Here is a 72089-nt window from a genome sequence, read left to right as displayed (position 1 = left end):
ATTCCCTACCTTCAACCTGCGTGTTTTCCAAAGGCCTTGTTAAAACACAAATATCTGATACACATAGTAAATGTCATTATTGCCAATTATCACATTAGCCCTAATTAGTCTATCAAGCTCCAGATCTGAGAGCAAGGCCCTCAGGGAACAGACTGGGTTTTGCTTAAAGGATGAATCAGGAGCAATCTGAACACCCACTTCAGGGGGGTGCTGTGTGTGTGTGCACATGTGTGTGTGCAGGTGTGCGTGTGTGTGTGTGTTCGTGGGAAGGGGTGGTGGGGTGTTATGAGTACCAGTGTAACTCCAGGAAGCAAACTTGATCTTCTTTACAGTTTTGCCTGAGATTAACCAGGGGCATATGTGGGAGGTAGGGGGTGTGTGATCAAGAAGTGGTTAACTTCAAAAACAACTCCAAAAGTGATGTGATTCTCAGGTCTAGTCCCAGCCACTTTTAATTGCAGGCTCTTTTATTAATATTTCTAGTTGAAGAGTTCCAGTTACATCTCCAATGTCTTCATCCACTCTTACCCTGCTCATTTTCTATCAGAGGACTACTCCATTAAAGGCATTCCTGAAAAGAGTCCTTTGAGGATGGAAATGAGGAAAGGGGAAGGAACGATGTCACCCCATTCTCATAAACCACTTTATTTGTGGAGTCTTTATGTATATATACAAAGTACCTAACAATGTGTCTCGTGCTTAACCGGTTCTTATTAAGTATTGTTTCTTTTCTTTACTTGAAACTTAGCTAAACCTCCCTTAAAAGCAAAAACATCTTCCTCCTCCATCAAAAAAAAAGCTAGATTTTTAGGCCTGCTACATCCATAGAGAAATCCCTTCAGAGTATGAGGTGTTTTACCCTATGGTTAACTTCAATATGACACCACTTACATCAAATTAGACAGATGAATGGTTACAAAGATAGACAGACAGATGAATCAACGGATATCACATCCATAGAGAAATTCCTTTAACGTATGAGGTCTTTTACTCTATGGTAAAAGAGACAGCACTTATATCAAATTAGATTGATGGATAGATAGAGATGATAGAATGGATGGCAGTCTTTAATTTTACAATCAAGACAAGCTTGATTTTTACAGTCAAGCTACAAGGGCTTTCCTTATAGCTCAGTCAGTAAAGAATCTGCTTGCAGTGCAGGAGACCTGGGTTCGATCCCTGGGTTGGGAAGATCCCCTGGAGAAGGAAATGGCAACCCATTCCAGTATCCTTGCCTGGAAAATCTCACGGACAGAGGAGCCTGGTGGGCTGCCTTCCATGGGGTCGCAGAGTCAGACACGACTGACTAACACTCACTTACTTACTTACTTGATTTTTAACTGAAAATGCCAGAAGTTGGATTTGATGATGAGACCTTCAACTGCAAGAGCATTAAACATATCAAGCATGTCATTCATGGGTAAGTTTAAAAGTTTAACCACAAAACCATTAAACATACCAGTCTGTTTATGAACACATTGTTAATTTCTCGAAAGTCATAACCTTCTCGAGGAGAAATCAGTCAAGAGTCTCATTATTCCATCAGAGTTCTAACCCAGTATAGGTTCCATTTGCTCTATGCTCCCAGGATCTCCTGGAGACTGATAAAGACCGAGGGAGGCAATGAGGTGATAAGACAAAGCTGACTGCCTAGGTTTGAAGGACGCGAAGACATAAAACAGAGAGGCAAAGCAGCCTGCCCTCAGGTCAAGATTGAGATAATACCGAGAACTGGAACCAACTCTGCAAAGTCAATTACTCTGAAGAGAAACCTTTCTGGTTTCAAGTCTGTAACACTATCTCAGACCTGTGCAAAGACACAGAGGCCTTGGGTCAAGTTGCAATGCTAGTTCCCATAAAAGAAAGAGTGGGGCAGAGCAAACGAAACCAGATTGTGTGCAGTGACCTGGGGACCCTGAGTTCAGTTGAAATGTCTACCAGGAGATCCACATCTCAGAATCAATGAACCCCAGGGACCTTAATTCCTACACCAAGGCCAAGACAAAGAATCTCTCTGAGCCAAGTATCAAGCCCTAAGGGGTCGAGTCTTAATACCAACACAGGCTGTGGTTACAAGGTTAATGAGAGCACCGTGCGTGCTGTGGAAAAAAAAAAAAAAAAGATGCTGGCTTACTTTACACAGCACCTTTTAACTAGAGGCCCTATATTTATTTTTGAAAGCAAATGTGTGTTTATATATGTTTCTGTCTATCATCCCCTCTTGATGACATGGAATTACCTCCAGGGCAGAATGTGGCAATTTAATGAGAGCCGACACAAGAATATTACTCTAGAATTGACAGGAACAAGAAACTCTGGTGAGAGGAGGGGGCTGATGTAAAGAATTATTTGGCTAAGGGGCTGCCTAGAACTAAATAAGGAACTAGGGTTAATAAATATCATCTTGCCTCACACCCTACTCCCTCCTAAGAGCTGTGCTTCCAAAATCTTTCCATCTTTCTTAGATCTACTTGTCAAGGGTCTACAAATCCTCTGGGGAGCAGCCTCCTGGGCTCTGAAGGCAGCACTTGAGTTCCATTTGGAAGGTCTGACACTGACAGCTGTCTTAAGCACTTTTTGACCATGTCTTTTGCCGTCACATTTGTGCCTACACACTGAGAATATTCTCTGCCAATGGAATGTCCTACTTGCCTGCTGAGGTGGGGATAAACTTGGTGCTGGAGTAGGGGTGGGTAGTTCACCATTTCTGGAAAAAAAAAAGACCCAATGCATGTATACATATGTGCATACCCACCCACAAATACACCTCAGGCATCTGGATGCATCACCAATGCACCAAAGATAAGTTTCTGAACTCTCCTCTCATATTTTAATTATTCTCCAAGACATCGCGATTTTTGCCTTTTTAAATGCACTCCTGACCTGTTCCTTCTGCTTCACCATATCTTATTACTCTCTTTCTGGCCTTATCTCTCCTCCCAGACAACTTTACATGGTGCCCTGACTTAACGCCAACTCCATTGTTGGCATAAGCACTTTGCTTCTTGAACCAAACTGCTTTGAGCGTCTAAACAACATTTCTATCAGGGTCTTCAGGAAGGCTCGTTCCTCCATCTCACAACAGGAGAACAGATAAGGCAAAACTTCTCCACTTCCAGGCCACCTTCTTGCAGCCTATATTTTCTTCTTTTTTGTGTGGGCAAGAGCTTCTTACAATTATAGAGGTTATTTTAATGTATTACCTAACTGTGAGAACTTTTTCCACTATCATGGAACCCCCAACTTTAAAACAGAATAAGAAGATGCTGCTGAAGATGCATCAGAGGTGAGGCACGGCAGCCTGCCCAGATCGGTCACCCATCCCTGCCTCCGCAGGCACTCAGCCTTTTCTGACCCGTGTATCCTTGCTCTGCCCTAATGCAGCATCAGGATCGCCCATACAACTCAGGGGCTCCTGCCCACACTGACCAAATTGACACCTCCAAAGGTGAGTGACAGCAAAGACAATAATTAATATTGCATTCATCACCATCTATTTATATTTTGTGGGCTCCTGTATAATTCCACTAATGATAAATCAGAAGACTAGGTTCCTACTGTCCAAGAGGTTCATTATAATGGGGCTGAACTTGAGTGAAGTTCTCAGTCCCTTATCTGTTTCAGCCAGGGGCCATCAAAGACAGCAAACTCTCAGACCCAAGCAGAAAATATGTAAAATCACAATCTAAATGTCTAATGACTCGGGAAAATCTGTGGTGTTGCAAAATGAGGGTGCTCGGAACCTATTCCCTCATCCTCAAAAAAAAAAAAAAAAAGACAGCTTTTTCAGAAGCAGCCTGTCCAGTGAAAACGACAGAGATGTTAGAGTCAGACTGACCAGGATGACCTTGTCGTAGTTACTTACACTTTAGCTCTCAACTTTCCCATCTGTTTATTGGGTATACTTTCAGTGAGCTATTTAGATATTTAAATTAGAAATGTACAGAGCACTAGCAGAGTGTCTGGCATTTGGTGGGCTCTCAGGAAATGCTTACTCTCTCCTCGAAGTATGGAGCTTAAATTTCAAGAGATACCCCTTAGGACTGTATGAAGTTACATAAGGGTGCTATTGTTCAGTCGCTAAGTTGTGTCTGACCGTGTCTGGACTGCAACACGCCAGTCCTCTCTGTCCCTCACCATTTGCCGCCATCTCCCAGAGTTTGCCCAAGTTCATGTCCATTGAATTGGTGTTGCTATCCAACCATCTCATCCTCTGCCACCCTTCATGGATCACTGCCTTGTTGTGGCGAAGGGGCGTGTGTAACTCAATGAAGCTAAAAGCCATGCCATGCAAGGCCACCCAAGACAGACGGGTCATAGTGAAGAGTTCTGACAAGACGTGGTCCACTGGAGGAAGGAATGGCAAACCACTCCTGTATTCTCACCACAAGAACCCTATTAACAGTATTAAATGACAGAAAGATGTGACACCAAAGGATGAACCCCCCCCCCCCGCCCAGGTTGAAAGGTGTCCAAGATGCTACTGGGAAAGAACAGAAGGCAATTACTAATAGCTCCAGAAAGAACGAGGCTGCTGGGCCAAAGCAGAAACAATGCTCTGTTGTGGATGTGTCTGGTGCTGAAAGTAAAGTCCGATGCTGTAAAGAACCATACTGCATAGGAACCTGGAATGTTAGGTTCATGAATCAAGGTCAATTGGACATGGTCAAGCAGGAAATGGCAAGAGTGAACGTAAGGGTGATGAGAGAACTAATTCTCCACATTTCAAAAGACAAAGTAGGGGAGGGGAAGAGTGATGCTGGACAAGTTATAGGAAAATGGAAGCATAATAATGACTCTTCACATTTATTCATTTTTAACCATGTCCCAGTCACTAGAATTTAACTCCATCAGAAAGGTACTAACACTCTTCTTACTTTGCAGAGGAGGGAGCTGAGCCTCCTAAGCCTGAGAAGTAACTTGGCCAAGGCCGCACAGTAAAGCAAGTTTCTGGAGCTCAGACAAAGCCGGTGTCATTCCAAAACAAGTCAACCACAACCATCTTCAAAAACAAGAAGCTCAATGGTGTGTTGAATTTTGGATTATAGAAAGTCGTTCAATCATGTCCAACTCTTTACGACCCCATGGATTATACAGTCCATGGAATTCTGCAGGCCAGAATACTGGAGTGGGTAGCCATTCCCTTCTCCAAAGGATCTTCCCAACCCAGGGATCAAACCCAGGTCTCCCGCATTGCAGGGGGATTCTTTACCATCTAAGCTCCTAGGGAAGCCCATAATACCTTACAGGGACAGGCAAAGCCAAGCTCAATTCTGGAAGGCAATTGGAGATGTGAATGTTTCTTGTAAGAGCGAGATTGTAAAGTTGAAATGAAAAAAAAGTATAAGACAGGCAAACAGATCTGGATCTTCTAGGACAGTCTTCAACCCCTGTCCTTCCATACCAAATATTTAAAAAGCCAACTGCACAGAATAATAATTGAGGGGAAACCCATTGGAAAAAGCTGTGACTTGGTCTTGCCTGGGAATTCATGAGTCTCTTGACACAAAGGTCATCCTGCCACCCACCCAGCCTAATAGCCCTAGGCAGGCTAAGTCCCACAGCCTCTAGATGCAGAAATGGCAGAAGAATAGTCAAGAGTTGGACTGATGATCAAAGTATTACTAACGACAGTTGAGGGAAGCAGTGGAACTTCATTAGAGGTGGGGGTTGTCATCAGTTTCTCAATTCCATTCTTCATAAGCAACTGAGAGTGTCTCAAGAAAATGTAAAATACTATTCAATCAGATTCTGCTCCTAAATGCCTTCCAGATAGAAACTAGAAATTCTAGACTTGCTCATGCCTCTGGAAAGAATGCACCTAGAAACCTTCTGGAAATGATATCTGATCGTTGACAAGCACAACCGCTGGGACTATACAAATAACCTCATTTGCATAAATAAATTATTCATTTAATCCATTCAAAACATATGCACCTGCACGTTGGTGGAATGTCAAGAAAGAAGCCCTTGGAATTATTTATGAATAATTCCATATTTGGGGGAAATCCAAATGAAATCTCCCCATATGTATCATGGCATGTCTATGATTTTTCTCCCCTTTCTCACCCCACCCCAACTCCATTCTTAGCAACCGCATGTTGAGTACAGGGTTTGGAATTAGTCAATCTGTCTTCCTGGAGAAGGACGGTATACCAAATACCTATTTTGAGACCTGGTTTCTTTTATGACTGTGAGCCAGGAAAGTTTTATGAGAATCATGATTTAAGGTTGGAGGTTAATAGCTCTGAAATTCTGAGAACCAAAAGATAATTGTGTAGGTGGGTATACAGTAAAACTGAAATAAGGAACTCCTCTGTAAACTGAACCAAAAATCTGCAGAGTCAGTTCATCTGAAAACTTCTCTCTGGAGGACAGCCCCAAGCGAAAGAGACTGGCCACAGTCTGCCCACTTCCTTACAGTGGAAAGCCTGGAGGCCCTCGAACTCTGTTCTGCTGGAAAGAATGAGAGATGGAGGGCAGGGGATGGAGCAAGCTGACCAGGTAAGCATCCAAAAAGGACATGGTCAGATTGCCACAGACATTCTCCATCAACACCAAAACCAGATGATTCAGGGACTTTCTCCATCAGCACCAAAAGACTTCAAAGTCTGACCAGGGTTTATCATCCTCAAGTTCACCTGTTTGTGGTTCTCCAGGAGTTGCCAGACTCACTAGAGCAGAAAACCTCAGGGAATCCAACCTTAGCTCTCATAATCGTATGTGGTTGTGCTGGAGGAAGGGAGCCCCTGGCAAATTTCTGATTTTTGCCAATCCATTTTCTTTTCAGTTGGCAGGTCACCTTAACTTGGACGCTAAATGCACAGCTGGGAAAAATAGGCTTGTTAGGGGATGGGTCAAGCCTCTGTGAACATGAGCCTTGGCTGGGGGTAACATTCTTTGAACAACCAGGTAAGACGAGCCTAGGAAGCCATAGCACTATGCTGCCATGGACTTAATTGTTGGTCATCAAGACCCACCATGGATCATGCCCATCCCATGGCCTGACCTCCAGTAGACAACTCTTTGTTCTAACCCATCTCCACTCCTCAGACCTGTTGGCAGCAAGCAGTAGGTGGTAGGGCAGAGTTGCTGGGAAAGAGGATAAACTGAAACCAAAAAGGAAAGAGACAGAGAGCAGTTACTGTATGCTTCATTCTGAAGCCCTTAGAGGAACTGACTTGCCCCCCAAAACTCACCTTGGTAATTTTCCTTACCATTCTAGTCACAAATGAACCAGAATTGTATTTACACACCACCATTCTTCATGTTTGCCGTCTTCTCAAAAAGCAACCAAATCATTCTCCTGCTCAAAAATCTTTACCAGGATTTCCCTGGTGATCCAGTTGTTAAGAATCTGCCTGCCAACACAGGGGACATGGGTTCAATCCTGGGAAGATCCCATATTCTACCCAGTAACTCAACCTGGACACCCCAACTACTGAGTTCACCCACCTGGATCCCATGCTCCACGATGAGAAGCCCACACACCCCAACTAGAGGACAGACCCTGTTCACCACAGCTAGAGAAAGCCCACGTACAGCAGTGAAGACCCAGGGCAGACAAAAAAAAGTCTTTACCAGTTTCCCCATTCCCTGGAGCTGTGTCCCTCAAAAGATGACAAGATGATTTTTAAGCACAAATAATAATTTCTATTTTAACAATTATATGTTTTCACATGAAAACTAACTTAGTAAAGTAAAAGAGAGTCAGTGCAAGTCAAAATGAAAGTTATTAAGCAAATAATATAAACCGGTATGTAGACATAGCAAAAAACGGAGTTAATAAAATTGGAGTGATTAAAATTTGGAAAATAAAGGTTCATAGGCAGACAGTCCCAACTCTCTGAGGGCACACCGTTACTGGTCCCCATCACTTGGCCTCCACCTATGTCCCCAGTTCCATAGTCTCCAGCTGCACCTCTGATATACATCCCAGACACGATGGACCCACATGGCTTCTGCACAGGTGCCACGTGCTTCTCTGCTTCCTGCCAACCCACCACGTGGACCTTTCTGCATCTTTGCCCAGCAGAACCCAACCCATTTTCTCCACTCAGTCTCCCCCAGTTGCTTCATTAGAATCTGTGTTCCCAAATGGTTTGTTTGTACTTGGAACCATTCAGTAGTCAACAAATGTTTACCAAATTTCTGCCATGGGCCAGGCACTGTACCAGGAAATGGGGATTTAGCCACAGGAGGGGGAAAAAAAAGATAAAAATTCCTGCTATCATGGAACACAGATTCTAATGAAGCAAGACTTCAGTACATTTCCTAGTCTGCCATGTGGGGCCATTTGGGGTTCTGCATTTCCCCAGCCAGCCTGGGTAACCCAGGCAGACAGGGTCTACGTTGCCTATCCCTAGAAAGGCTTAACACACTTCTCTCAAGTATCAGGGCGCTGAGTTGGTGAAACTCCAAAGCTGGGGCTCGGGTGTCTAGAAGCAGTGGCATAACCCACACACCCTGTGTGTCTATGATGCTTTAGAACCTGTTTCCTCTGTGTATCTCCTTAGATGCTCCCAATATCCCTGGGAAGTGTAATGCATACAAGATGGTTGAAATGATACACCTCCCCGCTTGGTTTGGCATCTATCTGGAGGTCATTCAGTGACTGCATGGTGGACAGGGGTCTGAGGTCACATGCATGATTCCCAGCGGGTCCTCTGGGTCCTGCACACTCTCCTCTAGCCTCAGGGGAGGCACCTCCAGGTACAAACAGCTCTAATTCCCTATGGGAATCAAACCCACAGAAGGAGCACCTTCCCACCTCAAGACTCTGTAGTGACCTCAGGAAAGAGGAGGGTGCCCAAGAACATGGTCGGGAGAGGAAGTAGCTGCAGTCGTCTTCCCAGAAAGAAGCAGTGCTAAGTTATTCCTGCTGCTCTCTCTCTATATCACCCTCCTCTCCTCTTTCTCAGTCCAACTGTTTTTCAGAATCACTGCCCGATCTTGTCAGGGAGGCAGCATATAGAGAACCCAGCTCATGCCAGACTTCCCTGGTTTTAGCAATGAATGCCCCACCTCCCAGGAAACGCCATGGTCCAGGAAATTTCTGGTAAACCAAGAAGGTTGGTCAATCCACCAGTCTGATCTTCTCTAACAGCTGAGGGTCCTTGGGCACTTACCTACCACCTCTGAGTCCCCATGCTCTCATTGGCAAATGGAGATATGCCATCCCCCAGCAGTGGAGAAGATTAAATAGGTATTATATGTTTAGGGAGCATGCCAGTGCACCATAAATGGTGGCTGGTATTAATACCTTTGGAGGCTGGACTGAAACCTGGAGTTGAACCCAAGGTCCTATGAGCTGGTCTCTTGGACTAAAAGGAGATCCAACCAGTCCTCCTAAAGGAAATCAGTCCTGACTATTCATTGGAAGGACTGATGCTGAAACTGAAACTCCAATACTTTGGCCACCTGATGTGAAGAACTGACTCATTTGAAAAGACCCTAATGTTGGGAAAGATTGAAGGCGGGAAAAGAAGGGGATGACAGAGGATGAGATGGTTGAATGGCATCACTGACTCAATGGACATGAGTTTGAGTAAACTCTGGGAGTTGGTGATGGACAGAGAGGCAACTTAGCAGAAGCGACTTAGCAGCAGTCCATGGGGTCGCAAAGAGTGGGACACGACTGAGTGACTGAACTGAACTGATGAGCTGGTTAATGCTTGCCGAGTGTCTCTTTTAGAGGTGGCTGTGCAAAGGATCTGGAGAAGGCGATGGCACCCCACTCCAGTACTCTTGCCTAGAAAATCCCATGGACGAGGAGCCTGGTAGGCTGCAGTCCATGGGGTCGCTAAGAGTCGGACACAAGCGACTTCACTTTCACTTTCCACTTTCATGCATTGGAGAAGGAAATGGCAACCCACTCCAATGTTCTTGCCTGGAGAATCCCAGGGATGGGGGAGCCTGGTGGGAGGCTGTCTATGGGGTTGCACAGAGTCAGACACGACTGAAGCGACTCAGCAGCAGCAGCAGCAGTGCAAAGGATCATGTGGCCACAAGGACATAGTCTCACCAGGGCCTCCGACTGGCAAGAAACAAGAGATTTGCTAGCAAAGTGCTGTAAATCAACGCCCCAATCCACCCATTTCTGGCCTAATTATTTTTATTAAGTGCGTATTGTGTGCTAGAAACTAAGTACTTTATTTACATACAATTTCTTATTTAATCCTCACAACAGCCCCTCAAGGTAGTATTATAATCCCCCATTTTAATGATGAGGAACCTGAGGCTGAGGGGGATTTAGTAATTTGCCTGAGGTCACATTGCTGGGAAGGACAGAGAGAAACCACAACCGCCTGACCTCAGAGCCTCCATCCCTAACCATCTCTAACCTTATGTGAAAAACATCCTCTCGGGTGGGAGCTGATCACTTTCCTCCCCTACAATAGAATAAACTGGGCAATCCTATCAGCCTCGTGGAGAAGGGGAATTAACAGGCGAGCCCTTGCTTGCTGGGAGGCCATGGTTTATCCTGCAACCCTGCTGGGTTTCCCAGAACCCTGAGTAAATATTTACATAATCTTGTTACATTGATCCCCAGCTTGAGACTGCAGAAAACATAGAACCAACCCATGATGGCAGACCTTTGTTGTTTGGATATATTATTTTTCAGGCCATGACAGTCTCATAGGTAGACTTATTCCTGTAGACTGTCCAGTACAGAGGACAGGGCTCTTGACTTGGAAACAAGTTTTCATCCCAACTTCACCGCTGATGAGCTATGCCACTTTGGACAACTTGAGGCTCAGTGTTCCCATCTGTAAAATGGGCATAAAGTTTGTCCCAGTATCATCATTATCACCCCTCATGGAGAACTTACAGGTATGCTAAACACTTACTTGTATCTTTGCATTAAATTCTCTCAAAAGCTCTTTGATGCAGTTACTATTTTTATCTCTGTTTTACAGTTGAGGAAATAGTCTCAGAAAAGTTAGGAAGTTTGACCAGTCATAGATCTAGTAAGAGGCAGAGCAGGATCTGAAACCCAGATGGCTCGACACAAGATTTTCGCCCTCTACCCCTCTGCCTCATCCCCCCATGTACTGCCTCTTGTAATAAGTACTGTAAAGATTTCAATGAGATAGGACATGCGAACATGCCCACCTCAAAGGTCACCCTGTCGTAGCATCCTCTGCTCCCCAAATCTCAGCCCGCACTCCTTACCAGTACCTGGAAAGTCAAGAGAGGGGCTCAGGGTGGAAGTACCCTCTTCACTGGGGCACCTCTTCCTTTCTAACTGGACTGCCCTCCATGGTGGTAGTGAGCAATGGGCCAGCCTGGATCGGCACCTGTGAGCGTGAGAGTGACTCAGGAATGGAGAGGACCAGGGAAAGAGCCTCCCGCTACAGAACAAAACCAGGCGGCAACCTGGGCTGAGGCTAATTACAGGCTGGACAGGCGGCACGAAGACCGAAGACTGGCTGATTTACACACTGATGAATCACAGCCTCAGTGCCTTTGAGGTCTAAAAGCTCCACCAGGCCACTGGGGACCCAACTAGAGTTTCTAAAACAGAAGCCCAGAAGTCCTACCCCTCATCCCAACTACCGCACCTCATACCCTCATGCCTTGCCGGCCTTCATAAGCCCATGCCTAAGCCTCTGGGGATGGCTCCATTCAACCCCAAATTCTCAAAGAGTGCGAGGAGTACTGTACCATTGGCGTGTGGTAGAATTGTCAAATATACAAAAATCGGCCACCTGGTCAAAAAATGGAAGCCAGGCAGGCTCTTCAAGTGGTCCTACAAAAAGGTAAAAAAGGGTCATTTTCCGTCAATGTAAAAAAAACAAAAAAAAAACAAAAAGCCTCCTACTACCATATCCAGAGATACGGGTGAGTCCTGCCAGGTCATGATAGACGTTCTCCTCAGCACTGGGGTTTCGGGTCAGAGAGACATCAGTTTCTGTTCCAGATCTGTCACTTGTGGCTATGTGAGCTTGGCCAAGTGACTTGACCTCTCTGAGCCTCTACTTCCTCATGTATTAGATGTGTACCATCACAGTACTAACCGTAGGATAATTAAAGGAATTCAATTGGGAAATACACGTAAAGGGCTACTTCTGCCAGTTACTTGATGGCATTGTTCCTGTCCTGAATTCTGCCTCTTCTTCCTCCAGTCCTCACACTTCTGTCTCTCACAGTTTTCACTGATCTCCACCTCCCCACAGTCCACTGGACTTGACTCCCTGTCTCTGCTTAAAGGAATTTTAGAATGAGGCCAGTTGAATTGGTAACCCAGCCCAAGTTGGCTGTGTTTGGTTAACACAGGTGGGCCCCGTGTTGTCAGTAATTGGGTCTGGAACTTTCCAACGGCTCCTTGCTTCGGTTGAAAAGGCTGGCAAGGCCACCGTCTACCCCTCCCCACTCTCATCCTCTCTTCTTTCCATAGCACTGACTATGTCACCTGCACACAGCACCGGGAGGTCACGGGCTCTTTCCATGGAAATGTTCTTTGGTTACCTGGTGATTTGCATCTTGTAACACCAAAAGCCTGGAATGCAACCAGGACATGTGACCAGTCACAGCCTGACAATGACAAAGTCACACTTTTTTTTTTAAACTCACATCTCAACCTGTCCACACCTTCCTCCTCTCTCTCACTACCATCTCTCCAAACACAACAAAGATCTATGTGTTAGAATTTTCTAGAATAACAAAACCAATAAAAAATAATGCTATTTTGTGTCAAGCACAGTGCTTAAATTAGATGACTCTGTTACTTCGAGATTTTATGTTTGGAAATGTTAAGATTCCACTGAACTCTGGGAGCTGGTGATGGACAGGGAGGCCTGGCGTGCTGCGATTCATGGGGTCACAAAGAGTCGGACACGACTGATCGACTGATCTGATCTGATCTGAACCCTCAAAGCTTTCCAGATAGTCCTGGGCCTGGTTCCTACCATTTCCTTGGGTAACCATTTTTCAGATGGCCCCTGCCCATTGCTGTCATGTGGCACTCAGCTTGTCAGGCAGAGGAGCAGTGGGATAAACCTGGTCAGTGGCCCACGCGGCCAGTGCAAGGTGTGTGTGGGGGGCGGGGGGTGGTCTGAGAGTTTTAAAAGTACCAGCCGAACTGTTACTGTTAACACCCACTGTTGGTTCAAGCATGTGGAGGGAGGAACACTGTTTGTGGGAGGGTGTGTTTGTACAGTCTTTATAGAGGGCAATTTGGTGTTATCTACCGAAATGTGAACGCTCCTATCCTCTGACCCGGCAACCCCATTCCTCAGAATTTCTTGCATTGATATATGCACAAAAGACCACAGAAATACATGATGAAAATTTGGAAATGATATTAATGTTCACCAACAAGAGAAAGCTAAAACAAACAATGGAGACTTCCCGGATGGTCTAGTGGCTAAGGCTTGGTGCTCCCCATGCAAGGGGCCCAGGTTTGATCCCTGGGCAGGGAACTAGATCCCGCATATGTCACCTGAGACCCGATACAGCCAAAGAAACAAATAAATTAAATATTGCAAAAACAAAATAAACTGTGGTCCGTCTACACTATGAAGTATTATTAGGAAGACAGTGTTAGGTCTGTATGTTGTTATTGTTGTTGTTTGGTCACTAAGTCATGTCCGACTCTTTGCGACCCCATGGACTGTATACTATGACATTAAAAAATGTTCACATACAGTGAAAAAAGCTAAAAAACAAGACTTACAAACCTGTTGTGTTTTTTGGTTTAAATGTTTGTACTTTGCATATGACTGAGAGAGAATACAATGACCGTGTTAATAGTTGCTGCTGGGAGGTGGGGGCGGGTGGGACTGGGAGGAAATTTCCCATTCTTCTTTGTTTACATTTCATGACAGGTATATATTTATCTATTTATATCTATATGATGAAAACATCCCAAAGCAGTAGATCCCTCCATTTTTATCCCTGACATCTTTATTGCAGAATCCTCCAGCAGTGCATAATAACCCCAAATAAACATTTATCCAGAGCTGACTGGAAGAAACACAAGCTGGAATCAAGATTGCCGGCAGAAATATCAATAACCTCAGATATGCAGATGACACCACCCTTATGGCAGAAGGTGAAGAGGAACTCAAAAGCCTCTTGATGAAAATGAAAGTGGAGAGTGAAAAAGTTGGCTTAAAGCTCAACTTTCAGAAAACAAATATCATGGCATCCGGTCCCACCACTTCATGGGAAATAGATGGGAAAACAGTGGAAACAGTGTCAGATTTTATTTTTCTGGGCTCCAAAATCACTACAGATGGTGACTGCAGCCATGAAATTAAAAGATACTTACTCCTTGGAAGGAAAGTTATGACCAACCTAGATAGCATATTCAAAAGCAGAGACATTACTTTGCCAACAAAGGTTCATCTAGTCAAGGCTATGGTTTTTCCTGTGGTCATGTATGGATGTGAGAGTTGGACTGTGAAGAAGGCTGAGCACCGAAGAATTGATGCTTTTGAACTGTGGTGTTGGAGACGACTCTTGAGAGTCCCTTTGACTGCAAGGAGATCCAACCAGTCCATTCTGAAGGAGATCAGCCCTGGGATTTCTTTGGAAGGAATGATGCTAAAGCTGAAGCTCCAGTACTTCGGGCACCTCATGCGAAGAGTTGACTCATTGGAAAAGACTCTGATGCTGGGAGGGATTGGGGGCAGGAGGAGAAGAGGACGACAGAGGATGAGATGGTTGTATGGCATCGCTGACTTGATGGATGTGAGTCTGAGTGAACTCCGGGAGTTGGTGATGGACAGGGATGCCTGGCGTGCTGTGATTCATGGGGTCACAAAGAGTCGGACACAACTGAGCGACTGATCTGATCTGATCTTGCTGTTTACAAAGCACTTTCACAGATAAAATAATATCAAAATTTCACACCATCCCTGTGAGACTGTCCCCATTTTACAGATGAGAAAACAGAGACTCAGAGAGGAAAAGTGATTCTGCCCCATGTCTAAGGGTGGTTGGCACAGCAGGATAAGAAACCTAGGTTTTCCTGCTCCAGTGCCAGGCACCTTCCCAGCCCTCCCAGCCAAGGCCTGCAGTGTTCCTCCAAGGCCAGGATCAAGTGATGCTGCCTCAGATCTTCTCTGGTCCAAGGTAAAAACTAGGATACCTGGGCATGGCTAAGAAAGCTGAGGGGAGAGGGAAAAAGAGCAGAGTGGGGAAAGGTGAGGAGCTTGGTGGAGAACAGAGATTCAAAAGGGGTTGAGAAGGACAAGAGCATGTTGGAATGTTTAGTAATTAAATGTGTAGGCCATCAGGGCTTCCCAGATGGTGCTAGTGGTAAAGAATCTGCCTGCTAAAGCAAGAGACATAAGAGACATGGGTTTGATCCCTGGGTTGGGAAGATCCCCTGAAGGAGGGCATGGTAACCCACTCCAGTAGTCTTATCTGGAGAATCCCCATGGAGAAGCCCCCTGGTGGGCTACAGTCCATAGGGTTGCAAAGGGTCAAACATAACTGAAGTGACTTAGCACGCAAGCACGCATGCATCAGGAAGCCAGCAAGACCCTAACATGTGCCTCCTTCCCGCAGCTGCTTCATCATCTGGGGGCTGAGTCATTTGTCACCGTCTTGCTCTCGCCTGTATGAAAGCAGAGCCTCAACCTCCATGTGGTAGTGAGGTGGCTCCCATCTAAGGTATGTCACAGGAACTTCTGCCCAGAAGGCCCTTAGGGGTCTGTCCTCAGAGCCTCCGGTGGAAGAAGCCATCTCAGGGCCTTTCTGTAGTGTTCATCTGCTAGTTTAACATGCTCCTGTGGCTCCCATGCCCTTTGGAGTAAGCTTAACCTCCATCACCTGATTCACCAGGCCTTTTGTGATCTGGCACCTACTCTTCAAGCTCATCTCCAGTTATTTCTCATTGAACATTCTTATGACCAACCCAGACAGCATATTAAAAAGCAGAGACATTACTTTGCCAACAAAGGTCCATCTAGTCAAACTATGGTTTTTCCAGTGGTCATGTATGGATGTGAGAGTTGGACTATAGAGAAAGCTGAGTGCCAAAGAATTGATGCTTTTGAACTGTAGTGTTGGAGAAGACTCTTGAGAGTCCCTTGGACAGCAAGGAGATCAAACCAGTCCATCCTAAAGGAAATCAACCCTGAATATTCACTGGAAGGACTGATGCTGAAGCTGAAGCTCCAATACTTTGGTCACCTCATGAGAAGAACTGCTGGGAAAGACTGAAGGCAGGAGGAGAAGGGGACAACAGAGGATGAGATGGTTGGATGGCATCACTGACTCAATGGACATGAGTTTGGGTAGACTCTGGGAGTTGGTGATGGACTGGGAAGCCTGATGTGCTGCAGTCCATGGGGTTGCAAAGCGTTGGACACTACTGAGGGACTGAACTGAACTGATTCTACATACTGGCTCCAGTCAGCCAGACTCCTCTCCTCTCTCCGTCTCTGTCTTCTCCAATCTATCTTATATGCCAGGGAATACTCACTGCCCCAGTTTCTCCAAGCCAACTGCTACCCAAGCTTCAAGTCTCAGCCCAAACAGAACATTGTCTGGGGAAATTTACTGATAGATGGCCCTGACATCATCGCCTCCCCCATCACCCCCGAGTAGTTGCCTCTCGCTCCTTGGGTCTTCCTCCCTCCAGCACTACACTGCTTTACTATGGCTTCGTCACTTGTCTCTCGCCTTGGCTAGACTAGCTCAGAGGCAGGTGTGCTAGAGGAATCCCTGCTGCTGCTACTAAATCGCTTCAGTCGTGTCCAGCTCTGTGTGACCACATAGATGGCAGCCCACCAGGCTCCCCCGTCCCTGGTACTCTCCAGACAAGAACACTGGAGTGGGTTGCCATTTCCTTCTCCAATGCATGAAAGTGAAAAGTGAAAGTGAAGTCGCTCAGTCGTGTCCGACTCTTAGCGACCCCATGGACTGCAGCCTACCAGGCTCCTCTGTCCATGGGATTTTCCAGGCAAGAGTACTGGAGTGGGGTGCCATTCCCTTCTCCGACAGGAATCCCTGAGAACATAGTTAATGAATGAGGGACGTCATAGCATGGTGGTTGCCAGTCTGATACCCACCATAGGTGACAGGTATCAGACCTCAGCGATGGAACTTTGCCTTGCATCCCTGGCAGGTGTCACAGGAATCTTGCTTGCTGCCTTCATCCACAGGGAAAGTTCCTCTCTGCCTTTGTCTGGCAAATCTAAAGCTTTGAATAAGGTATGTTACAAAGGGCAGTAACTACTGGGAGATGTGCTGTGAGAAATTTCTGGCAGGTTCTAACCACCATTCTTTAGGGGGGGAAACAGGACACCCTCAGGTGTGCAAAGTGCTAATAGAAGCAGAGGGCTGTGACCAGGCTCACGAGGTCCGGAGTCCACTCCCCTGCCTCCAGGCCAGACTGGCTCATTGGCAGACAAGAGGGTGCCTCCTTGGATTATCAGTAGAAGGGTATTTTATTAATATTATTAGCTGTGTAGTAATGGTTCCATGAAAGATAAGCACTCACAGGGAGGATGGCATCATAACCTCCCAGCACTCAGGACATGGAAGCAGGTCTCCACATCATAAGGTCTGGGTGCATCCCTCAGGCCAGCATGAGTGCCCAGGGCGAGGAGAAGGAAAGCAAGCAGGCTCTCTCAAGAGAGGGCAAAGAAAACACTGTAAGATCAGACCTTGGATGCACAAAATCATCAGGGTCACAATCCGGCACCTGCCGTTTACAATCAACCTAGCCCTGCCCTGGGCACACAAGGTCCTAGCCACCCAGCATCTCACTGGCTCCTCACAACCCCTCCAGGCTTGGGAAGGAGCTGGGCTGAGCAGGCTTTGGCTCTGGCTCCCAGAGGTCTCAGCCCTAAGCAAAGAGCTGGGAATTAAGGAGCCAAGATATTTGGTTGCCACTCTGAAGCCCTCTGGTTTTGACATTCTGCTTCTCAGTTCCGAAAGAAGAGAGAGATGGAACAGTCCAGGCCATGTGCCCCACTGTCCACAGGCCCCCGAGTCCACACTTTCAGTAACTATCTGGGCACCTACTATGGTCCAGGCACTGTTCCACACTGTCAGAAAACTAGGAATAGAAAAACAACTAAAACAGATTTTAAAAACATAAATCCTGCCCTCATGGAGCTTACATTCTCATACTGTAGCATTTATGAGTGGCTACAAGAGACACAATTTTATTTTTTATTGGTGTATAATTGCCTTACAGTGTCATGTTAGTTTCTGCTGTACAATGAAGTAAATCAGCTCTATGTATACGTATATCTTCTCCCTCCCACCCTACACCATCCCACCCCACCAGGTCATCATAAAGCACCGAGCTGAGCTTCCTGTGCTTTGCAGCAGGTTTCTGCTACCTACCTATGTCACATACGGTAGTGTATACATGTCAATCCATGATTTGAAAGGACACACGTACCCCAGTGTTCGCTGTAGCACTGTTTACAACAGCCATGGAAGCGATGTGAATGTCCATGGATGGATAACAGATAAAGAAGATGTGGTATGTGTATGCAGTGGAACATTACTCAGCCACTAAATGGAATGAAATAAAGTCATTTGTAGAGACATGGATGGTCCAAGAATCTGTTATACAGAGTAAAGTATGTCAGAAAGAGAAAAACGAATATATATTAATGCACATATGTAGAATCTAAAAAAAAAAAAAATGGTACTGATGAACCTATTTCCAGGGCAGGAATAGAGATGCAGACATAGCAAATGGACATATGACATGATCTTAAATGATACGAGGGTCTGGAATTCAACAGCACTGGGTCACATCATAAGAAAAGTGTACCTTTCAAATTCTCTTTTCTTTTCACACACTTTAAAGGAGGTCTCAGTCTGCTGATAGCCCCTTTTAACAAAAAGGGCAAGGTGGCAGGAGCCAGTGAGAAGTTTATCCCATTGCTGGATTTTCACCCTATTTAGTAAAGGGCTTCCCTGATGGCTCAGAAGGTAAAGAATTTGCCTGCAATGCAGGAAACTCAGGTTTAATCTCTGGGTCAGGAAGATCCCCTGGAGAAGGCAATGGCAACCCACTCCAGTAGTCTTGCCTAAGGAATTTCATGAACAGAGGAGCCTGGTGGGCCACAGTCCATGGGGTCGCAAAGAGTCGGACACAACTGAGGGACTAACACTTAAGTAACAGTTAACGTGTATCTGTGGCCAGTGATATTGATTTTCCATCGAAGGTAGATAGAGTCGCTTTCTAAATGTAAATTCTCTGATCAGGGAGTCATTTTAAAGAAGGCTGTAAGAGGCTAGCCATAGGACAGCTGACCAGTGGCTAGAGCAAAGCACTGGGTTTGGGGAGCCTTGAACTAGGTGGTGTGACTGAAAGCACTTCTGCATCTCGAGACTGAGACACGCTCATGTTACCTATTGGGGGGGTTTCAAAGAACCAGTCAGGGTAGCTTCACTGCTTCATGCTTAAATGAATCCCACGCCCGTCTCCCTCACTCCTGCACTCTCCCATCTCCACTGCACTGGCCCCACGCTGTCTCCAGCAGAGAGGCCACAGCAGCTGAGTCTGGAGCCAGACAGCAAACACCCTGCCCGCCCGCCCTCTGCCGCCAGTAATCTCTCTGCCTTATCTCAATCCCCACACTTTCACTGAGGGCAAAGGTCATTCTCAGGAAGCTCCATCCACACCAATGGCCCTTCTTCCCAGAAGCTAGGCTCCTCCTGCTCTGAATGACAGAGAACTAACTGCCTGCCGCCCCCACCGAATCCCATTTATCTCTAGATCCACAGCTTCGCGCTGGCTCGGTGTCAGAGGCACCGGAGGAGAATTACCAGAACGTAAGGGCCCTGGGCCCTGTGCAGACTCGCTGAGTCAGAGTCATTGCAAGAAGGGGCCTGGAAGACTGCATTCTGTGACCCTGCCAACTGTGTTTGTGAAACCATGTAACTCAGATTGGGACTTGAGCCCACATGCTTTTAACTGAGTTCACACACCTTGTTTCAGGACTCAAGGAAGCTCAGGTTCTTAATGTCTCATCACAGAAAGAGTTCATTGAGAGACCAAGTGATAGGTAAGAAAAGGATTTATTTAGGGAGAAACAGACTCCACAGATGGAGTGAGGGTGATCTCAGAAGGATAGAGGCCTTGGGAGAAACACACTCTGCAGACAGAGTATGGGCCATGCCAAAAGGCAAGAGTGGCCTTGAAATATGGTGTGGTTAGTTTTTATAGGCTGGGTAATTTCATAGGCTAATCTACGGGAGGAGTTTTTCAACTATTTGGGGGAAGGGGCTGGGATTTCCAGGAATCGGGCCACTGCCCACGTTTTGGTCTTTATGGTTGGCCTTGGAACTGTCTTGGACTAATGGGTGTATCATTTAGCCTGCTGATGTGTTTCCATGAGCATATCCTGAGGGCTCAAGGTCTAGTGGAAGTTGACTCGTCTGCCGTCTTGGACCCATTTGGACCCATCTTGGACCCAGTTTATGCCGTGTCCTATGGCCGTGTCATTCTTTCAAAGCTGTGCCCTGCCCCTTCTCCTCCTGTTTCATTTGGATCTGTGGGTCAGGAAGTTCTTGGTTTGAAAGACCTGCTCAGTGGGCTTCCTGTGTGGCCAAAGAATGACCCGCAGTTGCATTATCAAGGCAGCAAGCGCAGGTGCTTGGGCTTTGGAGTTGAGCAGACCTGGATTCAAATCTCCACAAGGAAGTGGCTGAGCTGCCTCAGGCAAGTGGCTTACCCACTCTGAGCCTCAGTCACCTTGGCTAGAAAAGGGGGTAACAGTGCCTCCAATGCATGCTCTGGTTGTTGGAGGATTCTGTGACCTAGGGTATATACATTGCATGATACAGGGACCGACTGAGAGTAAGAGCTAATGGAGCACTTACTGGCTGGCATTGTTAGGACTGTTTTTAACCCTGGCCACCTAAAGGGACTCAGAGTGGTCAGCAAGAGGGGAGAAGGAAGGAGACGAGTGAGAGGAGGAAGCAGAGCCCAAACGATCCACACCATCCAGATATTATCTGCCCCTTTCCCTTCAAATCCTTGGCATCCCTGAAGCCAGAGGCCAGGATTCTCAGTCATCCCCCTGGACGTGGGGCCGAAGTTACCAAGACATCCACAGATGCGAGGCAGAACTTCCCCGGGAGCAATCAACTGAGTGGATGGTGGACAACCAAGAAGGGCAACCTAGGGCCCGTATTATGGATGAGGGGGTCAGGAAGGCCCTGCCTCTTCACCGACAGAGTGGGCGCTCCTGTTGCCTCCACTTCTTTTTTCACCTGTTTGAGGTTACAAACAGGAAATCCACATGGAGATCAGCACTCTCATTCATTCCTTCCTCCCCTCTTTCAGCAGATCCTCACTGAGGGTCTGTGGGGTGTCCATGCTTGGTATAGAGAATCCACCACAGGACAGCTGTCTTCTGCTTCACCTGCCTTGTTTTGCAGATGAGGAACCTGGAGCCCTGGAAGGTGAAGTGACCATCAGCGCCAGCAAGTGGCAGCCCTGGCACCCTGGTTTGTCATTTCTTCCCACTCCGCTCCCTGCCCGCATGAAGCGCAGGCCAACAGGGTCCTGAGAATGCTTTTCTCTCAGCCTGCATCTCTGGCATAATGGCCAGAGCATGGGAATTCTATGCAAGTGGAATGAATGAACAGTTTGAAAGCTAGTCTCCTACTGGGACCAGAGAGTATAACACAGCGAGGGCAGCGCTTCTCAAACTCCAGTGTGCGCGTGAATCACCTGGGGACCATGTTCAAATGCAGATGCCAGATGCTGATCCAGGGAGTCTGGGATGAGCTGGGGGTTCTGTGTTCCTAGCAGGCTGCCCGCCCCAGACAGTAACTTGAACTGTATAGAGCACCCTCTGGAGCCAGACTGCCTGGATTTGAAGCCCAACTCTGCACAGCCTTGAGCCAGTTACTGCGCCTGGGTTTTCTCACCTGCCAAGGCAGATGAGTGACTTACTGTAAGAGGACTTGCTTTATAGAGTCAGTGGCAAGGTTAACGAGTTAATATGTGTTAAGCACTTTGCCCAGTGCCTGGCACATATTAGGTGCTCAAAAAACATTGCTTGTTATTACAGGGTACAAGGAAAACCTTCTGTATAGTGGGGCAACCCCCCCCCACTCCCTACTGTCCTGGCCGCACCCCCAGGGGACTCAGTATCTTCCTCTGCAGCATCCAACCAGCCTTGGTCCAAACCACTCTCAAACGGCCCTGATTCCAAAAAGGCTGAATCTGTCTCACCGAGATGATGGTCTGAGCAGCACAGGGCTCTTCCCCACCCCTCCTGCCACCCCCAACCTGGATGTCACACAGCTGTGTGAGTGGGACGGATTAGAAGGTGCCACAGGCAGAAACAACAGAATTCTGCCTTGTAGAACTCGAGTTCCAGCTGGCAGGGGTTTAGGTCTGTTTTCTCTAAAAGCCTCTCAGATCTGTCAGGAGGCAAAGAGCTTTCGTCTGCAAGATCCTGAAGAGCCAGGATATAATAAAGATCCATGCAGTAACTGCTGAATCCCACTGATATCATCGGAAAGAAGGCAGGAATGCCTATCAGGGAGTTTTCAGAAGACATAAATTAATAGTCCTTTGGGGCTGGCAGGTCAGCAAGGTCTTAAGAAAAACTAGAAAAAACTCAGAACCAGGCGCCCAAAGTTTGGCTTCTCTTTTTTTCCTGGTTGGAAGATTGTTTTTCTCTATTCTCAGCAACCCACCCACCGCCCCCCACCCTGCAAACTGTAACATTCCTGCCCCCCAGTAACATGTGCCTCCCACCCTATTGTTCATACTGAGGCATAAACGGCTGTCAGCAGCTCGAATGAAGTCTGAAACTTTTGTTTTCCCCAAGATCCACATCTTTAGCTAAGGAGAAAATATCCCACTAAGAAACATCTTAGACATCAGTCATGGGGAAAGGGCAGCTAGGTAGAAACTGATGTGGCTTCAAGGTCGGGAAACCCTAAGTTAGAATCCCGGTCCTAACATTTACCAGCTTGGACGAGTCACTGAGTTCCTCTTCTGTAAAATAGGGCCAGCACCTCCTGTGCAAAGCAACATGGGATTAGAGATAATGTATAGGACACACCAAGGATAATCCCAAACACTGGCAACTCCTCAATTAGTGGTTGTGTTTATGACCCCCTTGGAGCGCCCTGCCTGACCTCCCCAGGCTGGACTGAGCCTACCCACTCCGTCCCAGCCTGTCTCCTCCTCCACTTGCACTCAGCAGCTAGACCACTGGAGGCATTCATTTCTTTGTGTGTATCCTTGCCCTGCTCTCCACTGTGAGCTCATTGAGGGCAGGGACCTCGTCCAATTTATCTCCGATCTTTGTGTCCCACACAGGGCTGGCATCATAAAGGGGCCCATCTGAATTCCAGACCCTGACCTTAGAGATAAAGGGAGCCCTCCTGGGTGCCTGCCTTCATTCGTCCTTGGGGCTGAGGCTTGGCTGAAGGAAGAGGGTCTAGTGGGGAAGCACTGTGGCCACCCCCAGACCCTCAGTCTCTGGGCTCTACAGCACATCCAGAACTGGTGTGTGGTTTCTTTCTGGTGAACAACCTCAGTTTGATCCCAGCTCCCTGGCATGGGAGAGGTCCTGGCGTGTGCAGGCAGGGAAGCTCTAAGCTCTGGGTTGGGCATTGGCCCCATTGTTTCGTTCTCTCTCTCTTATCTCGTTAGTTAGTGATTAACTGCTCTTTGAAGGTTTCCCAGCCTCCAAAGCTCCCCCAGGAGCACAGGTGGCCACTGGGTTGGAGCAGGAGAGCCTGACTCAGGCCAAGTTGTCTCTGCTAGACAGAGAGAACCAGAGGCACAGCCTTGTGGGGGTGCTGCCGCTGGCACTGTGCTAACTTTCAAGGTTTGCTGGGAAGGGCACTTGAGGCGTGTCCCCAAGTGCTGGTTCCTTGGAAGAGAGACAGAGAGAAGAGTGGGGGGGGGGGAGGGGGGAGGGTGCAGGGGGGTGGGGAGAGGTGTGCATGGGGGAGGTGTCTGGAGGGAGAAAACTAGGACCTGGGAGAAAGAGGCTTCACTCTCACCACTCCCGCCTCCGCCCACCCCCCAGGACCTTTCTGTACAAACCCTGATCCATGCAGCTTCATCAGATAAAAGCTACATTAACAGACAGCCTCCAGCTTAGGAGCCAGAGGGGGCTGGAGGGCTTCCTTAGTGGCACAGACGGTAAAGAATTCACCCACAATGCAGGAGACCTGGATTAGATCCCTGGATTGGGAAGATCCCCTGGAGAAGGGCATGGCAACCCACTCCAGTATTCATGCCTGGAAATTCCAGGGACAGAAGAGCCTGGCAGGCTACAGTCCATGGGGCCACAAAGAGTCAGACATGACTGAGCAACTAACACTTTCACTTTCCTGTAAGCTGGAACAAGCGCCTCTCACCTTTCTCCAGCAACCCCTCCCTGAGGTGGGCCACCAAGGAGACCAGGTGGAAGCAGGCGGCTTGGAGGAGTGTCATCTAGAACTCTCCAGGAGACACAAAGTCCTTTTCATTCAGAATGTCAGTCTCTCCTCCATCTTTTCTTTTCTTTAACACCACGATTTTTGATTTGAGGTTTGGACTTCCATAGAGAGACTGTCAGGAGACCTATGAATGCCAACCCCCAATACACACAATCAGCAAACAATTGGGAATAGGCATCAAAGTACGGTTTTCTGGGAACGGACTTCTACATTCAGCCAAAGTGATATAACTACATTTTACCCTAAAACCCTTGAGTTACTTCCTGTTTATTCCATTGCTTTTACAGGGGAGGAGAGGGTAGCAAACCCTTATGACATGGACGGCCCTTTCTGCCCTCTGTTACCCTCTTCTTTGGCTCTGGGCCAAAGAATCATGGGATCATGGCATTTGGGACCCTCTAGCGCAATGGCACCCCACTCCAGTACTCTTGCCTGGAAAATCCCATGGACAGAGGAGCCTGGTGGGCTGCAGTGCATAAGGGCGCTAAGAGTCGGATCCGACTGAGCGACCTCACTTTCACTTTTCACTTTCAAGCATTGGAGAAGAAAATGGCAACCCACTCCAGTGTTCTTGCATGGAGAATCCCAGGGACAGGGGAGCCTGGTGGGCTGCTGTCTATGAGGTTGCACAGAGTCAGACACGACTGAAGTGACTTAGCAGCAGCAGCAGCAGCACCTTCTTTGCCCAGGCCCCTGGCCTTTGCCATTGCTGTTCCCTCTCTCTGCCCTGAGATTTCCTCCAACACTTCTACAGCTGCCCCTTCTCATAGTTCAAGTTCAGCTCCAGTGTTCTGCCCTCAGGGCTGAATCAGCATCACCCTCGATGCGCCACCCCCTCCCCCCAGTTCCCCACAGCACACTGTTTATGTTTTCACTGCGTGTGCTAGGTCTTGCTTTGCTTATTTATCTAGTCTTAATTTACTGTCTAGAATGTAAGCTCCCCAAGGGCAGAATTTTGTGGGGCTCCTGTCATAGCTCCAGTGGCTGGCAGAGCAGTTAGGATTCAAAACATTTATAGGAAGAATGAATGTGTGTGGAGCTCTCTTTGGGTTCTCAGAGGGGTTGGTTTTAAACTCCCAAGTTTAAAAACTAAGACACAGATCCAGAGAACAGACTTGTGGAACAGGGGTAGGGTGTAGGGTGAAAGAGAAGAGTATGGATTAGGAGATTGGGATTGACATATATACAGAACCACGTATGAAAATAGAGAGCTAGTGGGAAGCTGTTGTACAGCACAGGGAGCTCAACTCTGTGCTCTGTGATAACCTGGAGGGGTGGGATGGGGGAGGCATGGGAGGGACATCCAAAAAGGAGGGGATATATGTGTCAGTTCGGTTCAGTTGCTCAGTTGTATCCAACTCTTTGCGACCCTATGCACTGCAGCGCGCCAGGCTTCCCTGTCCATCACCAACTCCCAGACCTTGCTCAAACTCAGGTCCTTCGAGTTGGTGATGCCAATCAACCATCTCATCCTCTGTCTTTCCCTTCTCTTCCTGCCTTCAATCTTTCCCAGGATCAGGGTCTTTTCCAATAAGTCAGTTCTTCGCATCAAATGGACAAAGTATTGGAGCGTCAGCATCAGTCCTTCCAATGAATATTCAGTGTTGATTTCCTTTAGGATTGACTGATTTGATTGACTGGATATATGTATACATATAGCTGATTCACTTCGTTGTACAGCAGAAAATAGCACAATGCTGTAAAGCAACAATATCCCAATAAATAAAAAAATAATAATATAAAACTAGGGCTCTAAGGAGAAGGCAATGGAAAGCCACTCCAGTACTCTTGCCTGGGAAATCCCTTGGGCAGGGGAGCCTGGTGGGCTGCAGTCCATGGGGTCGCAAAGGTCGGACACGACTGAGCGACTTCACTTTCACTTTTCACTTTCATGCATTGGAGAAGGAAATGGCAACCCACTACAGTGTCCTTGCCTGGAGAATCCCAGGGATGGCGGAGCCTGGTGGGCTGCCATCTATGGGGTTGCATGGAATCGGACACGACTGAAGCGACTTAGCAGCAGCAGGGCTCTAAATCAGAACTCAACAGAATGTAGCCCTTGAGCCACATCCTGTCCACTATCTTTGTACTGTCTTCAAGATAAAACGTTCTTTACATTTTTAAATGATCAAAAAAAAAAATCAAAAGGAGAATAAGATTCAATAGCATGTGAAAAACATATACAGTTCAGATTTCAGTGCCCATCACTGAAATTATACTGGAACACAGCCACAGTTATCCATTTATATATTCTCTGAGGCTGCCCTCACATTATAACAGCAAAGCTGAGTAGTTGTAACAGAGAGGGTCTGGCTGGCTAAGTCCAAAATATCTACTGCCTGGGCCTCTACAGAAGAAATTTGCCAACCCCTGTTAGAGGTAGAGGTGGAATCCAGTTACATATGGGAAAGGGTGAAGGAAGGGGAAAAAAATAAAAATAAAAGAGTAAAGAGAGGAAAATAGAAACAATAAGAAAAGCAAAGCATTTTATTGAGCACCTACTGCATACCACGCAGTGTGTTTAGTGCTTTACTTACTTTATTTCTTGCATGAAAGTGAAAGTGAAATTGCTCAGTCGTGTCTGACTCTTTGTGACACCATGGACTATAAAATCCATGAAATTCTCCAGGCCAGAATACTGGAGTGGGTAGCCATTCCCTTCTCCAGGAGATCTTCCCAACCCAGGGATCAAACCCAGGTCTTCCACATTGCAGGTAGATTCTTTACCAGCTGAGCCACCAGGGAAGTCCAAGAATACTGGAGTGGGTAGCCTATCCCTTCTCCAGCAGATCTTCCGGTCCCAGGGATTGAACCTGGGTCTCCTGCATTGCAGACAGATTCTTTACCAACTGAGCTACATGCATGTGTACTAAGTCACTTCAGTTGTGTCTGACTCTTTGCAACCCCATGGACTGTAGCCCGCCAGGCTCCATTGTCCTTTGGATTCTCCAGGCAAGAATATTGGAGTGGATTACCATGCCCTCCTCAGGAAATCTTTCCAACTCAGGGATCAAACCCATGTCTCTTATGTCTCCTGCATTGGCAGACGGGTTCCTTACTACTAGCACTACCTGGGAAGCCCTACTTTATTTCTTAGCTCCAAACAAAACTTCAGGTAGAGGCATAATCTTTGGTCAGAAAGCCTTCATCTTCAAACTCTATGCTTCTTCTGGGCACCTATTGCCTGACCGCCCAGTTCTCTCTCTGTCATGAAGACACCCAGTCCTGCCCCTTCCTCATAACATTTTCTATTCCAGACATTTCTCTCTGCAGAGATCAAAACTTGCTTGCCCTCTTATTCTCTTTAAGTCCTGCTGTCTGCTAAGCAATAGCAGAAGTGAAATTTTTTCTCTGTATTACTTCTACCCTTATCCAAGCTGTCTAACATAGTAGATGGCACATAGTAGGAATTCAGTAAATATTTGCTAAGTGACTAAATTACACAATCAACCACACAGAGCCTGAGTTCAATTAACCACCATGCCCTAGAGCAGGGGACCCCAGTGTGGGGCTCTTCTGAGAGGAAGATGGTTGGCAACAGACAGGTCCTTCCTGACAACGTTGTTGTGTTACAACCCACCAAAGACCACTCCATAGACACCTGAGGGCTTGCAGCCCGCTCCCCCGCCTTCCTGCTCTACTGTTCTTCCTGTGCAGCTGCCCACCTCTAGTCCTCCAAGGCCCTCCCTGTCCATTCTGCTTGTCCTATCACTGTTCGAGGCTCTTGGCTGATTCAGGGGAAAACATGTCACAGGATGAGAGTTGGCTAGAATGGACAAGCAACAGAAGTGGGAGTGGATTATATCTGGAAATTGCCCTTCCCCTGTGTTTGCGTCAAGACAGGAATAGAAGGAACCAGCCAGGAGGTTCCATCAGAAACCAACCCCTGGCAACCTCCCCTTGTGATAAGAGATGACAACACATTTGTCTGGTATTTCCTGTGAGAGGTGATGACTCTCGCTTTGGTGGCTGGTTTGTGAAAGAGGACAAGTCCCCTTGTGAAAGAGAAGAAAGTTCATGAGCACCAGCTCTGGGAATTCAAAGAGAGAAGGGGAGTGTCAGGGGACTGGGAGAGAATAATTTCAGAAGAAGTATGACTGATACGTTAGTGATGCCAGCCGGGAGAGAGGTGTGTGCTTCTGGCTCACGTATTCCGTGTGTTTTTGATGACACTATCAGCCGAAGGCTCTCCATTTCCTTCTGTCTCCTCCATGTTTGGCTTCTGGGGGCAGCTACCAATAATTCCTGGGGGAATCCCAAGATTGGAAGTAGGGCAAAGACCCTGGGTCACAAAGTCTCTCTTCTCAGGTAACAGCAAGAACTGGAGGAAGAAAACCAGATGGCAGCAAAAGAAAAGAACAAGGCAGATCAATCCTGGAAACCCACAGCAGAAAAAAGTTGGACTGACTGGATTTCTTTGACTTTCAGATGTGACCCACCATTTCTAAGGTAGAGCAGGAACCTCTCTAAGAATTTCCCCACCTGCACCTTCAGTTTGCCAAATGCCATTGTCTTTTCCAGGGTGAGTTTGCCGTTTTTGCACCAGCAAAATACAGCTTACTGTCTTTTTCATTCAAATAAAAGTGACTTTATTGAGGGGAGTCCAGGGTTGAAAGAAATATATATTCATACAACTTAATTCACTGCTAAAAAACATAGAAAGTGAAAGTCACTCAGTCATGTCCGACTCTTTGTAACCCCATGGACTATACAGTCCATGGAAAGCTCCCGGCCAGAATACTCTAGTGGGTAGACTTTCCTTTCTCCAGGGGATCTTCCCAATCCGGGGATTGAACCCAGGTCTCCCGCATTGCAGGTGGATTCTTTACACATGGGAAGCCCCAAAAAATATATATGAAAGCCAATTTAAAGATGAACTTCATTAGGGAATTCCCTGGTGGTCAGTGGTTATGACTCCATGCTCTCACTGCTAAAGGCCCAGGTTCAATCTCTGGTCAAGGAACTAAGATCTCACAAGCTGTGCAGTGCAGCCTAAATAAATAAATAAAAATTGTGTGTGTCCTTGACCAGAAATATAAAGCCAAAAGCTTAACTTAAAAAAAAAAAGGGAAGGATCATCCTTAAAGGCAGGAAAGGAGGTTCAATCTCACTGATCATCAGAGAAGCATAAACCAACACAGAAAAGGCCACTCACATCCTTTGAACTAGCAAAACTAAAAAGTCTGATGATAATAAATGTTGGCCAGGAGGTAACAAGGAAGGTGTTCTAAGCCACTGCTAGTTCAGGACTGGGGATTGTTGTAAACGCTTCGGAGAGCTGTTTCCCAATTCTAGTCAAGAAGAAGATATGCATGCCCATGACCTGGTAAATCCACGTCCAGATATGACTGCTGGGAAACTTTAGCACATAGTCACAAGATGGTGGGACAAAGAGATTCATTGCATCACTATTTGTAAAATGACTGATTGGAAAACCCTCGATGTGCTTCAGTGGGAAAATGGATGAATAAATTGCAGCAGCATCCACATTCATTGCTTCATTTATTCTTTCCTTCCTTTTGCATTTCACAAATTTGCAAGAGTTTTTATCAATATGAGTGCAAATCACCTGGGAAGCTTGTTTAAAAGGCAAGATTCCTGGCCTCTTCCTCAGAGTCTGAGTCTTAGATATGGGAGAGGTTCAAGGAGGAGAGATTTTTTGCGAGTACTAAGTGCGATGCCAGTGCATGTGGTCTTTGGGTCAGTGTGTATCTGATCATTCATCCCGAGGTTAGATTTAAAGCTGAATTATAAAACTAGGTGGGCTATATGCGGACCTTTGTTGTTCATCACATTCTAGATAAAGAGTCCTGCATTGCCTGGGTTGGGAGGATCAGAAGGAAAGGGTTTACCTGGAATTTTTCCTCTATAGAGTTCAGTCCTCTCAAGTGAAATAAGAAAGCCAAACCAGCGGATGGCTCCATTTCGCCTTCCATTCTTCACTTCTGTGATTCTGTCTCTAGAGCGGCACATTGCTGAGTAACTAAGCACAGTTTTCCAAAGGAGCCCATAGCACTACCTCTACATTCAACAGCATTCCTTTAACCAGAATTCTGTTATTGCCACTTCTGGCTCCTTAAATCCCCATGTGGTCCCCATGCGCTCCCAAAGCATTTTCATCAAAGAAGCATTAAGTTATGTTTAGAGACTCTTTCCGGGTTGAAACGCAGACAATTGGATTCTAGCGGCTTGAAAAGTCAATACATACATGGCAGATATCAAAACTGTAAAACCCAGAATATCTGATTAATTATTTGACAGCTGTTAAACTGGATAGGGTTCAGGCAAAGGTTGGCCAAATTTCCTACATGTACTTCCCTGCCTCTGTGGACAAGGGAAAATAATATTGACTAAAGGTTCAAATAAAACCTTGATTCTGTGCCATCTATTTTCTCATGAATTTTGGCCATTGTGGAGGCCCCGATCTGACCTAAAATCTTTGCCTTTGGGTCTTTTCTAACTTTTGAATTGTATTATTAAGTGCTGATGAGGTAAAGGATAGGGCTTCCCAGCTGGTTCAGTGGTAAAGAATCTGTCTGCAATGCAGAAGACCTGGGTTCGATCTCTGGGTTGGAAAGACCCCCAAGAGGAGGAAATGGCAATCTACTCCACTATTCTTGCCTGGAAAATACCATGGACAGAGGAGCCTGGCGGGCTATAGTCCATGAGGTTGCAGAGTCAGACACAACTGAAGCGACTGAGCAGACGAGGTACAGGCTGGAGCAAGGTGGCTTTTGTAGCTCCAAGACACATTCAGTTAACACATATCTGTGGGTAGACCTGGTGGAAGATCAGATGCCCTTGTTCTGGCCTGATGGCCCTCAGATCCATCCCCTAGTCCTTTGTCTTCTCAGCACCCCTCCCCTTCTGCTCTCTTCCCTGGGTCTGATACCTGAGGGTGCAAGAATTTCTCAGGCTCCTATGTCAGCCAGCTTCGCTTGGGTCCGCCAGAGGGGGCGCCAGCAGGAGACAGGAGGGAAGAAGTGAGAAGCCAGGGTATTTCTTCCCTACCCTCTGTCCTGGGCGTGTTTCCAGAGGCCACCTCATTTCCTCCGTGGCTCCAGCTCCCTGCAGACCAGCCCATCAGGGGTTCTTTTTTTCAGCCTCCCTTTCTTTCTTCAGCCTATATGTACCAGTGAACTTCTGCTTTTACTGACCTATATTTACCTTACCATCTCCTATTTGACTTCAAAGATCTTCCAACATTGGGGTGACCCATTCCCTACATTAAATTCTCTCTATTGAAAACATCTGAGTTTCTATTTTCCTCTTTAGATCCTAACTGATACAGGAGGTAACTAGCCTCTCCTTTCCACCCAATTTTATAATTCTTTGTCTTCCACGTGCATCAAGGAGTTTGTCCTTTTTACACCTGTTCATCTCACTTAAGCCCACAGAATCCCTGAGACATGGACAGGGCAGGGACTCATTTTACAGAAGAGAGAACAGACCAAGAGATGCTAAGGTGATGTGTTAAGTTTGCACAACTAGGGAATGACAGAGCTGAAGCTAGAATCCAGATATCTATGAGCTGGTGTTAATTTCCCTATGACTCTCAGGCCCTTGTCTCTCTCTCCAACTCTTACCACCAGAATTCTTTAGGGGTCAAAATAAGGATTCATTTGGGTCTCATTTGCACTTGATGAAAAGGTGCTGTAACTATGCAAACTGCACACCCAAAGGAGTTCAAGGGAGTATTCATTTCTATTTTGGTCTTTATAAGAACATTTTGCATTTATGTCATCAAGGCTTTGTCGGCATTCTGTAAATCCTAGAACAGTGTTTCTCAAAGACAGAATTGTATGGAGAAGTGGGGTATTTCTTTAAAAAACTCAGATTCCTGCCCTCCCTCCCATTGAAATAGAAAATCTGGGGAAAGGTACTGGGAAAGTGTATTTTCATCTAATATTCCAGGTGATGCTGATGAAAAGTAAGTTTCAAGGGGCAGCTGTTCCATGAGACAGAAAAAAAGTTGTCATTGTCCACAGAGAAAAAGGAGGAATCAGTAAGGTGAGGACAGGACTGCTTTGTGGCCAATCTAATAAAGACCCAGCCCCTCAAGCTTCCATCCTGGCTAAGAGACACCACTTATGATACCCTACGTTGTGTCTGACTTAGTCTCAGACACTGCCTGGGTATGGTTCCAATTACTCTTCACAGCAACCCTATGAAGTAGCTGTCATGGTTCCTATTTCCCACATGAGAAATCTGAACATAGATTAAATAACCGCCACTGGGTCACCCAACTATGACACAAATTCCAATTAAGTTCTGCACAATTCCCAAGTCAGGCACTTGTCTGTCCATGTTACCCTTCCCTGAATGGAGCCCGCTTCATCTCCAAATGATCATGGCAACAATTATACAATGAACTGGCTCTGTAGGGGGCATAGGATACTCTCCATGGGGTCTGGGTTTCTTACTGCTTGTTCCTGCATGGCATCCAACCCCCCTTCACACCTGCCCTTCTAAACCACCAGGTTATAGGAAGGGATTCTGGCAGGTGACATGCCCAGTGGTCTCTTGATTTTCCTTCTCAAATTTTCCCAGAGGCTCTTCTACCCCTGAACTTGGCTCAGAAGCTTCTGGTTCTGCCCCAAACAAGTAGGAAACCAAGCCTAAAGCAGCAGATGTCTGCATTAATCTATCCACAGAGGCCCCTGGGGAAGCAGCCCAACTGTTGTTCTTATCACAAATGTTTAAAAAATTAATAACATGAATGGGCAAGCGTACAAGCACAGGATACTTGACATCTGGATAATCTTACATCATCTGAGCTGCTTTTTTTTTTTTCTTTCCTAATACATTGCTTTACATGTCTGGTCACCATTCTGTTGACATAGCTACTTGGATCAGACAGGCTAACAAAACTGCCAGATGGAGATTGAGTGAGGCAGAGCAGGGCTGGGGGATTCCCAGATCAGGATGATCATACAAAGAGTGCAAAGAGGGCTTCTGACCCATAAGAAAATGTCTGATGCTCCCCCACAGCTTCAGTGTTCTCTTTTTATCCTTCCAAGAGCTGTTGTACCCCAGCTTATCTGTTCAATTTTATATATACATCTCAGTAAACATTTTTTATGTATGTGAGGCTGTCCTGGAAACAGGACAGCTTAGCTTTAGAAAGCAAAGGTATGAGTTCAAATCCAAGACCAATCACTTGCTAACTGTATCCTCTTGGACATGTTCAATAAATTCTCTGAGCCTCAGTTTACTTATCAGTAAAATGAACACAATTAAAGCATATTAAACTTTTAGAACTGCTGAAGGAAAAACATTATTTTAATTGTTTATGAAGCAGTTATCACAGCACCTAATTCAACAAATATTTCTTGAGTGCCTTCTACATGTCAGACACTGTTCAAGGCCCTAGAAACAATTGTAGTAAACAAAAAACAGTCGCTGACCTCATAGAGCTTATAAACTAGTGGCAGAGGCAGAAAATAAACAAGCAGATATATTGACAATATATCATAGCTTGACAATGGGCTTCCCTGGTAGCTCAACTGGTAAAGAATCTGCCTGCAATATGGGAAACCCCGGTTTGATTCCTGGGTCAGAAAGATTCTCCGGAGGAGGGCATGGCAATCCACTCCAGTATTCTTGCCTGGAGAATCCCATGAACAGAGGAACCTGGCAGGCTACAGTCCACGGAGTCACAAAGAGTCAGATATAACTGAGTGACTAAGCACAGCACATAGCTTGGCAGTAAGTGCTGTGAAGGGAAATAAAGCAGTGGTAAGAGAGTGGCAGAGGGGAGAGCCTATGCTGTTATTGATGAGATGGTCAGAGACGATCTCTCTGCAGAAGTGACGTCTGATAAGAAGTGTGAATGAGATGACAGAATAGACAAATGGATATCTGGGGCAAGAGCATTCCAGACAGACCAAAGAGCAGGTGCAAAAATCCTGAAGCTGGAGCATGTTTCCTTATTTAGGACCAGCCCAGAGGCAAGTGCGGCTTGGGGAAGTTTAGAAAAAGCCAAAAAGCAAAAAATAACTGATACATAGGTAGTTAAGCAGGTAGGTAGGTAGATAAGACTAAATTCATTCACTTTTCATAATATTGTCCTATCTTGGGTGGAATAATGCTAGGTACTAAGATAGACATAAAGTTGAACAAGACAGAGAATTTATCTCTGATGATCCTTGAACCATTCATTCATCTAGTAGGGGATAAAATATCTAAATAATGAGAAAAGAAAATAATAGATGTCATAAAAGAAGTGTGGTAAAAAGTATAGGAGCCTGAAAGAGAGAGTCTTTGTCTCTCATAGTCACTCTCACCACCAGAAACTTGGAGCAATTAATGAAAGAAATGACAGTTACATAAAGACATAAAACAATGGTGCCCACTGTGCTCAAAGAGACATAAAAAAAGAACTGAAGACATTTCAGCATTAACTAGAATAATACCATTGTAAATTTGAGAAATCAAATTTACAATCCAACAGAAATCCCAGAATGCTAATACTTAAAAACTAAATAACAAAGGAAAAAAACTCAACAGATGGGATTAACTGCAAATTTAATACAGGTAGATATAAAGAGAATTAGTGAACTGAAAGGTAGATCAGAAGAAATTACCCAGAAGGAAGCAGAAAGAGACAAAATGATAGAAAGTACAAAGATGAAAAGAATATAGTGAGCAGGAAACATTTTTTCAGCAATACTAGGAGAAGTTAGAAAAAGAATAGCAGAATAATGGCCTAAAAATATGGAAGAAAAGGGAAAAAAGAGTAAAAATTAATGAAATGGAAAAATTAAAATAAATTGAAAGAAAAAGCTCAAAAGTTGGTTCTTTGAAATGACCAATAAAATTGATAAAATTTTGCTGGGACAGATCAAGACAAAAAAGGGGAAAAAAGGCACAAATCAATAGCATCAGCTTTGCAAAAGAGAACATCATTATCTATACTGGAGACATTAGCAAGAAATTAAGAGGAGATTATGCGAAGAGTTGACTCATTGAAAAAGACTCTGATGCTTGGAGGGATTGGGGGCAGGAGGAGAAAGGGACGACAGAGGATGAGATGGCTGGATGGCATCACCGACTCGATGGACGTGAGTTTGAGTGAACTCTGGGAGTTGGTGATGGACAGGGAGGCCTGGCGTGCTGCAATTCATGGGGTCGCAAAGAGTCGGACAGAACTGAGCGACTGAACTGAACTGATGAACAACTTTGTATGAATAAATTTGAAATGAGCTAGACAAAATCCTAGGAAAACACTACTTACCAAAACTAATGAAAGAAGAAATTTAAAAATCTGAATAATTGTGTAACTATTAAAATAATTGATTTTTAATTAAAAATAAACTTATAAATAAAATGTCTCTGATGGCTTCAAGCAAACTTGATGAGCTATTTAAAGAAGGTATAGTGCAAACTATATACAAACTCTTCCAGAAAATAAAAAAAGTGAGAACACTTTCCATTTTACTTTGTGAGGTTCAGTTCAGTTCAGTCGCTCAGTCATGTCTGACTCTTTGCGACCCTATGAATCGCAGCACGCCAGGCCTCCCTGTCCATCACCATCTCCCGGAGTTCACCCAAACCCATGTGCATTGAGTTGGTGATGCCATCCAGCCATCTCACCCTCTGTCATCCCCTTCTCCTCCTGCCCCCAATCCCTCCCAGCATCAGAGTCTTTTCCAATGAGTCAACTCTTCGTATGAGGTGGCCCAAGTATTGGAGGTTCAGCTTTAGTATCAGTCCTTCCAATGAACACCCAGGACGGATCTCCTTTAGAATGGACTGGTTGGATCTCCTTGCAGTCCAAGGGACTCTCAAGAGTGTTCTCCAACACCACAGTTCAAAAGCATCAATTCTTTGGGGCTCACCTTTCTTCACAGTCCCACTCTCACATCCATACATGACCACTGGAAAAACCATAGCCTTGACTAGATGGAACTTTGTTGGCAAAGTAATATCCCTGCTTTTGAATATGCTATCTAGGTTGGTCATAACGTTCTTTCCAAGGAGTAAGCATCTTTTAATTTCATGGCTACAATCACCATCTGCAGTGATTTTGGAGCCCCAAAAAATAAAGTCTGACACTGTTTCCACTGTTTCCCCATCTATTTGCCATGAAGTGATGGGACCAGATGCCATGATCTTCATTTTCTGAATGTTGAGCTTTAAGCCAACTTTTTCACTCTCCACTTTCACTTTCATCAAGAGGCTTTTTAGTTCCTCTTCACTTTCTGCCATAAGGGTGGTGTCATCTGCATATCTGAGGTGATTGATATTTCTCCCGGCAATCTTAATTCCAGCTTGTGCTTCTTCCAGCCCAGCGTTTCTCATGATGAACTCTGCATATAAGTTGAATAAGCAGGGTGACAATATACAGCCTTGACGTACTCCTTTTCCTATTTGGAACCAGTCTGTTGTTCCATGTCCAGTTCTAACTGTTGCTTCCTGACCTGCATATAGGTTTCTCAAGAGGCAGGTCAGGTTAATCTTGATTAAAAAACAAACAAACAAAACAAGAATAGTATGAGAAAGAAAATTACTGGCCAGTTTTACTCATGAGCATGTGAAAAAATCCTAAATGAAATATTAACAAGCTGAAGCCAGCAATGTATATGTAAAAAGGAATAAAATCCTGTCCACCTTTTGCTTATTCTTGGGTGCTAGAGTAAATGCTGCTTTAGTATCAGAAAACCAATATAATTTGCCACCTTAACAGATGAAAGAGGAATGGAAACAACCCAAGTGCTGGTCAGCAGACGATGTGGCGCATATATGCAATGGAATTCTACTTAGCCATTAAAAAGAATGAAATATTGCCATTTGCAGCAACATGGATGGACCTAGAGAATATTATACTTAGTGAAGTAAGTCAGAGAAAGACAAATACTTTATGCTATCATTTATATGTGGAATCTAAAAAAAATAATACAAATAAATCAATATACAAAACAGAAACAGACTTAGACATAGGAAAGAAACTTGTGGTCACCGAAGTGGGAAGGGAAGGAAGGAGAGATGAGTTAGGAGTACAAGATTAACAGATAGAATCTACTAAGCGTGAAATACAGACCCAACAAGGACTTACAGTATGACATAGGAAACTCTATTCAGTATCTTGGAATAATCTATAATGAAAGATAATCTGAAATATATATAACTGAGTCACTTTTCTGTACACCTGAAACTAGTACAATATTGTAAATCAACTATACTTCAATTTAAAAAAGGAAGGGGGGAATCATAGTCATCTCAATATATGCAGATAAAGGCATTCACTAAAATTCAGCATCCATTTATTATTAAAGATCTTAGAAACTAGAAAAAGGAGGCCACTGAACTTATCTGGCAAAGAATCTACAAAACTCTTTGATATGAAAACTATATCAACTAATATATTTTAAAATGAAAAAGTAATGAAACTTGGAAAATAATCTTCTGAAGGTTGTGAAGAAGCAAGAATGCTTATTATCATGACATTTCCTGGAGTCTTACCCAGCAAAGCAAGAAAAAAAATTAAAAGACATAAGGAAGAAATAACATTGTTATTATTTGTGGATTACATTATCATCTATATTGAAAATTCATGGGAATCTGCACATCACTTTTAGACTTTAAGAAATTTAGTTCCTCAAGGTCACTGGATATAAAGTCAACCTGGAAAAATGAATTAAATTTCTATTCACTGACCACAATTTTTTGTAAATTGAAAAAAAAAATTTTAATGTAACATTTACATTAGCATTAAAAAATATCAAAAATCTAAAAATCTAACAAAGCATGTGCAAGACCTCTGTGCAAAACATCCATTATTGAAAAAAGTTAAAGAAGACCTGGCTTAAAGGAGAGAAATTTTGTTACTGAATTGGAACAATCAAAATTTTAAATGTCACTTCTTCCTAAATTGAGCTATGGCTTCAGTAAAAAATCCCAACAGGATTTTAAAGAACTTATCAAACACTTCCTAAACTTACATGGAATTGCTAAAGTCCAAGACTAGTCACGACCTTCTGGAAGAGGAAGCCAAGGGTTGAAGGACTTGCTCTACCAGGTACTGAGCCTTACTACCGCAGCGGAGTAATTCTGACTGTCATCTTCATTCTAGGATATGGAGGGAGGAAGACGTCACTAGTGTTTTTTAATATCTGGGTGTTCCCCTTCTCCAGGCACCTGGCAGACAGCTCTTCAGGGCCCCTTACAGGTAGAACTCTCTGGTTCTGGCAAATGAGCTACAAGAGGAAGTAAATGATGGGTGATGTTTTTATGCCGAGTCAGTGAAAAACTCAACAGGAAGCCTCAGTGTCTCTTCTCTGTATGGAGAGTGCTCTCAGTGAGGCAACCACTTCACGTCATGCAGATGGCTGCCCTGATGCATCTTCTGCATCACCTGTGGCCTGCTGGTGAAGGAATCATAACTTCAGTATGTTAAGCCATGAGATGTTGGGCTTGTCTGTTACCAAAACAGAGCACGGCCCTTCTTATCTTATGCAACAGACAGATGAGTGGAACACAAGAGCACCCAGAAACTGTCTACGTGTAGACAACTGATTTTTCAACACAAAGCGAAATTGCAGAGTAGTAAAGAAAGAATGGTCTTGGAACAACTGCATATCCATTTGGGAACTTGTCCTTACCTCACACTACACACGGAAATCAATTCCAGGTGAATTTCCAACCTTACTTGAAAGGCTATAATGTATAAAGCTTTTAGAAGAAAATATGGGTGGATTTTTCATAACTCAGTAATCGATTTTCTAAATAAGAAGCAACCAATTATGAATGAAAAGATAGTTAAATTGTGTTCTATTCAATTTCACAAGAAAAAAAAAAGTTTTGTATAGCCAAACAGAATGCCTAAATGTTAATAATAGCATGACTACATTATTGGCTGAATTTATTTTCCTATATTCCTTACCTCTTTTTTTCAAATATTCTATGATGAATACAGATCTCTTCTGTAAGAAGAGAGTAAAACAAAAAAAAACCCATAAGAAGTTATTAGGTTTTTGTGTGTGTTTAAAATCAAGAAGAGGCAATCCAAAATTTGAGGATATAAAATAAGAACTTTCCAGACCTTATTCTGACTTGTTTGTTAGCCAAAAGGGAAGACATCCTAATGGTGGCATATCAGGCAATGTGGCAGGTGGGTGCAGGTGGGTTACTGTGGCCTTTATTATGGCTCTATTTAGCTACTAGAACATTATCAAAGCACCCAACACCACACTTTTTAGTTTATGTTTTTATTTTATATTGGAGTATAGTTGATATACAATGTTCTGTTCAGTTCAGGTGTACAGCAAAGTGATTAGGTTATACATATACATATTATCTATTCTTTTTCAGATTCTTTTCCCATTTATGGTTACCAAAGGAGAATGTGGGAAGGAAGGATAAATTAGGAGTTTAGGTTAATATATATACACTTTGCTGTTGTTGTTCCTTAGTCACTAAGTCATGTCCGATTCTTCTGAGACCCCATGGACAGTAGCCTGCCAGGCTCCTCTGTCCATGGGATTTTCCAGGAGTGGGTTTTCATTTCTTTCTCCAGGGGATCTTCCTGACCCAAGGATCAAAACTGGGTCTCCTGCATCTTTCCACTTGCAGACGGATTCTTTACCACTGAGCCTCCTGGGAAACCTATATATATATATGTATATATATATGCTGCTGCTAAGTCGCTTCAGTTGTGTCCGACTCTATGAGACCCCATAGACGGCAGCCTACCAGGCTCCCCCGTCCCTGGGATTCTCCAGGCAAGAACACTGGAGTGGGTTGCCATTTCCTTCTCCAATGCATGAAAGTGAAAAGTGAAAGTGAAGTCGTTCAGTTGTGTCTGATTTTGCGACCCCATGGACTGCAGCCTACCAGGCTCCTCCGTCCATGGGATTTTCCAGGCAAGAGTACCGGAGTGGGTTGCCATTGCCTTCTATATATATATATATATATATATACTACTATATATAAAATAACCAACAAGGACCTACGGTAGAGCACAGGGAATTCTACTCAGTATACTGATATCACTGTTTAAAAGCCTTTCTGTTGCAGATTCACAATCTCTATTCCTGGAGGGAGCTCCCTTGCAAAGCCTCCTTCTTTCTTATGCTTCCATTTCTGTTCTCCTTTCTCTGATAGGAAACATGTTTTGACCTGAGCATCTTTCATGGACTTTATCAGCCCTGAGGCTGCAAGGTCTCTGGCCTCGCCCCAGGTGGCTGTCCACCTGGTCTCCCAGGGCCGGGCACTGGAACCTCTCTCTCCTTTCGGTCATGCTACTCCAGGCTCTTCGTAAAATCTTTATTAGAGACACATTTCACTCTGACCAGCCTGAACATAAAGGCCTTTTAAGATCTAAAACATATGTAAGGATACTTATTTTCACTCTTGGTTTTTATAGTTTTATTGGCTCTCATTTATTCATTGAACATTTATTGGGCATGGGCAGTAATTTCATCACAGACCACAGCCCCTGAAGCCCTGGGATTTCACTTCCTAAATTCCGAGGCCTGGCAAAACACGAAATGGGGATGTGGAGGATGAAGGTCATTCCAGAGACAAAGAGCTATCAACATGCAGAAATGTTGGGATAAATGGGCTTTACCTGAATTCAGAGATTCTAAAAGTGTCTCACAATGATCATGAAGAAGTTTCTGGAATAAGGGTGGCAGCTCGTTGGAAGGGCATTAATAGCAACCACCCTTATCAGCATCATTGGTATTTATGGAACACGTACTGTGCTGTAGGTTTTATGCCACACACTTTACATACATCATCTCATTTAAAATTCATGGCAACCCTGGGATATATGGGGCTTCCCTGGTGGTTCAGCAGTAAAGGATGTGCCTGCCAATGCAGGAGACACGGGTTCAACCCCTGGGTCAGAAAAGTCCCCTGGAGAAGGAAATTGCTACCCACCCAGTATTCTTCTTGCCTGGGAAATACTATGGACAAAGGAGCCTGGAGGGCTATAGGCCATGGGGTCACAAAGCGACTAAACAACAACAACAATTGGGGTGTATATTATATCATCTTCTTTTTGAAGATGAGGAAGTTGAGACTCAGAAGAGGTTAGGGAATTTGCCCACAGTCCCATAGTTCCAAGGTGGTGGTATTGAGCCAGGAATCCATATCTGTGGATTCCACATCTGTGGAAACGGGAAATTCTTCCCTCTTTTTCTGACAGTAACTCTAGCTCTGGGCACGGTTATTCATCTACATTTTAATAATATATTTTAACTTCACACTCTTTGCAGGAAACAGGAACCTTGACTTCTGAAGGCCTTTTGTATCTGGCATCAGTTTCTTGAGGACAGCTTCCTGTATTTGAGACATTGTCCCCAGGGAGGTGGGAACAGAGCAGCCTTGGTGTCAACAGACTATCAAGAGACCCAGATGAGGCCACGCGTGCACACGCTTGGCTCAGAGCACGTGCAGAAGAGGCCTTGGTGGCCTGCATCATGGTGTTGGCTCCTCAGGCCCCAGGAACGCCGGCTACCCTTGCCTTTGCACGTAGTGGAAAAAACTTCCAAACACACAGATTCTAATTATTTCTTGGATTCTGGTGCCAACAACTATCTTCAGGAGCATCCCTCATCAACCCAGGCATCCACATTCTGAGTGTCCAGTAGGCGTGACATTTCATCACCAAGTCCCTAAGCCCTGAGCCGACTATCACCCAGCCTTCATGTCACAACAGGAAAATGATGAGATACTGACTAGCGCTCAGGTAAGAAACCCCACTAGTTTCTGTATCAGATCCTATAAAAGACAATATCATGAAGCAAAACATGGAGGCTTAGAGATCAAACCCAGAGACAAGCAGAGAGGGAACGTTGGTTTGCTCCTTCCAGGTGTCTGACCTGGGGCAGTTACTCAACTTCTCCTTTGAGCCTCTATAACAAGTAGATAGTAATAACTACCCCCACAGCTTTGTTAAGGGGATCACTATACAATACAATGACGTCAAGTGCTTAACACAGAGCCTGGTGCATAGGAAGGAATGAACAAATAATTGCTCATTATTATTTTATTATTATTAAATGCAAAAAAAAAACCCAAAATCCTACTATGAGATTTGTTTTTCAGGTTCATAAATAACTATCTTAAACGACTTATCTCCGCTCCTGGATCAGTCAGGCTGCTCTTTGATGTCTTTGAACAAGTCAGTCTGTGGCTGGAGTCTTGTTCAGTGCTGTGTGCCTGGCATGCAGAGGTGCAGGGGCTAGGCAGGTGGGAGGACAGCAGATTTAAACAGCAATTTTAGCTGAGTGTACAAGAAGGGACATTTGAAAAGTCTATTTGAAATGCTAAAATAAAAGGTAATTTGGCAAGCAGGTAGAACAGGAGAACTCGAGGCCTGTTTCCCTAATGGCACAAGAAGGGGTCTGGACTGTATGCTGCTTTCTTGCACTTCTGACATTCCTAAATAAAGCACCCTGACTCTTCAAGGATCATCCTAGCTGCTACTGCATCTGGCAACTTCTAGTCCTTCATGGGGTCCTTAAGAGTCAGACACAACTGAGCGACTTCACTTTCACTTTTCACTTTCATGCATTGGAGAAGGAAATGGCAACCCACTCCAGTGTTCTTGCCTGGAGAATCCCAGGAGTGGGGGAGCCTGGTGGGCTTCCGTCTATGGCGTCACACAGAGTCAGACACGACTGAAGTGACTTAGCAGCAGTAGCAGCAGCAGTCCCTCACGGCACAGGAAAACGGCATCTGATGCTCTTCTCTGGGCTAAGGACTCACACAAGCCCAGCCCACTGCTAAGATGTATCTTCACTCCCCGCTAAGCCTGGAGGCTTGCATTTGATCCCTGGGTTGGGAAGATCCCCTGGAGAAGGGAAAGGCTACCCACTCCAGTATTCTGGCCTGGAGAATTCCATGGACTGTATAGCCCATGGGGTCGCAAAGAGTCAGACACAACTGGACGACTTTCAAAAAAAAAAAAAAAAGCCTCCCTAGGAGCCACCCAGTTCCAACATCTCCTAATTCCCACCGTATGCATCCTCAGAAGACAAAATGCCAACCAGAATTCCCAGAACTTGCAAAGGGGAGAAATCCCTGAATAAAGGGCTTGTCTGTTTCCAGCATAAACTGCCAAGGTGTTCAGAAGAAAATGTCCTCCTTTCCACCACAGCTTTAGAGAATCATTCTTTTTTTAGTATGTTCAGGGCAGAAAAAGCTAGCAACGAATTGTAACTTGGCTCCTTCTCGAGTGAAAATTTGCTTTGGGATTGAGGAAACATCGCCACCTGGCGGAATGATATTAAAATAACCAGACAAAGACTGATCAGCTGCCCTACGCTGTGCTTAGTCGTGTCGGATTCTTTGTGACCCCATGGGTTGTAGCCCCTCAGACTCCTTTGTCCATGGGGATTCTCCAGATAAGAATACTGGAGTGGGTTGCCATGCCCTCCTCCAGGGGATCTTCCCAACCCAGGGATCAAACCCAGGTACGTCTCCTCCATTACAGGCAGATTCTTTACCACTAGCGCCACCTGGGAAGCCACGGGCTGTGTTGGTCGCTCAGTCCTATCCGACTCTTTGTGAGCCCATGGGCTGTAGCCCACCCAAAATGACTTACTAACTAACACAGGATCGTTTTCAGCCTTCATGTCCCCTCTTACTTCTTATCAACTTTATGGAGGCGGAAGAGGAAGACCAGAGGAGCTGCCCCTGGCATGCAGAGAAGGCAGCTCAGGCATCACAGGGAGGTTCGGGATCTGAGAACTCTGTTTTATATTTCTGACTCGGAAGTTATTGATTGCAATGGGGCTAGATTAATCAGCTCATTCTCTTAACTGGGCCAGGAACAAATATAAGCCCTAACAGTGGGGGATGTTTTCATGTCTGCTTGGAATATTTGCTTCCTGAAGACAGTAGGTTCAGTGAGGTGAGTATAGAAAACCTCATTATTTATACAGTGTGAAAAGCCATCACTGTGCGAATTGAACCATCTTATTACAGACAAGAGGCTCCCCTGGTGGCTCAGTGGTTAAAGAAATTCATCTGCCAATGCAAGAGATGGGGGTTTGATCCCTGGGTTTGGAAGATCCCCTGGAGTAGGAAATGGCACCCCGCTCCAGTATTCTTGCCTGGGAAATCCCATGGACAGAGGAGCCTGGTGGGCTACAGTCCATGGGGTCACAAAAGAGTTGGACACAACTTAGGGACTGAGCATAACAACAACAACATTATAGGCACAACTGTTTCCTTCTCTTATACTTCCCCATCACCTTGCGGTTCGCTACATGCGCGTACACATCATTCAATCTATTTAAATGATTTAATCTTCACAAGCAGCCTATGGTTGGCATAGTAAGTTATTACTGAGGAGAAAATAGAGGTTCAGAGAAGTTAAGTGATTTTCCAGTGGTCACACAGCTACCAATGGCAGCGCTGGGACTTGAAAGAAAGGAGGAGACAATATTTAACCTACAGTAGGGCAGGAGAGGTGCGCGCTTCCAACTCTGCGGTCCACGGCTCCTCCACTTGGCAAGTAGCATCTGGCGTGCATCTGGCCTGACACTGCAGGAGCACCCACTCTTCCTATGGCTACCACCACATCCTGTTGTTATTTACTTGACTGAGGAGCACACTGCAAAATCCTAGGACATACGCTTTCATTTCAAACTGACTTTGAGGGACTTCCCTGGGGGGCTAAGACTCCATAGTCCCAACATAGGGTTCGATCTCTGGTCATGCAACTAGATCCCACATGCCGCAACTAGGAGTTCACACGCCACAATAAAAGATCCTGTGTGCCACAACTAGGACCCAATACAGCCAAATAAATAAACATTTAAAAGAACTTTGAGAAATGTTGCAAATGTCACAGTCTCTCCCCTGAATGAGCAACATAGCAGAACCACTCACCATCCCTTAGGCTGCCAACTGGGGTCCATGGGACTGTCAGGAGGGCTTTTTACCCATTCACCACCTAAACCATTTTAAGGAACCCTATTGTAAATCCCTGACAATGAGGGTTCTTTGTGCCTTATAAATACAGTCTCTCCCCTACTGTGTTGCCTCCTCTAAACATTGGGACCCAAAGCTCAGCCTTCAAACCACTTGTGTTCTGTGTCTGGTCTCCCTCTCTGAGTGGGATAATTTCATCACATGCCTTTAAATGCCACCTATATGCTGATAATCTCTAAATTTATACCCACAAGCCTAGCCTCTCCCACTATATTCCAGCCTCATGGGTGCAGCTGTCTACTCAACACTGCAACATCTAACACATCAAAACCAGCATGTCCACATCCAAACTTTCAGTTGCCTTCAACCCTCCACTCTCCTTTCACAGTCTTTTCTGTTGCAGCAAATGGGAATCCCATGTTTCTCAGTTTCTCAGTCCGAAACCTTCAGAGTCTTCCCTGGATTCCTCTCTGCCTCTCAGAACCCATGGCTTGTCTGTCTTCACAGAACATCGAAAATCTGCTACTTCTCACCACCTTTATTGCTATGCAGCCACCTTCACCTGGACTAGTGCAATGGCTTTGTACCTGGTCTCCATACACAGCAACCAGAGTTGTCCTTTTAAAATGTACATCAGAACTATCATTGCTCCAAACCTTCTAAGGTATTTCCACGTTTCTCTCATGGTTGCTACATAATATTGTTCCACTCACCTCTCTAACCTGCCCTCCAACCATCACTCCCTTGCTGCCACCATCTGCTAAAAATGTAGGGAAATAGGAACAGGGGCTTCATTTTATCCCATGGAGCATGGAGCCCGGTGCCTAGACAAAATCTAGAACATACAAGATACTGAGTAAATAGAGGTGGAAACACAAATGCCTTTTCCCTCTGTCTGGTTCATTCATTAACGCCATCAGTCCAGAGCCTGACCACAGCAAAGAGTATCCCCTGCTCACTGCAGCTAGAGAAAGCCCACCCACAGCAAAAAAAAGAGCCTATGTGCCGCAAAAAAAGACCTGGAGCAGCCATAAGTAAATAAATAAATTTCAACTAAAAAAATAGGTTAGGGGGCCAGATGTGGCCCACAGACCATGGTTTACTGATCCCTGATCAAGGAAATACAATGGAATATTACTCAGCCCCTAAAAAGAATGAAATAATGCCATTTGAAACAACATGGATGAACCTAGAGATGGTCATGCTGAATGAACTAAGCCAAACAGAGGAGAAATACCATATGATATCCCTTATATGCAGAATCTAAAAAGAAATGATACAAATGAACTTACTTACAAAGCAGAAACAGATTCACAGAGGGGAAGAAAGGGGGGAAAGAATAGTTAGGGAGTTTGGAATCAACACGTACACACTATTGTATTTGAAATGAACAACCAATAAGATTCCACTGGACAGCATAGGGAACTCTGCTCAATGTTATGTGGCAATCTGGATGGGAGAGGAAATGGATACATGTATATGTATGGCTGAGTCCCTTTGCTGTCCTCTTGAAACTATCACGATATTGTCAATTGTCTGTTATTTATAAAGTAAAAAGATTTTTTAAAGACTTTTTTAAAAGGGATGGAGACCTCATTTGGGGAAAGAATCTAAAGAACTTGTTTGGAAATCAGCGATTTTTAGAAGATGTCTGCTCACGTCTACAGATTCTGTCGACTTCAGCTGCAGTATTTCCCAGTCTCCAGCCGCCCCCTCCCTGCTCACTTCAGGCTGTCCCCCACAATCTGAATCAGCTCTGGCCAATCTATCCTGTTGGGCTTCCCTGGTGGCTCAGATGATAAAGAATCCACCTGCAATACGGGAGACCTGGGTTTGACCCCTGGGTTGGAAAGGTCCCCTGGAGGAAGGCATGGCAACCCACTCCAGTATTCTTGTCTGGGGAATCCCAGCGGACAGAAGAGCCTTGGTGGGCTACAGTTGATGGGGTCACAAAGAGCTGGACATGACTGAGTGGCTAAGCACCGCAGAGCACAATCTATCCTGTTATTGCTTGTCCTGAATTCAGTGGGTTTTGCACACTGACAGACTCTCTCGGTTTGTCTCAAGTCTGAAGTCAAGGAGGGGTTCTGTCAGCAACCAAGGACCTCTGTTCAGTCCTGAATGGCAGGTTTTTCTTCCAGTTCCAGAACTTGTCCCCATATATGTGCTAAGTACATACTTACACCGACTCTAGCTTGTCTACTTGGTTAATATATTGTGCAGCATTCAATACATTGTTCCCTTAAATCTGTTTGTACATTTTATCTTTGTTTCAAAAAAAATCCTAACTAAGGCTAGCATATCCTTGAACTCTTAGCAAAATTTAAATATTAATAAAATAGTATACCCATAAAAAAGGGATAGAGAAATGTTAAACATGCAGATTAAATTTTTAATTGTGAGCATAGCCAATACATTATGAAATATAAAAAAATTGAGAAAATATTCTTGTAATATTTAAAAACTATCATCCAATTCAGCAGTTACCTATGTCATTGACCAATGATTGATGGTCCAACATAACAGCCATGCTGTTTCCCTTTCTACTTACTTGTTACATAAAGGAGAAATCAATCCACATTCATGTAGGAACTGCATTTGTTCATCGACTGAAACAATAGATCAGGTACATTCTGGAGACAAGAGCCCAGAGAAAAAATCAACAAAGGCATTTTAGGGAAATCCATTGGCTATAAGAAATTTGGCTTCCCTGGTGGCTCAGATGGCAAAGAATCTGCCTGCCATGCAGGAGACCCAGGTTCAATCCCTGGGTCAGGAAGATCTCCTGGAGAAGGGAATGGCAACCCGCTCCAGTAATCTGGCCTGGAAAATCCCAAGTACAGAGGAGCCTGGGAGGCTATAGGTGATGGGGTCACAAGAGTTGGACCCAACTGAGTGACTAACACACACTCATAAGAAACTTACAATAAAGAGTATTATATCATTTGCAGTTTGTAAATTATGTTTGCTCATTGTTTATGTCAATAAGCATTTATCAACACACCACTGAACACCAGTTCTTCCTGTACTTTAAACTATTTTGTTAAAGCCTGGGCCTGGTAACACTCAGTTTTACAACTTTTGAGAATAAGTCATGTACCATACGGCAGCTCAGAGAAGATCCCTGAGGTACACAGCCCATCTGCCCAAGGCATCCATAAGGAACTGGCTAATCTAGAAGCCATGAGCTCCGCAGGGTCCTGTACTCTCTTAGTTGAACCCCAAACATTCCAATGGAAACGTACATTCTCAAGTTCCTACATACTCCTGGGAAAACCCTATTTTCAAACCAAAATTGAATACGTGTTCTGAAAATGTCAGTTACACATGAAAATTAAGAATATTATAGGAAAGTTAGGTCTTATGGTCATATTCTTGGACTGCATAGCTTCTAGCCCTATGACAAAGGAGTTCACTCTTGAGACAGTTTTAAAACATTGACCAATAAATCCATGCAGATCAATTATTTAAGAGAATACTTGGACTTCAAAAAAAATTAAATAATTTCGAATGTATTACTGTTGTTCCTGAGGAAGACAATTTCTGGCCAGGACAGAGAAACAAGCCAGTCTAAGAGAAGTGGTAAGTCTATTTAGAAAAAGTGCACCCCAGTTCCAGGATCACTAAAGCTATTTCTGGGTATAGTGTAGTCAAACAGTCAAGAGTTGTAGCTCTGGAATTATGACCCTAAGAACTGTGGGAGATTCTACAGCTTCTATAACCGCCTTATAATTTTGTTTGGGGACTCTGTTTACATTCCTATGGCCTGTCTCAGGATGTGTGTGCTCTTAGAGGCAGTGACTATGTTTTCCTCTTAACCCCCCAAATGACAGATTGCACAGCATAGTGTAGGAGCTCTAACACTACACGAGGGAGAAAGGGACTCCTTGTAACTACTGGTGATAACTTAGCATCCTCAACCACTGCACTGGGACAGGGAGGGTGCGGGGTCCCTGCTCACACTTGCACAGAGGGAAAAATAGCTTTCATGCATCAGAAAGAACACAGGCCTTGTCCACAGAAGAGCTGGATTCAGAGCCTGGCTCTGCTCTGTGTGACCGTGGAAAAACTTCTTCCCAAATACTTCCACCTCTCCACTAGCACCCTTTAATACAAGCAACCGTCCCCTAGGCTGTGATGTCTAATTCAGCCTTCTCTTGGCTCTCCCCAAGTCCACTCCCATCCCCTCTAATGCAGTGTTCTCACAATAACCAGAAGTTTTGACACAACAAATCTCATTTCATTCCATGGCTCTTCATTGTCTCCCTGTGTCCTCAAAGATAATGTGTAGATTCCTTTACAGAACACATGCACCCTTCACCATCTGTTCCCTGCACTGGTCCTCGGGGTACTTTTGGCCACACCATTCACACCATTCCATTCTTTGCTCTGGGCACACTGGCATCTCAGTAGCCTATCCCTTCTCCAGTGGATCTTCTCAACCCAGGAATCTAACTGGGGTCTCCTGCATTGCAGATGGATTCTTTACCAGCTGAGCTGCCAGGGAAGCCTCCGCTCCTCATTTACTCAAGCCCATTCTAGTCTCCAAGTCTTGCCTGGGCTTTTCCCTCCCTGTCTCCCATCCTCACAGCTCATTTCATCCAGTTCACTCTTACCAGCTTATAGAACTCATGCACTGCCTCTGGAAAACCAGCTCTGGTTCTCCAGATGCACCGTCTCACGTGTCTTCTTCATGGCCCCTATCTCAAATGCATTGAATGAACTACTTGTAAAAGTATTTGTTTGTTGTCTGTCTTCCTCAGACAGACTAGAAGCTTGAAGCAGTCAGGACATGTGTGTGTCCTCCCCCACCACCACGCCCCAGTATCCTCATCAGCTAGCAAACGGTAAGTTCTCAGTAAATGTCTTGAACAAACAGCTGGAGGAGCTTTATTCTTTGAAATTGTTTCTTCATTTACAAATGGCAATAATGCCCACTTCATAGGACTGTCACGAGCATGAAGTTAGATAACTCACAATAAAGCTCTCCCATGGTGTCCTGTATATAGGAGACACTTAATAAATGTTTGTTGAGTGACTATAAGAACTACAGCTTCTAAAATAGCACTCTTTAAGTGGGCCCAGGAAGCAGACTAGGCTAGTAATTAGCACTTGTGAAGATTTATTTATTAGGTGATTAATACAACTTAAACTTTGGTTATTGAGGCTAAGCTATTATTAAGGCAAGTGCTGTTGATTGGCACTTGCTGGGCATGGGCTGTGGCTCCGTGCCAGACCAGGACACTTGTACTATTGACCTGGGTGATGGGTTCACCAAGATCTAAGAGATATAGACATAAAGGGGGCTGTTTAATGGTTGGGAAGTGCAAGGAGAATCCTGGTGTACACATAGAGGCACAAGGATGCTTCCAGGCTGGTGACTTCAAAATTCAGCCCAGGACTTGGCAACCCACTCCAGTATTCTTGCCTAGAAAATCCCATGGACGGAGGAGCCTGGTGGGCTACAGTCCATGGGATCGCAAAGAGTCGGACATGACTTAGCAATTAAACAGCAACAAATACTAAAAAAAAAAAAAAATGTTAATTTGTTAAAATTCAGCCCAGAACTCAAAAAAAGGTATCTTTCTTGGGAAATTCATAGGTTGTGAGTTCAAACAAAGCAAATGAGTAAACCCAAGAAACAAAAAGACAGGAAGTTCAGGACACAGGTGATCCTACTCTGGAAATGAAAGATTGTTGTACCTGGGAAGATGGAAGGAGGGGAGGCTGGGAGAACCAGCAGGAAAGGCCTCCTGAGCTGGGTGGAGGGGACTGCGAGAAGGGTCTTGCAGATGAAAAGGTAGAGCTGACAGACTCTCTGGTGGGAGGATCTTGTTGAGAGACGAGTAGGAGAAAAGAATTGGGGGGAAAGTTGGTGGTTAGAAAGGCAATCAAAGGGAAAATGAGGTAATTGTGAACTCCAGGGTGAGGGAGGTGGATGAGGTCTAGTAAAAGAAAGAATATATGCTCCTAACACATAATGTAGCTCAACTGTGGGAAAAAGGAGGCAATGTGGAAAGCAGTGCTTGATGGATTTATTTCTATTTTTCTGTCTTTCCCAACTTAAAAAAAAAAAAACAAAAAAAAACAAAAAACTTGTCCATCTTTGCATTTTATATTGCAGGAAAATAAAATCAACTTTTTAAAATTTTTTATTGGAGTAGAGTTGATTTACAATGTTGTCTTAGTTTCTGCTGTACAACAAAGTGGATCAGTTACACATAGACATATACCCATTCTTTTTTAGACTCTTTTCCTAGATAGTCCCTTACAGAGCATTGAGTAGAGTTCCCTGTGGTATACAGCAGGTTATTAGTTATTTATTTTATATATAGTAGTGTGTATATGTTAGTCCCAATCTCATGATTCAAATCAACTTTCCAAAACCTAAAACAGAGTATCAGACTTGAACAGGAAGAGGAATTGGAAAGCATGGCCTGGAGAGAATCCGTAGAAGGGAAAGGAAATTGCCCTTTGGTGATGAATTTCCACATGGTGATGGGTTAGTGCATGAGGATATGTTTGGTCCAGAACAGCCTCTTCCTTTCTCCCACATTCCCATCCACCAACATCCCAACCTGGTATCCTAGCATTCAGGTCCCCCAAATTACAGGGCCTAGAGTCCTCTCCATGGCACCCCCTCACCATCCTAGCACTGAGTCAGTGGGTAATGTGTGTGTGTGTGCTTCATTTCTGACATGTTGCCATCAGTAGGAGTCACAAAGCACTTGGTGCCCGTGTAATTCTCCTTTACAGTACCCGGTACAGGGCATGGGGAATTAGATGCTAAAAATACCTAATGAAGATGCAGAGGAAAGGTAATAAACCTGCAAAGTTAAATCCGTGAGTTGCCGAGTCTCCCAGACCTGGGTTGAATTCTAGTTCCACACCTACGAGCTGCAGGACCCTGGGCAAGGACTGCCTCCTCTGGGTTAACTTATCTATAAAGAGGAGAGCAAAAGAGCCTCCATCACAGGGATGTTGTGTAGATTAATTGAGATGATGCTGAGTGACTGATGTTGTAAATGTCCAATAAATGCCAACAATTTTAACTATCTGCACTATTTGTGGTATGAATATAGGGAAGTCCCTACAACCGATCAGTCTTGTCATGCATGCCATTGATACACTCCACGTTGGCGAATATTTTTAACTAATAATTATTTTTTATTTTCAGCATTTTAGTTAATGATACTATCATAACAGGCTTACAAAAACAGCAACAACGAAAAACAGCAAGCTCCTTCCTGTTCATCTCCCAAGTCCTATGCCCAGAAGCAAACACTTTTTCCTCTATTAGTTTTTCTTTTGATATTTGTGTCCATTTTCCTAAATAATGTCCTTATGCCAGTATTCTTTGACATGTCAATTTTAATATAATGGTCAATAAACAGTTAGCTCTCTTATACCTTATTGTCCCTCCCCCTTCCTCCAAACTTCAGGTTAGACCAACAACCATCATCTGCATTTTAATGACTACACATGTATTCATTTTTCACCCATTAGTCAAGTAATACATCATGATTGCATTTCCTATCTTGAAAGGTTTTTTGTTGTTGCTTTCCAGGAATTAAGCATTGCCTTCTTTACTCTTCATTTGCTTTATTTTCTTTGTACTTTTCATTCTTTTCACAAATGTTCCAACATCTTTGTTACACACATTTTAAATACTACTTCTGAATGCATAAGCTGATCAGATATTCCTTTCATTCCCTCCCTTGGTGCTGTCCTTCTGGAGCTGTCCATCCTTGCCAGCCTCACGTGTAATCAGGACCCTTTGGCTGTTCCCTGTACCGTGTGCTGTGAATACAGGGAAGTCCTGTTTCTCAGAACCCATTTCCTCCTCTTTTTTGATTCATGTCCTTGTTCTGATGGAGTATGACTTCTAATACTTTGTGAGACTGTGTGCATAGGAGGCAAAATTTTCATCTTTATTTGTCTGATAGTATTCTAATTCCTCCCTCACATCAGGCTGTTGGTTGAACTGGATATAGAATTCCAGGTAAAAATAATTTTTCTCTTAGAAATTTAAGGAATTGCTCCCTCCCAGTGTCAGATTTCTATAGAAAAAGCTGATGCCATTCCAAGTCTATTGAATGTGATCCATTTCTCACTCTGGAAGTCTTTAGGACCCTCTTGCCCTAAAATGTCCTAAGGATGGGTTTCAATGTGGTTTTTCCCAAAAATTTTATCCATTTTCCTGGGTACAGGGTGAGTCTTTTCAATCTGGAAACCCACAGCCTCTTGTTCTAGACTCTTTTCTTAAAATGTTTCGCCTTTCTTTTTCTCTCTTCTCCTTCTGAAACTTCTTTTGGTCATTCACAATCTTCCGGGTTGATTCTCCATTGTTGTTTTTGAAATCTAAAGTTTTATTGGTTAAACATGATCTTCTAACCTTCTGTTTAAGTTTTTGTTTTTACTTTGTCATTTATGTTTTAGATTTCTAGGAATTCTTTCCTCTTCTCTGGTTAATGTTTCCATGGCAACCTGTACTTCTTTCAGAGATATTTGGGTTGGCCAAAAAGTTCATTTGAGTTTTTCTGTGTGATGATGGTACAGAAAAACCCAAACTAACTTTTTGGCCAACCCAATATATCTTTCCAAAGGACAATAATTATATGAAGGCTTTTATTTTAAAACTTATTTTCTTTTCCTTGGTGTTTCTCTGCTCTTTACATTACCAGGTTATTTTTTCTCTTTTAGTTATTTTATGCTGTCACTGATGTTGAAAGTTTCATCAAAAGTAATCCTCTCTTTCCATAATTAAAACCAAGATACTGTGACAATTGATTAGAAGTTCTGTATTAAAGGTCAGGCCTAACTGGTGGCTACCCTGGCAACTGATCCAATAGTGAGCTGCTCTTTTACTGGGGCGCTCTCAGAAATAAGGATCTGGGTGTTCTCTTGGATGACTCAGTTTCTCCAGAAAGAAATCTCCCAGTCTTCTACCTGGGGGCAGGCTGCAAGTGCTGATCTAAGCCTGGCTGCAAGCATCCTAGAAGAAGCCCAGATCTCAGGAATAGTCTTTCCTTTCTTCCTCATTTTCAGGATGGGATTTCATCCTGAACTCCACCATCTCTAGGTCTCCCAGGGCAGAACAAGGGGACAGGCTGTAAAGTCTCCTGACTGTTTGGCATGGAGAGAAAAAAAAGACCTTGACATCCAAATTCTCTATATTCTGAATTTCAACCAGAATTTATTTATTTATTACTACTTATCATAGCACCTGTTATCTCTAAGCCTCAGCCTTTCTATAGTGTCTGACCAGTAAAGTAGCTTCTTTCTCCATTGGTTACCCCATCCGCATTCCTCATTCCCTCGAAACCACTCAGGTTTTCGCTTCCTCTGCTCTGGTAAGTCAATTTCCATTTCTCCAAATGTTTTCCATTTTCTAAAATTTGTTGAATCGTCTTGTCCAATGATATCTCCTCTTCCCCCTTTCTCTTTGTTTTACACTATCCCTTTTTTTAAGTTGAAGTAAAATTCTTATAATAAAAAATTCATTTAAACCACTGTAAAGTGTATAGTCCAACGGCGACTAGTACATTCACAATGGTGTGCGGCCATCAGCTCTCTCTAGTTCCAAAACATTTCGTCACTCTTAGAGGAAAGCCTGTGCCCATTAAGTAGTCACTCCCTACTCCTCCTTCCTCCTAGCCACGACCAACCTGCTTTCCTCTCTATGGATTCACTTGTTTGGAATTTCTTTAAACAAACAGAATCAAACAGTATGTGGCGTTTTGTGACTGGTCTTTTTCATTTAGCACGACATTTTCAAGGCTCTATGTTGTAGCTTACAAGAGCATTGTATTCCTTTTTATCCCTTCATTCCTTTAGTCCTTTTTATATTTCTTTTAATAATATCCCATTGTACATATTCAACAATTGACGGATATCTGCTGTTTTATTTATTCATCAGAGGGGGATGAGAATTGAGAAAGGCAGATGATAAATGTGAGTGGTGCCGTATTTAGACAAAAGAATGGTCCTAAGCATGATGCAAGTTCATTCCATCAACCAGACATAAGCTTGGCTTTCATTTTCACCTCTTGTTTAAAAACTAAGCTCTGTGACCAGTCCTTGTTAGAACAACCATTAAAAGGTTGTAGTCCACCCCATCAGAGTCACAGGTAGAAATGCTTTCCTCTTCCCTGGCCTAGGATCTCTCAGCCAGCTGAGGAAATTCCCAAAAAGGTGTTTGGGAAGGCAGTCCCAAATTGTTTGGGGTTGCGTGACTCTTTGATGATTAGATAAGTGTGTCTTAATTCCAAGAATTTTTAGAAGTAAGTATAAAACTGATAAAGTATTGCAAATACATAGAATAATATTTCTGCATACAAGAATGCATAGATAGTTACCATTTTGTTTGTTGTTTAGTCACTAAGTCATGTCTGACTCTGTTGAGACTCCATGGACTGTAGCCCACCAATCTCCTCTGTCCATGGGATTTCCCAGGCAAGAATACAGGAGTGGGTTGCATCTCTTTCTCCAGGGGATCACATAAGAACATATACTCTCATTCTACCGAATCATATATTCTATTCCCTAGAACTGAAGCCAGGTAATTCTAAAACATGGGCAACACCCCAGTTGGAGAATTAATGCAAAGTAATAAATGTATATTCTTAGGTGTCATGGCTCATTTTCAGAATATCTTAGGTGTATATACAATAGCCTATAGAGAAAGAAAATTAAAATAAAAGGTTATGTGGTGCTACTGCAATGTAATTTGCCAAAGAGATTAATTCCTAAGTCAATATCTAGAACAATAGCATTCAGTTGTGCTTATATTGAAGTGTCAACCTCAGAGTCTTGAATTTCTTAAAACTATAAAGTCAGAACCACTCCTGGAAAAGGTGGGGCATACTTCCCTAATGCCCAGTCGATCAGGCAATTAAAAAAAAAAAAAAAAAACACAAGCACCCATAAAAAAAGAGTTCAAGGCAAATTCTTATTTCAACTTGGCCTTATACTTTGGCACCACTGGACATAATACTGACCTTCCTTTGTTCTGATTTCCTCTGCCAGCTTTCTCAGGATTCTGAGCCAGGGGGGTTTCAGCCCTTCCTGGGAGACCTCTCAGATCACATGAGAAGCAGAGGCCGCAGGGCTGGAGGCAGATTCCCTGGGCAGGCGGATTCCCCGCACCCCTGCCCGACCAGGTGAGGTCACTGGACCCAGATTTGCACCAGTACACGAGTTTGCTTCCTATCACATCTGCCCTCTCTCAGGACGGGAAAGTCATGGGCACATCTTAATCAAGTCCAGAAAGCGTCACACTGGAGGTTTCCAGTTCTCTGATCACCCTCTTCACAGGTTGAGAGGCAGATTTCATGAGATGAGTACCAAGTAGCCACTGGAGGAGGTGTGGCAGAGCTCTGGCCCATCTCCCATGCAGGGAAGCACAGCAAGGCTTGACAGAAACATCGACAGGTACACAAGAGTAGGACACAGCAGCAAAACATCAACAAGGCAGGGAGGCTGGGAAGGGAGACACAGCGAAACAAGTTAATCAGCATATTTGTCAGGTGGATAAGGGAAGGGCTCTTAGGAAAGACAAATGCAAGTATTGATGATGTTATTCTAGAAGAGACTGCAAAAAAGGCTTCCTCTCTGGTCCAATTCATCACCCCCAGTGACTATCCCTGTAACCATCATCATCTCATCACCATTATCCCGTCATCACCATCATCTTTAATACAAATAAACAATGAATGGGGCTTCCCTGGTGGCTTAGTGATAAAGAACTCACCTGCCAATGCAGGAGACATGGGTTCGATCTCCAACTCTGGGAAGATCCCACATGTTGTGGGGAAACTAAGCCCATGGACCACAGCTACTAAGTCTACGATACCACAACTGCTGAAGCCCACATGCCCTGGAGCCCGTACTCCACAACAAGAGAAGCCATCACAGTGAGCATGCTGCAACTAAAGAGTAGCCCCCACTCGCCACAACTACAGAAAAATCTGAACAATGAAAACCCAGCACAGCCAAAAACAAATAAATAAAAAATAACTGAATGAGTGGCGGCCTGTACACTGCTGATCACACCCGACATGATCATCCGTGTCAGGATTATCACAGCATCCCCACTGGCACCATCATCAGCACCACAACCCTTGGATAAAAAATGTCAATGTACCCATTGTGCTGTGGTACTCTGAAAAAAGAGCAAGAAAGAACTAGACCCAGGCCAGTCCTCTAGGACTGCACTATCACTTTGTTACTATTAGCTAAAATGAATCTGATGTTTACCACGTCCCAGACACTGTGTAAGGATTAAACCTTACAAAACCCTACAAGGTATTAATGCCTCATCCTACTGAGAAGACAGATTTAGAGAGATTAAGTGAAGTGTCCAAGATCCCATGTCTAAGGAGTGGTGGAGCCACTGGATTTGGCCCTGAATATGAACCCAGGGTTTCCAGCTTTACCACCCTATGCTGTATATTGCCTCCCACAGCCTTCCCAGCGGTCTTCACATTGGGGTACCTACAAAAAATACCCGCCGAGAGCGGCAGAAAAACATTAGACCTGCTATTCATTTTTAGTTGTCATTTCATCATTTAGTTTCTATTTTATATGTGTTCCATAACATACTTAATTTACCACCATAATAGAGTATGTGTACAATTTATAAATAAATAATTCATCTCTGGATACACGCTGAATTTTTTACTGATAGAAGTATGTAGTCCAAAAAGCTTAGAGATCACCCATTTGAACAAAACTGACATGGGCTAATTAGCACATAGCTAGGTAAATAGAAAACTAAATCAACTGGACCTGAGCGTACCTCTGAGGAAATGCATCCAGTGTGTACAATTTTGAATCATGATAATAGTTGCATCCTGCAGAATTAAAGTTTTATTTCAACAAGTGACTAAAAACGAGGACATACCCTCTTTAATGGCACCTCTTTGTTTATCGTACAAACTGAGCTTCTATTACTAATGTACCTGTTTTAGAAACAATAAACATGGATTAGTTGTCTAATAAATGCTTTAATTAAAGAGATATAGGATTAGTTGTCTAATAAATATTTTAATTAAAGAGCTATCATTTCATACCTTTCTAAGTCTTCTTTGAAAATGTCCCAAATTTTTCTTCACTTAAAAAGTAGATGTATACTTTTAAAAGGAATGTTTACCTTTCAGAGATAGATGATACAATTCTTGGGTGTAAAATGACACATGCTTCAAAATAATCTGGAGTCAGGGAATGAATGGGGATCAGAAGAGACAGAATTGGCCAAAAGCTGATCACTGTTGAAGCTTGGAGATAGATATCTAGAGTATATGAGATCCGCCAACTTCTGTTTTAGTTTTAGTTTCATAATAAATAGTTTAAATGTTTTTTTTTTTAAGTTACAACTTGATTTTTTTTTTCTATTGAGCACTGTCAAATTTAACATCTTTATACAGTCCCTGAAATTCTCCAGGCCAGAATACTGGCGTGGGTAGCCTTTCTCTTCTCCAGGGGAATCTTCCCAACCCAGGGATGGAACCCAGGTCTCCCGCATTGCAAGTAGATTCTTTACCAACTGAGCTATCAGGGAAGCCCACTTTAAAAAGACTTACAACTTGATTTTTTCTATTGAGCACTGTCAGATTCAACATCTCAGTTGAGAAAGGAGAAGAATGATCAAGTGTTGGATTTCACAGAAATTATTATATACCCTTTCATATCTTCATAAAGTCATGATTTTTTTCTAGTAAATATGCATTCATTGTTTGCTATTGTGCTAGAATCAACTTCACATGAGGATACAATTAAGAGGGGGAAAAAGAGGCTTAAAAAAAAAAACACTGCATTAGCTGTATGGGGAAAAAGTCAGAAAAGAAACAAACTTCATTATCATTGAAAGGAGTCCTCGGAAACAGAAAGAGACTCACAGACTTAGTATAATGAATTTATGATTGCCAGGGGCATGGGATAGTTAGGGAGTCTGGGAAGGTCATATACATACTGTTATATTCAAAATGGATAACCAACAAGGGCATACTGTATAGCACATGGAACTCTACTCAATGTTATGTGCCAGCCTGGATGGGAGGGGAGTTTGGGGGAGAATGGATACATGCATATTAATTCCATGGGCAGAGAAGCCTGGCAGGCTACAGTCCATGGGGTCGCAAAAAGTCGGACACAACTGAGTGACTAACACCATCCACATATGTATGGCTGAGTCCGTTCACTGTTCACCTGAAACTACCACAATATTGTTAATCAGCTATATCCCAATACAACATAAGAAGTTTGAGGTTTGGAAAAAAAAAAGAAAGAAAGAAATGAGTCCTTGCAAAACACTTTTCAGCTGACGCTGTTGGTGTGGGTGACAACGTTAGGGCATTTCACACATAGACGGTTGACACAGAATCTGGTTGGAATCTGGAAATCGTCACTCAGAGGCAGAGCAGATAGTTTGAAGGATCCCAGGTGATATCTCAAGGGACATACAGTGAGATGCAAGCCGCAGTTCCCAGAGGGACAAGAAGAACCAACAAATGGTGACCACTCTGCCATTGGTATTAAGCCACAGAGCAGCTCGCCCACGTGTTCATCAAATAATGCAGAGAAGGCAGGAAATGGCAGTGTTCACCATGGCGCATAGCTCCTGAAAGAGCGGGAAGTCACTCCGGAAGGGAACACCCACCTGCTGGCCTCACCAGTGCTCCAAGAAACCAGAGCCATCCCTGCCAAGAGGCCTCAGGCAAGAGTCCTTCCAGAGTTCAGACTCCAAGCCCTCTTCGATCCTTTGTGTTCTGAGTAAGAGTTTCCACACTGAGGGCTCATTCCAATTACACCCCAAGATAAGTATCAAAATGATAGGTAAAAATAGGCTTGGCTTTCTGGCCCAGCAGCCAAAGCACACAGTGCTGCAGGGAGAGAATGGGCTGATTGGGATCTCTCGCGGCTGTGACGTCTTGTTGGAGAGCCGCTGAGGGCATCTGGGGCCCTGTCATCAGATTGTGCTACCGAGAAAGCTGTGGGGGAGAAGCACAGACATGCTTGTGACACAGGCTTTCCTGGGAAGAGAGAGCATGGACCCATCCAGTCCACCTCCCCAGGACATTTGAGACAGAACCAGAGGCTATGGAGGAGCCAGGATGACGTGAGAAACGTGAGGTTGTTGGGCCCAAATGGTGGACTCTACAGTAGCCAAGCTCCTGAGTCACAAAAATTCAGAGATGGGAGAGGATGAAAATGTAACTAGTGTACCTCCATCCAGGTGAAGGAGCCAAGGGATGATATGGGGTGGAGGGGAGCTTTAGATGCTCCGTAATCCCCATCAACAAGCCTTCAGGTTGCCCGGAAGTAAATACACAATCCAAAGAGAAAACAGGGCTTGCTCTGCACGTGCTGCTCCAGGGAACACCTGTCACCCCTTCTGAAGAGATCCACATCCCGAAGCACCTCCTGTCGAGGAATTTTGAAAGCACCCTTGCCCATCCCACCCTCCCAGACAGTTACTACTTGAACAGACCCTACAAATGGTCAACATCCTTAGAGAACAGGCCCTCACAGTCCCCAGAGAAAGCCTGCCTTGGGTCTAAATGGGACCATCTGGAAAGATTTCCTGGCCATTCAGTAAAAGATACCATGAACGTAAAACTGTTCTCATTCCTCTTAACCCAGTTATTAATTTCTTGGATCTGCACAAAGGAAGCTACCTTCAATATGATGAAAGTTCTGCATAACATTCTTTAAGAGAACAAATGACTGGAAACTCTGGGGGGATAATAATAGACACTACATCCACTCAGTTGGATAATATTCAGCCATTAAAATATGTTCATATAGACGTCTAATGGAGCAATATGAAAAGATGCTTACAAGGTACAAGTGTTAAGAAATCAGGATGCTGAATTCCATATTCATTAGGGTCAATCTATTTATTTTTAAGAAGACTTATTCACAAAAATGACTAGAAATGATCCCACTTATATGAGGTACCTGGAAGAGTCCAATTCATAGATACAGAGCTAGTGGTTATCAGGGGCTGAGGAAGGGGATAATGAGGAGTTGTGGGTTAGAGGGTACAAAGTTTCAATTTGGGTTAAAGAAAAGTTCTGAAGATGGAGGGTGGTGATAGTTGCATAATAATGTGAATATACTTAATGCCACTGAACTGTACACTTAAAAATGGTTAGAAAGTAAATTTGATATGTGTACTTTACCACAATTTTTAAAGACACAAAAATATGCCTAAAAGGAAATAAACAAAAAATTAAGAGAAGCTGTATTTGAGTGGGACAATTTTACATGGTTTTTTTTGTTTTCCTCATTTAGGATTTTTTGTATTCTTTAAATGCATATGAGGAATATATCTAGTTGACCATGGAAAAATCCAATATACCTTATTTAAAAAAAATAAATTTCAACATGAGATTGCATAAATTGTACTTAATATCTTTCTACAGAGCTTTTCAAGGCAATAATAATAATACACTTTCCTCAGGTTAAATGTCTTGCCTTGACTGAGTGCCCATTTTACAGAGGAGGAATCTGAGGCTTGTCCAGGTGGGTAACTTCTTTTTTTTTTTTTTTTTTTAAATTTTTAAACCTTACATAATTGTATTAGTTTTGCCAAATATCAAAATGAATCCGCCACAGGTATACATGTGCTCCCCATCCTGAACCGCCCTCCCTCCTCCCTCCCCACACCATCCCTCTGGGTCGTCCCAGTGCACCAGCCCCAAGCATTCATCATCATGCATTGACCTGGACTGGCAACTCGTTTCATACATGATATTTTACATGTTTCAATGCCATTCTCCCAAATCTTCCCACCCTCTCCCTCTCCCACAGAGCCCATAAGACTGTTCTATACATCAGTGTCTCTTTTGCTGTCTCGTACACAGGGTTATTGCTACCATCTTTCTAAATTCCATATATATGTGTTAGTATACTGTATTGGTGTTTTTCTTTCTGGCTTACTTCACTCTGTATAATAGGCTCCAGTTTCATCCACCTCATTAGAACTGATTCAAATGTATTCTTTTTAATGGCTAATACTCCATTGTGTATATGTACCACAGCTTTCTTATCCATTCATCTGCTGATGGACATCTAGGTTGCTTCCATGTCCTGGCTATTATAAACAGTGCTGCGATGAACATTGGGGTACACGTGTCTCTTTCCCTTTTGGTTTCCTCAGTGTGTATGCCCAGCAGTGGGATTGCTGGATCATAAGGTAGTTCTATTTCCAGTTTTTTAAGGAATCTCCACACTGTTCTCCATAGTGGCTGTACTAGTTTGCATTCTAGGTGGGTAACTTCTCAGATCACAGAGTGTGTTGGCGGAAATGGTTTTGATGGTAATGACCTTTGCAACCTCAAGCCATTGACAGAGAATGTGACCAACACAAGGTCACTAGGTCTAGACACTCATTTTGTCCTCAGATCTAAGCTCCTCTAAGCCATAGAGAAAAAACCCATCCATTGTTTTGGAATTCCAGCTAGCCTCCACCTACCTTAACTTTTCAGCTTCCATGAGAAAGAAACAATTGGTTTGAAAAAAATCCTCCTGGATTTAATCCAAAAAAGACAACCTCTTGATGGATCCCATAGCTAGCCAACAAATTTCAGTAAACTTCCTCCACCCTCTGCTTCTCAGGATTAGGACCCTGAGGCCTTGAAACTGAATCATTAAGGACTTAGTTATGCTCAGGAGGAAGGACACCCTGAGGTAGGAAATTTAGACTCATCTGTGTTGGAACCGTTTTTTACAACAAGGGCTATTAGCTGTTTAATATTATAATTTCAATCATTTTCATCACTTAGAATATTGAGTTACCTGGAGTGGCTATTCCTCCCACATTCTGGTTGTTTTTTGTTTTAAAAAAGGTAATAGACTATCCAGTGGACTTACATCAAAGGGTCTGAAAAGCTTCAACAAAGAAGGTGAACTTCATTCTATGTTCTAGGCATCTCTTAGTCTCACTCCACGTTGATTCCCATTCACTCCAATTCGCAGCTAACTTTAATTTCCCGATAGCCAGCTCCATGACCTTTGCAATCCTGGAAATGAAAAATCTGGCAGTTTGTCTCAAGCACAAGAAATATTCATGAGCCCTTTGCTAAATCCACAGAAACAAAGGAAAGCAATTCTGGTATCCAGCAACCAGTAATTAAGGAACAACGCCTCATTAGTAATAGCGAGAATATGGGGCAATGAGAGGTCTCAGCCAGAACTCCTGCCGAGCCTAGAGAACCAGCTTGGTCGGTGGAGGAGACAAACAGATACCAGTGAGTCAGTCAAGTTTAGCGTACACTGAACACCATTGATCTAGAGGGTATTCTGTGAATCAACACCAAATTGTCCTCTGAATCTCCAAGTGCTGTGGAAGTCACAACAATATAATAGGATGCCTAGAAGACAAGTCACGATAAAGAATCCACAGCAAAGTTTGGAACAGGCATAGGGAGCGGGCTTCATCTCAGATGTCAGCTTTGATTGACAGAGACTGCATAGAACACTGCACCAAGAAGGATCTGGAGCTCCTGTTCCAGTGAGCCAGTCAAATGGTGTCTGTGCTAACGTGTGGGGAGGAGGCAACATCAGTGACTGTGCCAGGCATTTGCCAGCTGTAGCCCCAACTCTCATGAGAATTACTTTTCTGGAAAAAAAAAAAAAAAAAGAAGAAGAAGTTGCCCAGGCAATACCAGCCACAGGCGAAATCAAGAGGAAGATGAAATTTGCTTTTAACAAACCAAGCTTCCCTCTGACATTTCCCTTCTCCCAGTCTCCAACCACCCAGATAACTTTCTGTTCTTTCACTAATATGTCAGACCCTCCATTTTCTTCAGGGAGCTCATGACAAACAATTAAAAGGATTCACATTTCAAAAGAAATCAAAATGTCCTTCAAAGGAGCTGATGAGAGGGAACTGGGACCACTAGTCAGCAGGAGGAGCTGGGAAGAAGAATTCTGCTTACTCCTGTCGGTGGTAATGGCTCCATTAGAAGGATATCCCTGAATCTGAAGAAAGGAGGAATTCATGTTTCCACTGCCTGATCCTACCAGCCCTAACTCTGACTTTCTTCCTCTGTTACAACCAAAAACACAAAGATCTCTCTCACAAAATCTGGAGGCAATGAGTGGAGAATCCCATGATCCAGAGAAGCCTGAGTGGAAGCATCACATTGGACCCAGAGAGAAGGCAGTCGTGTCTGACTCTTTGCAATCCTATGGGCTGTAGCCCATCAGGCTCCTCTGTCCATGGGATTCTCCAGGAAAGAATAGTGGTTGCCTTGCCATGCCCTCCTCCAGGGGATCTTCCCAACCACAGATCAAACCCACATCTCTTATGTATCCTGCATTAGCAGGAGGGTTCTTTACCACTAGCGCCACCTGGGAAATTAGATAGACGTCAATTCAGTTCAGTTCAGTTGCTCAGTCATGTCCAACCCTTTGCAACCCCATGGACTGCAGCTCGCCAGGCCTCCCTGTCCATCACCAACTTCGGGAGTTTACTCAAACTCATGTCCATTGAGTCGGTGATGCCATCCAACCATCTCATCCTCTGTTGTTCCCTTCTCCCGCCTTCAATCTTTCCCAGCTTCAGGGTCTTTTCAAATGAGTCAGCTCTTCGCATCAGGTGGCCAGAGTATTGGAGTTTCAGCTTCAGCATCACTCCTTCCAATGAATATTCAGGACTGATTTCCTTTAGGATGGGCTGGTTGGATCTTCCTGCTGTCCAAGGAACTCTCAAGAGCCTTCTCCAACACCACAGTTCAAAAGCATCAATTCTTTGGTGCTCAGCTTTCTTTAAAGTCCAACTCTCACAAGTGGTCTTTTTTCCCTGGGTTTATTGCCTTTCTCCTAGAAGTTACAGCTAATTCATCTAAATAGTCCTTTCTCTCCCCTCCACCAGACCTGGGTTCCTGGTGTCAATAAAGATGGAAGGACAGAAGAGACTCAAAGAATGGAACAAGAATAAACTCTGTAGCCAAAACAAAGATAGCAGCCATCCAAACACAAGTCAAACTTGTGTTTCAGTTGACTTCATCCCACATAGAGAGATACCCCTCAAAATCTCTCTTCTTCCTCAAAGTGCCAATATTGTTATTTCAGAGCAGCTGGCACTGGGTCTCTGGCAGCCCTGTTCAGGCCTCAGAAGCCACTGGGGATGGGAGAAGGGAGACACAGCAGGATAGGTGGGGGCCATCTTTCTTCCTTCATCAGGGTAAAAGCTTGGACAAAAGGCAGCAGAACTTAGACAAGGCTTTCTCCTTTTCATGTCTGGGGTAGCACCAAGTCAGGTCCCAAGGTGAGACTCAAGCTCATAGCTATGAAAACTAGATCCAGGTAGCAGAGTGAACTCATGTAGGGAGAGCACCATCTCTGGTCTTGCCACGCATGCTCTCTTTACTCAGGAAACTGAGCCAAGGGTCCTGGGTGGTACTTTACCCTCCCCATTCTGAACCAAAGGAGTTTAGAGGCTGCCCTTACAAACCTCTAGGTCCCTGGACATACCTCTCTGCTCTCCAAGATAAGCTAAAACATCTAGTAAGTGATGAATAAATGGATGAATCAATAGTTGACTCTGGGTCTTTCAGGCTGCGTGGTCCACCCAGGGTTAGATCTTTCTGAGTAAGTCTCTAGCTGGTGAGGATAAAGGCTATCCCTCTCAACCATTCCGTGGAGGCAGCTGATCTTATCAAGCCTTATAGCTAAATAAGCCTCACCTAGGGACACTCTGTAACCCCTGAGCCGATCCTAGTCCACCCAGTCAGGACAAGTTTCCTCTACTGGGCCGTCCAACCTAGCCCTGCCCTTCCCAGCCTGGTTACCCCTTCATCCCTATACCCCCTGGCACATACCCAGCATGGGTGAATTGTAAGGACTTTAGGTCAGGTCGACTCTGGTATAAATCATAGCTCAGTCATTTTTGGCTGAAAAACTCAGCAGGTTACTTAACCAACTGAAATAGAAGGATAATAACACTTCACTGGTATTCTATTACCTCCACTAATGGCAGGACTGCCAGGATGCTCAATGCAGGGCACTCTGTTGGCAAAATGGCCTACCCCCTGGAGTTGTGCTTGGTTAACCGCATGTAGCAGCCCTGCAGCAGAGACAGCGGTCTCGTCTGTCCCGTCCCTTGATCTGCCATAAGTGCCCAGAATAGCGCCTGACTCAAAGTATGAACTCAGTAAGTGAATGAATAGGACTTTTGTAAGGACTCCATCACTGATTCAATGGACATGTGTTTGAGCAGACTCTGGGAGATTGTGAAGGACAGGGAAGCCTGGCGTTCTGTAGTCCATGGGGTCTCAAAGAGTCGGACATGACTGGGCGACTGAACAACAACAAAGGGCTCCCATAAATGATTTGTGTGAAGAGCCTAGTTTGGAATAGATGCTCAGTAAATGGAAGTAGTGATTACTGTTCTTGATGATGTTACTCAGTATAAAAAAAAGTAAAAGCTTCCAGGCCTGGCTTTGACAAATTCATGGGGTGCTGGGTGTAAATGTGGAGGGCCATTCTCCATCAAGCCCTCAGCTCCTGATGAAAGTCGCTTTTCTTACATCCTTCTGAATGGTTGCTGGAGACTTTGCCCTGCTCTCCTGCTTGGCCTGGTCTGTCCTCTTCCTACCCCCAGCCCAGCTCTGGCCCAAGCCTGACCCCTAAACCACTTCAGGACAGCACAGCTGCCATCTGGCTGCCACAAGGATTGCTATCTCACCTTCGGGTAAATGTCAGGACTTTCCTCTCCTTTGGCTCTTCTTGGCTTCTTCATTTGGCATCAGGACCACTATTCAGTAGCCAGTCCTACTCAAAAGCCACGACTCCTTCTTGGAAACAGCGCAGAGCTGAAAACAAGGGGCCCACACATCTCTGCCAAGAGGGACATTGCACAACACTAGTGCCATGTTCCGGGTGAGGGGAACCCAGGTTTAGAGAGGAGGGCATGCATTCTCCCCTAATCTTGATGGAGGTGGAGGGGTGGGGGGTGGTGATGGATGTTTAAGTGCCTTTCATTCAAAGGGCCATTTTGGTTTGTAAGTCAAATGACTCTGGCTTCACCCTAGATGTGTCTCTCCATATTCACTATCACCACACCCACGGGGATAATCTTTTTTCAAGGGACAATAGGTGACTGCCACCTTTGTATAATATGAACAATGTCAGGAAGGAATCCACCCCAGAAATATGATCTCCCTGGATGACTGGAATTCCACCATTAATGATTCACTCCTTTGGGGTGAGCACACCCACTGTCTGGCTGTGCTGGAAAACACAAATTCTCCTGGGAGAGGTAACACATTAAGTTCCTAACAGCTGGAGTGAATAACTTCATCACGCTCCTATCAGGACTAATATCCTCCTGATAGGAGAGATAGGGAGGTGCGGGGCCCATGGGGCTGGGCTGGGTCTTGTAAGAATCAGAGAAGAGGGAAGGTATTGCAGTCAAACTTTGTTCTCATCACCAGATGTCCTGGAGCAGGCCTGCCTTCTCCACCAAGGCAGCTGGCTCTGGAGCTGTTGATTTTCATGAGTTGCTCAACAAAGGATTCAAAGAGACAACATATACAAAAGACTAACTCTGTACCCCTACATGTAATTGGTATTCAACACATGTGGATCTATCCTGTCCCTACCATGGATGGAAAGATGTATTTGCCTTGAGAGGAGAGGGTTGGTCCATGTCTGCCCCTCATCTTTTGGGAAAGACAGGTCAAAGAAATCAGGTTTCTCCTCTACTCCTTATTCGAGCAAGGGCCTTCCTCTGTAACACCAACCCACCTGACCCATGGAGTTTTCACTGCTGTTGTGGGAGAAAGAGGGGGTTGAATATAAGTGTTTGTTCAGTTCAGTTCAGTCGCTGAGTCGTGTCCAATTCTCTGCAACCCCATGGACTGCAGCATGCCAGGCCTCCCTGTCCACCATGAACTCCCGGAGCTTACTTAGACTCATGTCCCTTGAGTCAGTGAACTGCTCAATGGGGACCTGGTTTCTTGGTCCCAAGGCTGTGAGAGTTGGAAGAGCCTCTTGCTTGGTATAGATTCTGCTGTCCTTCCCAGCTCTGTGAATTCTCTCCTGTAGACCAGGCCCTGCTGGGCCTCAAGAAGCTGAGCTCCACGGACTGCATTGCCAGCCTCCTTTGTCCTCTGCCTTCAAGTTACAGTTGGCCAATGGGAGGTCCCAGAGGAGACTGGGAAGCATGAGGAGAGAAACACAAGCAATTAATTTCCTCCACTCCCTCCCTGCTGGCCAGGGAGGGGCAATAGCTGAACCCCCAAGCTATGGTCACAGATTCCATGAGGCAGCCCCTCTCACGTGGTTGCAGTGCCCACGGGGAAATCTACCCAAGAGTGGAAAAGATCGCTTGCCTTTCTTGGTCTCTGGGTGCACTGCCATCTCTTACTGGCCATCATCCCTTTATTTCCCATCCACCAGGATTGCTGGAAGGACCACATGGGATTTCAAATTCAGTTTCTTCACCAGTACTTGCTGAAAGATGACATGCCCAAGAGAAGAAGCTCCCCTTTGGGAGAAGCCATGTAGACATGTAGATTAAGATAAAAACCAACCTATTGCTCAGCCAGTCCATTCCTAAGACCCCTGGGCTCACCCTGGATGCCCAGATTCACTTTCTCCATCAGCAGAAACACTTTCTCCATTTGGGGCAGGGATTTTAAGGAAGATTTCTTTTCCTTTTGGTTTCTCACAGTCATTTTCATCACTTCTTTAGTTAGTGGCGATTTTTCCTAAAAGTCTCCACGTTGGCTGAGCCAAGGAGTTGTCAATCAAAGATGTTACACTTTCTCGAAGAAAAACAAAACATTACACAGATGCAGGTTTGTCCTCTTTAACCTCTTTCTTTATTGAAATTGTCCAATTCATACTTTAAACCAGAATGTTGGTTATTCCCCAGTTCTAAAATCTCCACATGACCAAAAAAAAAAGTTTTGTACGTGTTATAAGGGCTCATAAAGTTCACCTCATTTCCAAAAGCTGGAAGGGATCTGCCCAAGGGTACATCAGTGGCAGAGCCTGGGCCAAAACCCTAAGATTCCTGATGCCCAGGATCAGTAGACTTCCTCCTAGTCCACATATGTGGGCAGCCCACCTACTGAATCAGAGCTCTTAGACTATTGAATTGACTTAATTGTTTCCCCTACAAGACTGTGAGCTCAGAGCCCTCACCCAACTGAATTTACATATCTGTTCCACTTAAAAGACTGAAAGCTCAATAAGGAGGGAGCCAAGCCATGTTCACTATCTTACCTGCAGTCCCTACCTCTGTGTCTAGAACATTAATTCCAACTTGAATGCATGACATTCTGTGTGCAGATCTCTGCACTTCCAGGCATCAGATGTTCTTGGACATACTCACTCCCCCGAGCCCTCATGAGTGAGCACTGATGAAGAGATCATTGAGAGTCACCAGCCCCTTACAGCAGCCCCTCAAGGCCATCTCGTGCAAATTCCATGACTGGGGCCCTCACTCTCAATATTTGTGCACAGCAGAAATCTAGGTCAAATGAACATCCAGAAAAGCCTTAGAAAGAAAGAAATGGAAAGAGATGGCTTCAGAGCATGGTGGGTCTGTTTTCACGGAAGGCAGCCCACTGTTCAGTGACTACTAGCTATTAGCAGCTCCTATTTTTGTTTAATACCTACCAGACCCAATTTGCATCTCCACGTGTATGTGTGTGTACACATGCTCAGTTGCTCAGTCATGTCTGACTCTTTGTGACCCCATGCACTGTAGCCCACCATGTTCCGCTGTCCATGGGATTCTCCAGGCAAGAATACTGGAGGGGGTTGCCATTTTGCATCTCCATACATGCTCTCAATTGATCCTTATAACTGTCCTACAAGTAAAGTATTATGTTCCTTGGTTTTTAGCTGAGGAAATCAGATTCATAGAGGTTAAGCCACTTACCAAAAATCACATCACTTCCATGTCTATATCCATCCCTCTTGACTATGATTCTTCTTCCAAGAGAACCCTGGATTTTCTTAAAACACCAGTTCATAACATCACCTGACTACCCCTTCCCCTGTTCATTACAATCCAGTTCCAAAATTTAAATTCAGGGAAAGGTGTTATGCATACATGCTTAGTCGCATCTGACTCTGTGACTGTTTGAACTATAGCCCGACAGGCTCCTCTGTCCATGGGATTTTTTGAGCAAGAATATTGGAATTGGTTGCCATTTTCTCCTCCAGGGGACAGGTGAGGATATTGACAAAGTGGAGGGTTCAAGACAATCCATCTGGTTTGCTCTGAGAGATGGCTTTGAGCCAACTGAGGAGCTGGTGTCCAGGGGGGCTGTTAGCAAAGTCTAGCCCCTAGTATGCTCCTTTTCCCACTTCCACCTCCCACTATAGAATACTATCGGACTCATCAGAGCAAAGCACATTAGAGGTTTTCAATTCATTATATCATTTGCACCGCTCAACAACCCTGAGGTAAGAAAAGATTACTATCATCATTTTAAGATGAGGAAATATCAGCTCAGGGAGGTTGTTACTTGTGCGAATTCCCACAGCTAGTAAGAGCAGGAGACAAGCTCCAGGCCAAGCCTTCTCATACCAGGATCGGTTCACCTCTCCCTGCCCCTATCCTTGTAGAGAGGAATGTGATGGATGTGAATTAGATAAAGCCAAAGTAGCCTTGGCATTGACCCAGCCTGCTCCAAACCACAACCTCAGCCTCCACCACTGGATAGAGGAATTAAGTCATTCCGTGGATGACTTAATTACTCTTTAACACCAGCCAAGATGGCTGCCAAGCTCAAGACACAGCAGGTTGTTCTCTGCCTCTGGTGCCCAGGGGCATCCTGGAAATGGAAGGCAGGCTTTGGTGGCAGGGTCTGGGAGGAGAGCAGGGCTCCCTTCTGACAACAGAAAGCTGCGAGGCACACAGACTGGCCACAGGACAGAGTTGGAGCAACTATGCTAACTCAAGGAGCTTACAGTGTGGTGACCAATACTGTAGAATCCCATTTGTGCTATATGTCCAGAGGACACAGGGAGAAAAAAGATAGGGAAATAGAGGCGACAGGTAAATTCCACTTTACAATGCCTTTAGCACTCAGACTAGTTAATATGAAGGGTGGTGTTTGGGTTCAAACTCCAGCAACATCATTTTCCAGTTCTTACCTGAGTCTGTTTCCACATCTTCATAGGGTTGCTGGGCAGACCTGAGATGCTATGTGGACATAGCTCTGAGCACTTACTATATTCCAGGCACTCAGTACCAGCTATTGATTGCACCTTTCGTCTGAAGGGCTCTGTGAGGTGGAAACTCTTCTATCGCTATTTTATGATAAGGACAGTGTCTCAGAGAAGGTGAGTAATTTGCCCAAGACACATAGCCAAAAAGTGCTGGGGCTGGGGTGATGAATGTGAGCTAGTTGCAACAATTCTAATTCTAACCTATGAGTGCTTTGAAAGCAGACATCAGAACCTGGATTTAGTTTTTTTAACTATGAAATATTTCCAACAGAGAGAAGAGTGTAATATTACAAATGCTTGGGTAGCAAAAACTCAGGCTAAGACATAAGATGTTAAAACCGAAGTCTCTGCACCCATCCCTAATCCTTTACTCCTCACCCTCCCCAGAAAGAATGAATCATTCATTCATCCAGCATTGTTTGTTAACTACTTGCTCCATGCCATGACTGGCTTCTAGCTGTTGATTTGTTTTCAGCATTTCCCTGAATTAAGAATTCATCATTTCCATCCCTGTTCTATACTTTTACCATAATTCAGGTATACGTGTGTGTGTGTGTGTGTGTGTGTTAGTCACTCAGTCGTGTCTGACTCTT

Source organism: Bubalus kerabau, chromosome 15 (assembly GCF_029407905.1).
Source record: "Bubalus kerabau isolate K-KA32 ecotype Philippines breed swamp buffalo chromosome 15, PCC_UOA_SB_1v2, whole genome shotgun sequence".
NCBI classification, from domain to species: Eukaryota; Metazoa; Chordata; class Mammalia; order Artiodactyla; family Bovidae; genus Bubalus; species Bubalus kerabau.
Note: the sequence above shows the minus strand (reverse complement) of the source record.